General features: G+C 49.3%; 8 non-coding genes across 8 annotated transcripts; 7 read left to right on the top strand and 1 right to left on the bottom strand.

Annotated features, from left to right (window-relative positions):
* The first annotated feature begins 24,850 nt into the window (after positions 1-24,850).
* On the top strand, positions 24,851-24,960 carry TRNAL-CAA (transfer RNA leucine (anticodon CAA)). The gene is made up of 2 exons: positions 24,851-24,888; positions 24,915-24,960. It is a non-coding gene; the product is annotated as a tRNA-Leu (tRNA).
* Positions 24,961-29,277: 4,317 nt separating this feature from the next.
* On the top strand, positions 29,278-29,387 carry TRNAL-CAA (transfer RNA leucine (anticodon CAA)). The gene is made up of 2 exons: positions 29,278-29,315; positions 29,342-29,387. It is a non-coding gene; the product is annotated as a tRNA-Leu (tRNA).
* Positions 29,388-33,699: 4,312 nt separating this feature from the next.
* Positions 33,700-33,809, top strand: TRNAL-CAA (transfer RNA leucine (anticodon CAA)). The gene is made up of 2 exons: positions 33,700-33,737; positions 33,764-33,809. It is a non-coding gene; the product is annotated as a tRNA-Leu (tRNA).
* Positions 33,810-38,121: 4,312 nt separating this feature from the next.
* TRNAL-CAA (transfer RNA leucine (anticodon CAA)) lies at positions 38,122-38,231 on the top strand. The gene is made up of 2 exons: positions 38,122-38,159; positions 38,186-38,231. It is a non-coding gene; the product is annotated as a tRNA-Leu (tRNA).
* Positions 38,232-42,543: 4,312 nt separating this feature from the next.
* Positions 42,544-42,653, top strand: TRNAL-CAA (transfer RNA leucine (anticodon CAA)). The gene is made up of 2 exons: positions 42,544-42,581; positions 42,608-42,653. It is a non-coding gene; the product is annotated as a tRNA-Leu (tRNA).
* A 4,777-nt stretch (positions 42,654-47,430) lies between these two features.
* On the bottom strand, positions 47,431-47,503 carry TRNAT-CGU (transfer RNA threonine (anticodon CGU)). Its single transcript has one exon. It is a non-coding gene; the product is annotated as a tRNA-Thr (tRNA).
* An 8,296-nt stretch (positions 47,504-55,799) lies between these two features.
* TRNAL-CAA (transfer RNA leucine (anticodon CAA)) lies at positions 55,800-55,909 on the top strand. Its single transcript has 2 exons — positions 55,800-55,837; positions 55,864-55,909. It is a non-coding gene; the product is annotated as a tRNA-Leu (tRNA).
* An 8,726-nt stretch (positions 55,910-64,635) lies between these two features.
* TRNAL-CAA (transfer RNA leucine (anticodon CAA)) lies at positions 64,636-64,745 on the top strand. The gene is made up of 2 exons: positions 64,636-64,673; positions 64,700-64,745. It is a non-coding gene; the product is annotated as a tRNA-Leu (tRNA).
* Positions 64,746-70,720: the final 5,975 nt, after the last annotated feature.

Raw genomic sequence — 70,720 nt, 5'->3', positions numbered from 1 at the left:
AAACAGGCCCAGTATAGAGAGCTCTGGCTCGGCTGTGAGCTAATACAAGGCAGGCAGTTAACGGAAGACTGAGTTAAAGCCGATAGCCACAGTGTCTTGAATCGGTCCTGGAAGGTCTGGGATCGCTGTAGGACGCTAAAACGGTCCTGGCACGTAACTGTTGGAACATGTCTTAGCGGTCTAGTAGCTCACCAACAGGGCCACCGCCATGTATATCCCGAAGTCAGGGGATTGCATCAGTGCGTTGCAACCCTGCTCAACTGTAAGGTGAGACGCTAGTTTCCCGCTTTCATTCGGCTTTCTGGCCGCTCTGGGTTCCGTTGCTCTAACGGCTCCCTCTTGCTCTTTCTTTCCACCTTTGTGCTGCGCGCTCCGCGCTCTTCACCTGTCTACCTTCCCTTTGCCCGGCCGCTCGGCCACTGCATGCTCTCTTGTCTGTGGCAGTCTCCTGTTGTTCACCCAGTCTCTGGGGACTCTTCCATTTCCTGCTTACCTTGTAATAACATCGAGGTTCCAGTCCGTTTTCATTCCTTTCCTAGGACGTTACCCCGCTCTTCAGTAAGCATCCTTGCTGTGCATTCTGGACCCTATAGTCCATTCCTCTTACCTGTGACTGGCCATTCAGGTTGAAGTCTTTCTCCGGTGGTCTATCTGCTCGAATACTCTACTCATCCATCACCCGACCGGTGGAACAACTGCTTTAGCGGCCATCCTGTTACCAAACCAAACCTACCTGCACTAGCTAAGGATACCAGGGTATTTCTGCCTGTCGGCTTTTCCCTGGAGTGGGGTTGGCTCCCCGGAGACCCCACTGCCAGGCTTTTTGCATATTAGTCAAAGTGGCCGCTGGGGGAGCCCGCCCTTACCTCTTCCAAAAGAAGGGAAAGAAGAAGACAGCACCTTAGAGGGGACAGAAGTAGATTGCGTCCTCTGACGACTCCTCATAAACACCAGGTGAGGAGTCGGAGGGAGAGGCTTGTATAGTCACCAAAAGTAACCCCATAGATTCTGAGACACGGCCTGGCTGGGCACTCTTACAGGAGCAGGCTGTTATTGGCAGCTCGGCCCAATACAGAGAGCTTTAGCCTGGCTCTCAGATAATACAGACCAGGCTGTTGTGGGCAGACAGACCCAGTACAGAGAGCTCTGGCTCGGCTTTGAGATAATACAAGGCAGGCAGTTAACGGCAGATTTGCCTGACACTGGGAGCCATGGCATGCCTGCGAACTCCTACAGGAAGAGGCAGTTAATGGCAGATTGGTCCAGTAGAGAGGGCGCTTTCCCATCTGTGATCCGGACTGAGCATGCTGTTAAGGGCAGATTGGTCCATACTGACAGCCACGTCATAGCCTTGAGATTCTTCAGGAACACGACTCTGCGTTTTGCACCTTTCCACAGTCCACGGACAGGACCCTGCTTAGCCTTGGAATAGCTGCAGAGACTACATGCACCCTATCTCTTCCTTCCCAAAGGCATCCGCACTCTAGTGCATGGCACTGGGCTGGGCTGCATTAGGGCTCTCAGACCCCACCTCTGCGACAGTCCTCTAGTTTAACCATCTTTTGCAGGTCCTTTACAGTCCACCGCAGTATATCACCGAAGTTCAGATCTACCAAAGTTGTAAACGTTTTTATTGCTGATGTCACTGGCGAATATCTAGTGCTGATCTTTGTTCTAAAAAGTTCCTATGCTAAAGTCTTAACTACAATCGTCTAACTCGAATGGCTGTTGTGACATCACCCAGATATGATGGCTGTCCACAGCCTTGCTTAAGACTTTAGTGGTTTTTAGGTCTTCTCCAACTCCCTAAAATGAGAAAATTGGCCCATTTGATGACAACTTTTTTGTGCAAATGTGGGGTCCCCCTCCCCTTATCCACTCCCCATACTCTGCCATTCCCTTTACCTTTCCAAATTTAAATCAACCCTTTTATTAATGTCCCCCTCTATATACTGTATTTAACCTTTTAACTTGTCTTCCCCTGTCACCCTGCCTATCCACAGTATGCCTTCTGTTTTGTCAACAACAAAACTGCTGTCTAAAGGGTAGTCTGTTTTTACCCCTTCAAGATCACGGTATGCGATTCACAATACCTGTTCTAGAATATTCTGTTCCTAATGGCCATTGAGGTTTCTCTCATTGGCCATACCTGCCTGTAATAACTGGGTGCTGATAACATTTGTTTAGTGTTTAATTACTGCTGAATGCTTTCGTAGCGCCCTCTGTGGGTGTCCGTCCTAAAATATTCCAGAAAAGTGTCTGTTCTGGACTACCCCACTACTAACGAGCGATCTAGAAGGGGGCATTGCTGATATTTGTTCTAAAATGCTGCTTTGCCAAGAGCTGTTCTAGGAACCCCAACTGTTGATGTGTGCCCCAGAATATTAATGTATTGATGGCTGCCCTTGAATATTCAGTAGGTGATGAAAGATGCCGAGTTGGTGGCTGTTTTGCAAAATTCCATCCTTGATGTCCGAGACTGAATGTTCCCCAGCTGTTGTTTGTCCCAATGTATGCCACTGCTGGTGTCTGTTCTGGAATCCATGTTAAGCGTGTTCTGATGTAGTCCGTACCTGATGCCTGTTGTGGAACATGCCCTTGCTTATCTGCAATGCAGAACACGAGAGTGATGTTGCATAGTGTGTGATATTCCATTGCAGATGATTAAAGCTGAATGCTGCTTCTCGGGTTCCCGTTACACGCTGATACGCCGTTGTTTCTCCTGCAGCTCCAGAGCCTGTACTCTTTACCCTGCTGCACCTTTCAGTTGTCAGGATGAGCGGTCTAAGGGCCAGACTCAAGAGCTGATTCTCTTTCCCAGCTGGGTGTTCTGGTCTCCAATTGGAGGCGTGGGTTCAAATCCCACTTCTGACACAACCTTTTTTTTTTTCCAGCCTCTTTCAGATCGGGGTGATTCACGCCACGGTATATAGACGGTCCTTAAAGTTGCCAATCCTGACAGATCGCTCTAACTTGTAGGGGTGCGCACGGAGGGTGGGGAGAGCTGGGCTGTTGTCTTCAGGAAACACGTCACAGGAGGCGGGCTGAGCCCTGGCCACTGATTGGTGGTAAATCCCACTAGTTGCGCGTGAAGGACTGGAGCTGAGATGTATTCATTGGGCCATAGAGTACTGTAGGAGAGAGATCTGCGAGAGGACGTAACTTGAGTTTATTTTGCAGGTGACCTAGGTGTGTAAAATAAAATGTGAAAAATATCAGTAAAAGAATACCGCGCCCAACGTGGGGCTCGAACCCACGACCCTGAGATTAAGAGTCTCATGCTCTACCGACTGAGCTAGCCGGGCTGCTGGTCACACAGTCTGCTGGTCGCCCTTTTCTTAGCACAACATTCCTAACTGGACAGCCTGTGAAGGGAGAGAGCAATGTGTGCTTGCATGTTTATGTGTGCTGCCTGTATGCCTGCACTCTATGTACGTGCATCTTTACGCAGCCGCTATGTCTCTGTGTTTGTCCATGTCTGCAGATATTTGTGGCGCTTCCCTTAATATGGTTATGTTATTGGTATCTTTCTGTGTAAGTTTATGTATGTCTACACATCTTTACTATGTGTGCAGCTAGCTTCCTCTTCCTACATGTGTCTCTGAAGTAAGTCTCTATGGATAAGTAGACCGTGTGTGTCTGTATCTGTGCGTGTGTGCCTGTGCACAGCCAAGCACACACTCGTTTGCGTCATTAAGACATGTACTGACAATAATCTACCCCCTATGCCATTCACAGATACTAGAAATCCAGGACCCCGATATACAGGCTAAGAGTGGATACAAAAAGAGCCCCATGGTCTGCCTGCGATCTCATACAGGAGCAGCTGTGTTAATAGCAGACTGGAGCAATACAGAGAGCTTTGTCCTGGCGGTGAGCCCTTATTGTAGCAGGCTTTTACTTGCAGATAAGCCCAGGGACGCCGTCAGGCCCTTTCAATCTTTGCAAATTAAAGTGGCCTCAAGTCTTGGGCAAGGGTATGGGGGGCAGCGACTTCCCCCATGTTTGCAGGATTTACAGACGTGTTATCACCTCATTGCCTCCAAACACTTGTTCCTCCACATCAGCCTCTTGCTGACAAAGAAGGGTTTATTGCTCTTCAGTGGGCAATTCATGTTTAGTATCCCTGCTGGATGGCCGTCTCCTGATAATCAGCGGCTAGTAACCTTCCCTTTTCACCATTGTAATGTATGCACCCCAGGAGTGCCCCAGACTGTTTTCGCTCTCAGCAGGGGGCCACCAACCATCATGTTGAAATGGGCAACCAAACATCTTCAGCAGGGCCTGGGTAGGCCAACACAGGGAACTATGTCCTGTCAGTGAGCTCTTACAGCAGCAAGCTGCTAATGCCAGGTTGGTGCAATATACAGAACTATAGCCTGGCTGTGAGATAACACAGATCAGGCTCTTGGTGGCAAACAGGCCCAGTATAGAGAGCTCTGGCTCGGCTGTGAGCTAATACAAGGCAGGCAGTTAACGGAAGACTGAGTTAACGCCGATAGCCACAGTGTCTTGAATCGGTCCTGGAAGGTCTGGGATCGCTGTAGGATGCTAAAACGGTCCTGGCACGTAACTGTTGGAACATGTCTTAGCGGTCTAGTAGCTCACCAACAGGGCCACCGCCATGTATATCCCGAAGTCAGGGGATTGCATCAGTGCGTTGCAACCCTGCTCAACTGTAAGGTGAGACGCTAGTTTCCCGCTTTCATTCGGCTTTCTGGCCGCTCTGGGTTCCGTTGCTCTAACGGCTCCCTCTTGCTCTTTCTTTCCACCTTTGTGCTGCGCGCTCCGCGCTCTTCTCCTGTCTACCTTCCCTTTGCCCGGCCGCTCGGCCACTGCATGCTCTCTTGTCTGTGGCAGTCTCCTGTTGTTCACCCAGTCTCTGGGGACTCTTCCATTTCCTGCTTACCTTGTAATAACATCGAGGTTCCAGTCCGTTTTCATTCCTTTCCTAGGACGTTACCCCGCTCTTCAGTAAGCATCCTTGCTGTGCATTCTGGACCCTATAGTCCATTCCTCTTACCTGTGACTGGCCATTCAGGTTGAAGTCTTTCTCCGGTGGTCTATCTGCTCGAATACTCTACTCATCCATCACCCGACCGGTGGAACAACTGCTTTAGCGGCCATCCTGTTACCAAACCAAACCTACCTGCACTAGCTAAGGATACCAGGGTATTTCTGCCTGTCGGCTTTTCCCTGGAGTGGGGTTGGCTCCCCGGAGACCCCACTGCCAGGCTTTTTGCATATTAGTCAAAGTGGCCGCTGGGGGAGCCCGCCCTTACCTCTTCCAAAAGAAGGGAAAGAAGAAGACAGCACCTCAGAGGGGACAGAAGTAGATTGCGTCCTCTGACGACTCCTCATAAACACCAGGTGAGGAGTCGGAGGGAGAGGCTTGTATAGTCACCAAAAGTAACCCCATAGATTCTGAGACACGGCCTGGCTGGGCACTCTTACAGGAGCAGGCTGTTATTGGCAGCTCGGCCCAATACAGAGAGCTTTAGCCTGGCTCTCAGATAATACAGACCAGGCTGTTGTGGGCAGACAGACCCAGTACAGAGAGCTCTGGCTCGGCTTTGAGATAATACAAGGCAGGCAGTTAACGGCAGATTTGCCTGACACTGGGAGCCATGGCATGCCTGCGAACTCCTACAGGAAGAGGCAGTTAATGGCAGATTGGTCCAGTAGAGAGGGCGCTTTCCCATCTGTGATCCGGACTGAGCATGCTGTTAAGGGCAGATTGGTCCATACTGACAGCCACGTCATAGCCTTGAGATTCTTCAGGAGCACGACTCTGCGTTTTGCACCTTTCCACAGTCCACGGACAGGACCCTGCTTAGCCTTGGAATAGCTGCAGAGACTACATGCACCCTATCTCTTCCTTCCCAAAGGCATCCGCACTCTAGTGCATGGCACTGGGCTGGGCTGCATTAGGGCTCTCAGACCCCACCTCTGCGACAGTCCTCTAGTTTAACCATCTTTTGCAGGTCCTTTACAGTCCACCGCAGTATATCACCGAAGTTCAGATCTACCAAAGTTGTAAACGTTTTTATTGCTGATGTCACTGGCGAATATCTAGTGCTGATCTTTGTTCTAAAAAGTTCCTATGCTAAAGTCTTAACTACAATCGTCTAACTCGAATGGCTGTTGTGACATCACCCAGATATGATGGCTGTCCACAGCCTTGCTTAAGACTTTGGTGGTTTTTAGGTCTTCTCCAACTCCCTAAAATGAGAAAATTGGCCCATTTGATGACAACTTTTTTGTGCAAATGTGGGGTCCCCCTCCCCTTATCCACTCCCCATACTCTGCCATTCCCTTTACCTTTCCAAATTTAAATCAACCCTTTTATTAATGTCCCCCTCTATATACTGTATTTAACCTTGTAACTTGTCTTCCCCTGTCACCCTGCCTATCCACAGTATGCCTTCTGTTTTGTCAACAACAAAACTGCTGTCTAAAGGGTAGTCTGTTTTTACCCCTTCAAGATCACGGTATGCGATTCACAATACCTGTTCTAGAATATTCTGTTCCTAATGGCCATTGAGGTTTCTCTCATTGGCCATACCTGCCTGTAATAACTGGGTGCTGATAACATTTGTTTAGTGTTTAATTACTGCTGAATGCTTTCGTAGCGCCCTCTGTGGGTGTCCGTCCTAAAATATTCCAGAAAAGTGTCTGTTCTGGACTACCCCACTACTAACGAGCGATCTAAAAGGGGGCATTGCTGATATTTGTTCTAAAATGCTGCTTTGCCAAGAGCTGTTCTAGGAACCCCAACTGTTGATGTGTGCCCCAGAATATTAATGTATTGATGGCTGCCCTTGAATATTCAGTAGGTGATGAAAGATGCCGAGTTGGTGGCTGTTTTGCAAAATTCCATCCTTGATGTCCGAGACTGAATGTTCCCCAGCTGGCGTTTGTCCCAATGTATGCCACTGCTGGTGTCTGTTCTGGAATCCATGTTAAGCGTGTTCTGATGTAGTCCGTACCTGATGCCTGTTGTGGAACATGCCCTTGCTTATCTGCAATGCAGAACACGAGAGTGATGTTGCATAGTGTGTGATATTCCATTGCAGATGATTAAAGCTGAATGCTGCTTCTCAGGTTCCCGTTACACGCTGATACGCCGTTGTTTCTCCTGCATCTCCAGAGCCTGTACTCTTTACCCTGCCGCACCTTTCAGTTGTCAGGATGAGCGGTCTAAGGGCCAGACTCAAGAGCTGATTCTCTTTCCCAGCTGGGTGTTCTGGTCTCCAATTGGAGGCGTGGGTTCAAATCCCACTTCTGATACAACCTTTTTTTTTTTTTCCAGCCGCTTTCGGATCGGGGTGATTCGCGCCACGGTATATAGACGGTCCTTAAACTTGCCAAGCCTGACAGATCGCTCTAACTTGTAGGGGTGCGCACGGAGGGTGGGGAGAGCTGGGCTGTTGTCTTCGGGAAACACATCATAGGAGGCGGGCTGAACCCTGGCCACTGATTGGTGGTAAATCCCACTAGTTGCGCGTGAAGGACTGGAGCTGAGATGTATTCATTGGGCCATAGAGTACTGTAGGAGAGAGATCTGCGAGAGGACGTAACTTGAGTTTATTTTGCAGGTGACCTAGGTGTGTAAAATAAAATGTGAAAAATATCAGTAAAAGAATACCGCGCCCAACGTGGGGCTCGAACCCACGACCCTGAGATTAAGAGTCTCATGCTCTACCGACTGAGCTAGCCGGGCTGCTGGTCACACAGTCTGCTTGTCGCCCTTTTCTTAGCACAACATTCCTAACTGGACAGCCTGTGAAGGGAGAGAGCAATGTGTGCTTGCATGTTTATGTGTGCTGCCTGTATGCCTGCACTCTATGTACGTGCATCTTTACGCAGCCGCTATGTCTCTGTGTTTGTCCATGTCTGCAGATATTTGTGGCGCTTCCCTTAATATGGTTATGTTATTGGTATCTTTCTGTGTAAGTTTATGTATGTCTACACATCTTTACTATGTGTGCAGCTAGCTTCCTCTTCCTACATGTGTCTCTGAAGTAAGTCTCTATGGATAAGTAGACCGTGTGTGTCTGTATCTGTGCGTGTGTGCCTGTGCACAGCCAAGCACACACTCGTTTGCGTCATTAAGACATGTACTGACCATAATCTACCCCCTATGCCATTCACAGATACTAGAAATCCAGGACCCCGAGATACAGGCTAAGAGTGGGTACAAAAAGAGCCCCATGGTCTGCCTGCGATCTCATACAGGAGCAGCTGTGTTAATAGCAGACTGGAGCAATACAGAGAGCTTTGTCCTGGCGGTGAGCCCTTATTGTAGCAGGCTTTTACTTGCAGATAAGCCCAGGGACGCCGTCAGGCCCTTTCAATCTTTGCAAATTAAAGTGGCCTCAAGTCTTGGGCAAGGGTATGGGGGGCAGCGACTTCCCCCATGTTTGCAGGATTTACAGACGTGTTATCACCTCATTGCCTCCAAACACTTGTTCCTCCACATCAGCCTCTTGCTGACAAAGAAGGGTTTATTGCTCTTCAGTGGGCAATTCATGTTTAGTATCCCTGCTGGATGGCCGTCTCCTGATAATCAGCGGCTAGTAACCTTCCCTTTTCGCCATTGTAATGTATGCACCCCAGGAGTGCCCCAGACTGTTTTCGCTCTCAGCAGGGGGCCACCAACCATCATGTTGAAATGGGCAACCAAACATCTTCAGCAGGGCCTGGGTAGGCCAACACAGGGAACTATGTCCTGTCAGTGAGCTCTTACAGCAGCAAGCTGCTAATGCCAGGTTGGTGCAATATACAGAACTATAGCCTGGCTGTGAGATAACACAGATCAGGCTCTTGGTGGCAAACAGGCCCAGTATAGAGAGCTCTGGCTCGGCTGTGAGCTAATACAAGGCAGGCAGTTAACGGAAGACTGAGTTAAAGCCGATAGCCACAGTGTCTTGAATCGGTCCTGGAAGGTCTGGGATCGCTGTAGGACGCTAAAACGGTCCTGGCACGTAACTGTTGGAACATGTCTTAGCGGTCTAGTAGCTCACCAACAGGGCCACCGCCATGTATATCCCGAAGTCAGGGGATTGCATCAGTGCGTTGCAACCCTGCTCAACTGTAAGGTGAGACGCTAGTTTCCCGCTTTCATTCGGCTTTCTGGCCGCTCTGGGTTCCGTTGCTCTAACGGCTCCCTCTTGCTCTTTCTTTCCACCTTTGTGCTGCGCGCTCCGCGCTCTTCACCTGTCTACCTTCCCTTTGCCCGGCCGCTCGGCCACTGCATGCTCTCTTGTCTGTGGCAGTCTCCTGTTGTTCACCCAGTCTCTGGGGACTCTTCCATTTCCTGCTTACCTTGTAATAACATCGAGGTTCCAGTCCGTTTTCATTCCTTTCCTAGGACGTTACCCCGCTCTTCAGTAAGCATCCTTGCTGTGCATTCTGGACCCTATAGTCCATTCCTCTTACCTGTGACTGGCCATTCAGGTTGAAGTCTTTCTCCGGTGGTCTATCTGCTCGAATACTCTACTCATCCATCACCCGACGGGTGGAACAACTGCTTTAGCGGCCATCCTGTTACCAAACCAAACCTACCTGCACTAGCTAAGGATACCAGGGTATTTCTGCCTGTCGGCTTTTCCCTGGAGTGGGGTTGGCTCCCCGGAGACCTCACTGCCAGGCTTTTTGCATATTAGTCAAAGTGGCCGCTGGGGGAGCCCGCCCTTACCTCTTCCAAAAGAAGGGAAAGAAGAAGACAGCACCTTAGAGGGGACAGAAGTAGATTGCGTCCTCTGACGACTCCTCATAAACACCAGGTGAGGAGTCGGAGGGAGAGGCTTGTATAGTCACCAAAAGTAACCCCATAGATTCTGAGACACGGCCTGGCTGGGCACTCTTACAGGAGCAGGCTGTTATTGGCAGCTCGGCCCAATACAGAGAGCTTTAGCCTGGCTCTCAGATAATACAGACCAGGCTGTTGTGGGCAGACAGACCCAGTACAGAGAGCTCTGGCTCGGCTTTGAGATAATACAAGGCAGGCAGTTAACGGCAGATTTGCCTGACACTGGGAGCCATGGCATGCCTGCGAACTCCTACAGGAAGAGGCAGTTAATGGCAGATTGGTCCAGTAGAGAGGGCGCTTTCCCATCTGTGATCCGGATTGAGCATGCTGTTAATGGCAGATTGGTCCATACTGACAGCCACGTCATAGCCTTGAGATTCTTCAGGAGCACGACTCTGCGTTTTGCACCTTTCCACAGTCCACGGACAGGACCCTGCTTAGCCTTGGAATAGCTGCAGAGACTACATGCACCCTATCTCTTCTTGCCCAAAGGCATCCGCACTCTAGTGCATGGCACTGGGCTGGGCTGCATTAGGGCTCTCAGACCCCACCTCTGCGACAGTCCTCTAGTTTAACCATCTTTTGCAGGTCCTTTACAGTCCACCGCAGTATATCACCGAAGTTCAGATCTACCAAAGTTGTAAACGTTTTTATTGCTGATGTCACTGGCGAATATCTAGTGCTGATCTTTGTTCTAAAAAGTTCCTATGCTAAAGTCTTAACTACAATCGTCTAACTCGAATGGCTGTTGTGACATCACCCAGATATGATGGCTGTCCACAGCCTTGCTTAAGACTTTAGTGGTTTTTAGGTCTTCTCCAACTCCCTAAAATGAGAAAATTGGCCCATTTGATGACAACTTTTTTGTGCAAATGTGGGGTCCCCCTCCCCTTATCCACTCCCCATACTCTGCCATTCCCTTTACCTTTCCAAATTTAAATCAACCCTTTTATTAATGTCCCCCTCTATATACTGTATTTAACCTTTTAACTTGTCTTCCCCTGTCACCCTGCCTATCCACAGTATGCCTTCTGTTTTGTCAACAACAAAACTGCTGTCTAAAGGGTAGTCTGTTTTTACCCCTTCAAGATCACGGTATGCGATTCACAATACCTGTTCTAGAATATTCTGTTCCTAATGGCCATTGAGGTTTCTCTCATTGGCCATACCTGCCTGTAATAACTGGGTGCTGATAACATTTGTTTAGTGTTTAATTACTGCTGAATGCTTTCGTAGCGCCCTCTGTGGGTGTCCGTCCTAAAATATTCCAGAAAAGTGTCTGTTCTGGACTACCCCACTACTAACGAGCGATCTAGAAGGGGGCATTGCTGATATTTGTTCTAAAATGCTGCTTTGCCAAGAGCTGTTCTAGGAACCCCAACTGTTGATGTGTGCCCCAGAATATTAATGTATTGATGGCTGCCCTTGAATATTCAGTAGGTGATGAAAGATGCCGAGTTGGTGGCTGTTTTGCAAAATTCCATCCTTGATGTCCGAGACTGAATGTTCCCCAGCTGGTGTTTGTCCCAATGTATGCCACTGCTGGTGTCTGTTCTGGAATCCATGTTAAGCGTGTTCTGATGTAGTCCGTACCTGATGCCTGTTGTGGAACATGCCCTTGCTTATCTGCAATGCAGAACACGAGAGTGATGTTGCATAGTGTGTGATATTCCATTGCAGATGATTAAAGCTGAATGCTGCTTCTCGGGTTCCCGTTACACGCTGATACGCCGTTGTTTCTCCTGCAGCTCCAGAGCCTGTACTCTTTACCCTGCTGCACCTTTCAGTTGTCAGGATGAGCGGTCTAAGGGCCAGACTCAAGAGCTGATTCTCTTTCCCAGCTGGGTGTTCTGGTCTCCAATTGGAGGCGTGGGTTCAAATCCCACTTCTGACACAACCTTTTTTTTTTTCCAGCCTCTTTCAGATCGGGGTGATTCACGCCACGGTATATAGACGGTCCTTAAAGTTGCCAATCCTGACAGATCGCTCTAACTTGTAGGGGTGCGCACGGAGGGTGGGGAGAGCTGGGCTGTTGTCTTCAGGAAACACGTCACAGGAGGCGGGCTGAGCCCTGGCCACTGATTGGTGGTAAATCCCACTAGTTGCGCGTGAAGGACTGGAGCTGAGATGTATTCATTGGGCCATAGAGTACTGTAGGAGAGAGATCTGCGAGAGGACGTAACTTGAGTTTATTTTGCAGGTGACCTAGGTGTGTAAAATAAAATGTGAAAAATATCAGTAAAAGAATACCGCGCCCAACGTGGGGCTCGAACCCACGACCCTGAGATTAAGAGTCTCATGCTCTACCGACTGAGCTAGCCGGGCTGCTGGTCACACAGTCTGCTGGTCGCCCTTTTCTTAGCACAACATTCCTAACTGGACAGCCTGTGAAGGGAGAGAGCAATGTGTGCTTGCATGTTTATGTGTGCTGCCTGTATGCCTGCACTCTATGTACGTGCATCTTTACGCAGCCGCTATGTCTCTGTGTTTGTCCATGTCTGCAGATATTTGTGGCGCTTCCCTTAATATGGTTATGTTATTGGTATCTTTCTGTGTAAGTTTATGTATGTCTACACATCTTTACTATGTGTGCAGCTAGCTTCCTCTTCCTACATGTGTCTCTGAAGTAAGTCTCTATGGATAAGTAGACCGTGTGTGTCTGTATCTGTGCGTGTGTGCCTGTGCACAGCCAAGCACACACTCGTTTGCGTCATTAAGACATGTACTGACCATAATCTACCCCCTATGCCATTCACAGATACTAGAAATCCAGGACCCCGAGATACAGGCTAAGAGTGGGTACAAAAAGAGCCCCATGGTCTGCCTGCGATCTCATACAGGAGCAGCTGTGTTAATAGCAGACTGGAGCAATACAGAGAGCTTTGTCCTGGCGGTGAGCCCTTATTGTAGCAGGCTTTTACTTGCAGATAAGCCCAGGGACGCCGTCAGGCCCTTTCAATCTTTGCAAATTAAAGTGGCCTCAAGTCTTGGGCAAGGGTATGGGGGGCAGCGACTTCCCCCATGTTTGCAGGATTTACAGACGTGTTATCACCTCATTGCCTCCAAACACTTGTTCCTCCACATCAGCCTCTTGCTGACAAAGAAGGGTTTATTGCTCTTCAGTGGGCAATTCATGTTTAGTATCCCTGCTGGATGGCCGTCTCCTGATAATCAGCGGCTAGTAACCTTCCCTTTTCGCCATTGTAATGTATGCACCCCAGGAGTGCCCCAGACTGTTTTCGCTCTCAGCAGGGGGCCACCAACCATCATGTTGAAATGGGCAACCAAACATCTTCAGCAGGGCCTGGGTAGGCCAACACAGGGAACTATGTCCTGTCAGTGAGCTCTTACAGCAGCAAGCTGCTAATGCCAGGTTGGTGCAATATACAGAACTATAGCCTGGCTGTGATATAACACAGATCAGGCTCTTGGTGGCAAACAGGCCCAGTATAGAGAGCTCTGGCTCGGCTGTGAGCTAATACAAGGCAGGCAGTTAACGGAAGACTGAGTTAAAGCCGATAGCCACAGTGTCTTGAATCGGTCCTGGAAGGTCTGGGATCGCTGTAGGACGCTAAAACGGTCCTGGCACGTAACTGTTGGAACATGTCTTAGCGGTCTAGTAGCTCACCAACAGGGCCACCGCCATGTATATCCCGAAGTCAGGGGATTGCATCAGTGCGTTGCAACCCTGCTCAACTGTAAGGTGAGACGCTAGTTTCCCGCTTTCATTCGGCTTTCTGGCCGCTCTGGGTTCCGTTGCTCTAACGGCTCCCTCTTGCTCTTTCTTTCCACCTTTGTGCTGCGCGCTCCGCGCTCTTCACCTGTCTACCTTCCCTTTGCCCGGCCGCTCGGCCACTGCATGCTCTCTTGTCTGTGGCAGTCTCCTGTTGTTCACCCAGTCTCTGGGGACTCTTCCATTTCCTGCTTACCTTGTAATAACATCGAGGTTCCAGTCCGTTTTCATTCCTTTCCTAGGACGTTACCCCGCTCTTCAGTAAGCATCCTTGCTGTGCATTCTGGACCCTATAGTCCATTCCTCTTACCTGTGACTGGCCATTCAGGTTGAAGTCTTTCTCCGGTGGTCTATCTGCTCGAATACTCTACTCATCCATCACCCGACCGGTGGAACAACTGCTTTAGCGGCCATCCTGTTACCAAACCAAACCTACCTGCACTAGCTAAGGATACCAGGGTATTTCTGCCTGTCGGCTTTTCCCTGGAGTGGGGTTGGCTCCCCGGAGACCCCACTGCCAGGCTTTTTGCATATTAGTCAAAGTGGCCGCTGGGGGAGCCCGCCCTTACCTCTTCCAAAAGAAGGGAAAGAAGAAGACAGCACCTTAGAGGGGACAGAAGTAGATTGCGTCCTCTGACGACTCCTCATAAACACCAGGTGAGGAGTCGGAGGGAGAGGCTTGTATAGTCACCAAAAGTAACCCCATAGATTCTGAGACACGGCCTGGCTGGGCACTCTTACAGGAGCAGGCTGTTATTGGCAGCTCGGCCCAATACAGAGAGCTTTAGCCTGGCTCTCAGATAATACAGACCAGGCTGTTGTGGGCAGACAGACCCAGTACAGAGAGCTCTGGCTCGGCTTTGAGATAATACAAGGCAGGCAGTTAACGGCAGATTTGCCTGACACTGGGAGCCATGGCATGCCTGCGAACTCCTACAGGAAGAGGCAGTTAATGGCAGATTGGTCCAGTAGAGAGGGCGCTTTCCCATCTGTGATCCGGACTGAGCATGCTGTTAAGGGCAGATTGGTCCATACTGACAGCCACGTCATAGCCTTGAGATTCTTCAGGAACACGACTCTGCGTTTTGCACCTTTCCACAGTCCACGGACAGGACCCTGCTTAGCCTTGGAATAGCTGCAGAGACTACATGCACCCTATCTCTTCCTTCCCAAAGGCATCCGCACTCTAGTGCATGGCACTGGGCTGGGCTGCATTAGGGCTCTCAGACCCCACCTCTGCGACAGTCCTCTAGTTTAACCATCTTTTGCAGGTCCTTTACAGTCCACCGCAGTATATCACCGAAGTTCAGATCTACCAAAGTTGTAAACGTTTTTATTGCTGATGTCACTGGCGAATATCTAGTGCTGATCTTTGTTCTAAAAAGTTCCTATGCTAAAGTCTTAACTACAATCGTCTAACTCGAATGGCTGTTGTGACATCACCCAGATATGATGGCTGTCCACAGCCTTGCTTAAGACTTTAGTGGTTTTTAGGTCTTCTCCAACTCCCTAAAATGAGAAAATTGGCCCATTTGATGACAACTTTTTTGTGCAAATGTGGGGTCCCCCTCCCCTTATCCACTCCCCATACTCTGCCATTCCCTTTACCTTTCCAAATTTAAATCAACCCTTTTATTAATGTCCCCCTCTATATACTGTATTTAACCTTTTAACTTGTCTTCCCCTGTCACCCTGCCTATCCACAGTATGCCTTCTGTTTTGTCAACAACAAAACTGCTGTCTAAAGGGTAGTCTGTTTTTACCCCTTCAAGATCACGGTATGCGATTCACAATACCTGTTCTAGAATATTCTGTTCCTAATGGCCATTGAGGTTTCTCTCATTGGCCATACCTGCCTGTAATAACTGGGTGCTGATAACATTTGTTTAGTGTTTAATTACTGCTGAATGCTTTCGTAGCGCCCTCTGTGGGTGTCCGTCCTAAAATATTCCAGAAAAGTGTCTGTTCTGGACTACCCCACTACTAACGAGCGATCTAGAAGGGGGCATTGCTGATATTTGTTCTAAAATGCTGCTTTGCCAAGAGCTGTTCTAGGAACCCCAACTGTTGATGTGTGCCCCAGAATATTAATGTATTGATGGCTGCCCTTGAATATTCAGTAGGTGATGAAAGATGCCGAGTTGGTGGCTGTTTTGCAAAATTCCATCCTTGATGTCCGAGACTGAATGTTCCCCAGCTGGTGTTTGTCCCAATGTATGCCACTGCTGGTGTCTGTTCTGGAATCCATGTTAAGCGTGTTCTGATGTAGTCCGTACCTGATGCCTGTTGTGGAACATGCCCTTGCTTATCTGCAATGCAGAACACGAGAGTGATGTTGCATAGTGTGTGATATTCCATTGCAGATGATTAAAGCTGAATGCTGCTTCTCGGGTTCCCGTTACACGCTGATACGCCGTTGTTTCTCCTGCAGCTCCAGAGCCTGTACTCTTTACCCTGCTGCACCTTTCAGTTGTCAGGATGAGCGGTCTAAGGGCCAGACTCAAGAGCTGATTCTCTTTCCCAGCTGGGTGTTCTGGTCTCCAATTGGAGGCGTGGGTTCAAATCCCACTTCTGACACAACCTTTTTTTTTTTCCAGCCTCTTTCAGATCGGGGTGATTCACGCCACGGTATATAGACGGTCCTTAAAGTTGCCAATCCTGACAGATCGCTCTAACTTGTAGGGGTGCGCACGGAGGGTGGGGAGAGCTGGGCTGTTGTCTTCAGGAAACACGTCACAGGAGGCGGGCTGAGCCCTGGCCACTGATTGGTGGTAAATCCCACTAGTTGCGCGTGAAGGACTGGAGCTGAGATGTATTCATTGGGCCATAGAGTACTGTAGGAGAGAGATCTGCGAGAGTACGTAACTTGAGTTTATTTTGCAGGTGACCTAGGTGTGTAAAATAAAATGTGAAAAATATCAGTAAAAGAATACCGCGCCCAACGTGGGGCTCGAACCCACGACCCTGAGATTAAGAGTCTCATGCTCTACCGACTGAGCTAGCCGGGCTGCTGGTCACACAGTCTGCTGGTCGCCCTTTTCTTAGCACAACATTCCTAACTGGACAGCCTGTGAAGGGAGAGAGCAATGTGTGCTTGTATGTTTATGTGTGCTGCCTGTATGCCTGCACTCTATGTACGTGCATCTTTACGCAGCCGCTATGTCTCTGTGTTTGTCCATGTCTGCAGATATTTGTGGCGCTTCCCTTAATATGGTTATGTTATTGGTATCTTTCTGTGTAAGTTTATGTATGTCTACACATCTTTACTATGTGTGCAGCTAGCTTCCTCTTCCTACATGTGTCTCTGAAGTAAGTCTCTATGGATAAGTAGACCGTGTGTGTCTGTATCTGTGCGTGTGTGCCTGTGCACAGCCAAGCACACACTCGTTTGCGTCATTAAGACATGTACTGACCATAATCTACCCCCTATGCCATTGACAGATACTAGAAATCCAGGACCCCGAGATACAGGCTAAGAGTGGGTACAAAAAGAGCCCCATGGTCTGCCTGCGATCTCATACAGGAGCAGCTGTGTTAATAGCAGACTGGAGCAATACAGAGAGCTTTGTCCTGGCGGTGAGCCCTTATTGTAGCAGGCTTTTACTTGCAGATAAGCCCAGGGACGCCGTCAGGCCCTTTCAATCTTTGCAAATTAAAGTGGCCTCAAGTCTTGGGCAAGGGTATGGGGGGCAGCGACTTCCCCCATGTTTGCAGGATTTACAGACGTGTTATCACCTCATTGCCTCCAAACACTTGTTCCTCCACATCAGCCTCTTGCTGACAAAGAAGGGTTTATTGCTCTTCAGTGGGCAATTCATGTTTAGTATCCCTGCTGGATGGCCGTCTCCTGATAATCAGCGGCTAGTAACCTTCCCTTTTCGCCATTGTAATGTATGCACCCCAGGAGTGCCCCAGACTGTTTTCGCTCTCAGCAGGGGGCCACCAACCATCATGTTGAAATGGGCAACCAAACATCTTCAGCAGGGCCTGGGTAGGCCAACACAGGGAACTATGTCCTGTCAGTGAGCTCTTACAGCAGCAAGCTGCTAATGCCAGGTTGGTGCAATATACAGAACTATAGCCTGGCTGTGATATAACACAGATCAGGCTCTTGGTGGCAAACAGGCCCAGTATAGAGAGCTCTGGCTCGGCTGTGAGCTAATACAAGGCAGGCAGTTAACGGAAGACTGAGTTAAAGCCGATAGCCACAGTGTCTTGAATCGGTCCTGGAAGGTCTGGGATCGCTGTAGGACGCTAAAACGGTCCTGGCACGTAACTGTTGGAACATGTCTTAGCGGTCTAGTAGCTCACCAACAGGGCCACCGCCATGTATATCCCGAAGTCAGGGGATTGCATCAGTGCGTTGCAACCCTGCTCAACTGTAAGGTGAGACGCTAGTTTCCCGCTTTCATTCGGCTTTCTGGCCGCTCTGGGTTCCGTTGCTCTAACGGCTCCCTCTTGCTCTTTCTTTCCACCTTTGTGCTGCGCGCTCCGCGCTCTTCACCTGTCTACCTTCCCTTTGCCCGGCCGCTCGGCCACTGCATGCTCTCTTGTCTGTGGCAGTCTCCTGTTGTTCACCCAGTCTCTGGGGACTCTTCCATTTCCTGCTTACCTTGTAATAACATCGAGGTTCCAGTCCGTTTTCATTCCTTTCCTAGGACGTTACCCCGCTCTTCAGTAAGCATCCTTGCTGTGCATTCTGGACCCTATAGTCCATTCCTCTTACCTGTGACTGGCCATTCAGGTTGAAGTCTTTCTCCGGTGGTCTATCTGCTCGAATACTCTACTCATCCATCACCCGACCGGTGGAACAACTGCTTTAGCGGCCATCCTGTTACCAAACCAAACCTACCTGCACTAGCTAAGGATACCAGGGTATTTCTGCCTGTCGGCTTTTCCCTGGAGTGGGGTTGGCTCCCCGGAGACCCCACTGCCAGGCTTTTTGCATATTAGTCAAAGTGGCCGCTGGGGGAGCCCGCCCTTACCTCTTCCAAAAGAAGGGAAAGAAGAAGACAGCACCTTAGAGGGGACAGAAGTAGATTGCGTCCTCTGACGACTCCTCATAAACACCAGGTGAGGAGTCGGAGGGAGAGGCTTGTATAGTCACCAAAAGTAACCCCATAGATTCTGAGACACGGCCTGGCTGGGCACTCTTACAGGAGCAGGCTGTTATTGGCAGCTCGGCCCAATACAGAGAGCTTTAGCCTGGCTCTCAGATAATACAGACCAGGCTGTTGTGGGCAGACAGACCCAGTACAGAGAGCTCTGGCTCGGCTTTGAGATAATACAAGGCAGGCAGTTAACGGCAGATTTGCCTGACACTGGGAGCCATGGCATGCCTGCGAACTCCTACAGGAAGAGGCAGTTAATGGCAGATTGGTCCAGTAGAGAGGGCGCTTTCCCATCTGTGATCCGGACTGAGCATGCTGTTAAGGGCAGATTGGTCCATACTGACAGCCACGTCATAGCCTTGAGATTCTTCAGGAACACGACTCTGCGTTTTGCACCTTTCCACAGTCCACGGACAGGACCCTGCTTAGCCTTGGAATAGCTGCAGAGACTACATGCACCCTATCTCTTCCTTCCCAAAGGCATCCGCACTCTAGTGCATGGCACTGGGCTGGGCTGCATTAGGGCTCTCAGACCCCACCTCTGCGACAGTCCTCTAGTTTAACCATCTTTTGCAGGTCCTTTACAGTCCACCGCAGTATATCACCGAAGTTCAGATCTACCAAAGTTGTAAACGTTTTTATTGCTGATGTCACTGGCGAATATCTAGTGCTGATCTTTGTTCTAAAAAGTTCCTATGCTAAAGTCTTAACTACAATCGTCTAACTCGAATGGCTGTTGTGACATCACCCAGATATGATGGCTGTCCACAGCCTTGCTTAAGACTTTAGTGGTTTTTAGGTCTTCTCCAACTCCCTAAAATGAGAAAATTGGCCCATTTGATGACAACTTTTTTGTGCAAATGTGGGGTCCCCCTCCCCTTATCCACTCCCCATACTCTGCCATTCCCTTTACCTTTCCAAATTTAAATCAACCCTTTTATTAATGTCCCCCTCTATATACTGTATTTAACCTTTTAAATTGTCTTCCCCTGTCACCCTGCCTATCCACAGTATGCCTTCTGTTTTGTCAACAACAAAACTGCTGTCTAAAGGGTAGTCTGTTTTTACCCCTTCAAGATCACGGTATGCGATTCACAATACCTGTTCTAGAATATTCTGTTCCTAATGGCCATTGAGGTTTCTCTCATTGGCCATACCTGCCTGTAATAACTGGGTGCTGATAACATTTGTTTAGTGTTTAATTACTGCTGAATGCTTTCGTAGCGCCCTCTGTGGGTGTCCGTCCTAAAATATTCCAGAAAAGTGTCTGTTCTGGACTACCCCACTACTAACGAGCGATCTAGAAGGGGGCATTGCTGATATTTGTTCTAAAATGCTGCTTTGCCAAGAGCTGTTCTAGGAACCCCAACTGTTGATGTGTGCCCCAGAATATTAATGTATTGATGGCTGCCCTTGAATATTCAGTAGGTGATGAAAGATGCCGAGTTGGTGGCTGTTTTGCAAAATTCCATCCTTGATGTCCGAGACTGAATGTTCCCCAGCTGGTGTTTGTCCCAATGTATGCCACTGCTGGTGTCTGTTCTGGAATCCATGTTAAGCGTGTTCTGATGTAGTCCGTACCTGATGCCTGTTGTGGAACATGCCCTTGCTTATCTGCAATGCAGAACACGAGAGTGATGTTGCATAGTGTGTGATATTCCATTGCAGATGATTAAAGCTGAATGCTGCTTCTCGGGTTCCCGTTACACGCTGATACGCCGTTGTTTCTCCTGCAGCTCCAGAGCCTGTACTCTTTACCCTGCTGCACCTTTCAGTTGTCAGGATGAGCGGTCTAAGGGCCAGACTCAAGAGCTGATTCTCTTTCCCAGCTGGGTGTTCTGGTCTCCAATTGGAGGCGTGGGTTCAAATCCCACTTCTGACACAACCTTTTTTTTTTCCAGCCTCTTTCAGATCGGGGTGATTCACGCCACGGTATATAGACGGTCCTTAAAGTTGCCAATCCTGACAGATCGCTCTAACTTGTAGGGGTGCGCACGGAGGGTGGGGAGAGCTGGGCTGTTGTCTTCAGGAAACACGTCACAGGAGGCGGGCTGAGCCCTGGCCACTGATTGGTGGTAAATCCCACTAGTTGCGCGTGAAGGACTGGAGCTGAGATGTATTCATTGGGCCATAGAGTACTGTAGGAGAGAGATCTGCGAGAGGACGTAACTTGAGTTTATTTTGCAGGTGACCTAGGTGTGTAAAATAAAATGTGAAAAATATCAGTAAAAGAATGCCGCGCCCAACGTGGGGCTCGAACCCACGACCCTGAGATTAAGAGTCTCATGCTCTACCGACTGAGCTAGCCGGGCTGCTGGTCACACAGTCTGCTGGTCGCCCTTTTCTTAGCACACCATTCCTAACTGGACAGCCTGTGAAGGGAGAGAGCAATGTGTGCTTGCATGTTTATGTGTGCTGCCTGTATGCCTGCACTCTATGTACGTGCATCTTTACGCAGCCGCTATGTCTCTGTGTTTGTCCATGTCTGCAGATATTTGTGGCGCTTCCCTTAATATGGTTATGTTATTGGTATCTTTCTGTGTAAGTTTATGTATGTCTACACATCTTTACTATGTGTGCAGCTAGCTTCCTCTTCCTACATGTGTCTCTGAAGTAAGTCTCTATGGATAAGTAGACCGTGTGTGTCTGTATCTGTGCGTGTGTGCCTGTGCACAGCCAAGCACACACTCGTTTGCGTCATTAAGACATGTACTGACAATAATCTACCCCCTATGCCATTCACAGATACTAGAAATCCAGGACCCCGAGATACAGGCTAAGAGTGGATACAAAAAGAGCCCCATGGTCTGCCTGCGATCTCATACAGGAGCAGCTGTGTTAATAGCAGACTGGAGCAATACAGAGAGCTTTGTCCTGGCGGTGAGCCCTTATTGTAGCAGGCTTTTACTTGCAGATAAGCCCAGGGACGCCGTCAGGCCCTTTCAATCTTTGCAAATTAAAGTGGCCTCAAGTCTTGGGCAAGGGTATGGGGGGCAGCGACTTCCCCCATGTTTGCAGGATTTACAGACGTGTTATCACCTCATTGCCTCCAAACACTTGTTCCTCCACATCAGCCTCTTGCTGACAAAGAAGGGTTTATTGCTCTTCAGTGGGCAATTCATGTTTAGTATCCCTGCTGGATGGCCGTCTCCTGATAATCAGCGGCTAGTAACCTTCCCTTTTCACCATTGTAATGTATGCACCCCAGGAGTGCCCCAGACTGTTTTCGCTCTCAGCAGGGGGCCACCAACCATCATGTTGAAATGGGCAACCAAACATCTTCAGCAGGGCCTGGGTAGGCCAACACAGGGAACTATGTCCTGTCAGTGAGCTCTTACAGCAGCAAGCTGCTAATGCCAGGTTGGTGCAATATACAGAACTATAGCCTGGCTGTGAGATAACACAGATCAGGCTCTTGGTGGCAAACAGGCCCAGTATAGAGAGCTCTGGCTCGGCTGTGAGCTAATACAAGGCAGGCAGTTAACGGAAGACTGAGTTAACGCCGATAGCCACAGTGTCTTGAATCGGTCCTGGAAGGTCTGGGATCGCTGTAGGATGCTAAAACGGTCCTGGCACGTAACTGTTGGAACATGTCTTAGCGGTCTAGTAGCTCACCAACAGGGCCACCGCCATGTATATCCCGAAGTCAGGGGATTGCATCAGTGCGTTGCAACCCTGCTCAACTGTAAGGTGAGACGCTAGTTTCCCGCTTTCATTCGGCTTTCTGGCCGCTCTGGGTTCCGTTGCTCTAACGGCTCCCTCTTGCTCTTTCTTTCCACCTTTGTGCTGCGCGCTCCGCGCTCTTCTCCTGTCTACCTTCCCTTTGCCCGGCCGCTCGGCCACTGCATGCTCTCTTGTCTGTGGCAGTCTCCTGTTGTTCACCCAGTCTCTGGGGACTCTTCCATTTCCTGCTTACCTTGTAATAACATCGAGGTTCCAGTCCGTTTTCATTCCTTTCCTAGGACGTTACCCCGCTCTTCAGTAAGCATCCTTGCTGTGCATTCTGGACCCTATAGTCCATTCCTCTTACCTGTGACTGGCCATTCAGGTTGAAGTCTTTCTCCGGTGGTCTATCTGCTCGAATACTCTACTCATCCATCACCCGACCGGTGGAACAACTGCTTTAGCGGCCATCCTGTTACCAAACCAAACCTACCTGCACTAGCTAAGGATACCAGGGTATTTCTGCCTGTCGGCTTTTCCCTGGAGTGGGGTTGGCTCCCCGGAGACCCCACTGCCAGGCTTTTTGCATATTAGTCAAAGTGGCCGCTGGGGGAGCCCGCCCTTACCTCTTCCAAAAGAAGGGAAAGAAGAAGACAGCACCTCAGAGGGGACAGAAGTAGATTGCGTCCTCTGACGACTCCTCATAAACACCAGGTGAGGAGTCGGAGGGAGAGGCTTGTATAGTCACCAAAAGTAACCCCATAGATTCTGAGACACGGCCTGGCTGGGCACTCTTACAGGAGCAGGCTGTTATTGGCAGCTCGGCCCAATACAGAGAGCTTTAGCCTGGCTCTCAGATAATACAGACCAGGCTGTTGTGGGCAGACAGACCCAGTACAGAGAGCTCTGGCTCGGCTTTGAGATAATACAAGGCAGGCAGTTAACGGCAGATTTGCCTGACACTGGGAGCCATGGCATGCCTGCGAACTCCTACAGGAAGAGGCAGTTAATGGCAGATTGGTCCAGTAGAGAGGGCGCTTTCCCATCTGTGATCCGGACTGAGCATGCTGTTAAGGGCAGATTGGTCCATACTGACAGCCACGTCATAGCCTTGAGATTCTTCAGGAGCACGACTCTGCGTTTTGCACCTTTCCACAGTCCACGGACAGGACCCTGCTTAGCCTTGGAATAGCTGCAGAGACTACATGCACCCTATCTCTTCCTTCCCAAAGGCATCCGCACTCTAGTGCATGGCACTGGGCTGGGCTGCATTAGGGCTCTCAGACCCCACCTCTGCGACAGTCCTCTAGTTTAACCATCTTTTGCAGGTCCTTTACAGTCCACCGCAGTATATCACCGAAGTTCAGATCTACCAAAGTTGTAAACGTTTTTATTGCTGATGTCACTGGCGAATATCTAGTGCTGATCTTTGTTCTAAAAAGTTCCTATGCTAAAGTCTTAACTACAATCGTCTAACTCGAATGGCTGTTGTGACATCACCCAGATATGATGGCTGTCCACAGCCTTGCTTAAGACTTTGGTGGTTTTTAGGTCTTCTCCAACTCCCTAAAATGAGAAAATTGGCCCATTTGATGACAACTTTTTTGTGCAAATGTGGGGTCCCCCTCCCCTTATCCACTCCCCATACTCTGCCATTCCCTTTACCTTTCCAAATTTAAATCAACCCTTTTATTAATGTCCCCCTCTATATACTGTATTTAACCTTGTAACTTGTCTTCCCCTGTCACCCTGCCTATCCACAGTATGCCTTCTGTTTTGTCAACAACAAAACTGCTGTCTAAAGGGTAGTCTGTTTTTACCCCTTCAAGATCACGGTATGCGATTCACAATACCTGTTCTAGAATATTCTGTTCCTAATGGCCATTGAGGTTTCTCTCATTGGCCATACCTGCCTGTAATAACTGGGTGCTGATAACATTTGTTTAGTGTTTAATTACTGCTGAATGCTTTCGTAGCGCCCTCTGTGGGTGTCCGTCCTAAAATATTCCAGAAAAGTGTCTGTTCTGGACTACCCCACTACTAACGAGCGATCTAGAAGGGGGCATTGCTGATATTTGTTCTAAAATGCTGCTTTGCCAAGAGCTGTTCTAGGAACCCCAACTGTTGATGTGTGCCCCAGAATATTAATGTATTGATGGCTGCCCTTGAATATTCAGTAGGTGATGAAAGATGCCGAGTTGGTGGCTGTTTTGCAAAATTCCATCCTTGATGTCCGAGACTGAATGTTTCCCGGCTGGTGTTTGTCCCAATGTATGCCACTGCTGGTGTCTGTTCTGGAATCCATGTTAAGCGTGTTCTGATGTAGTCCGTACCTGATGCCTGTTGTGGAACATGCCCTTGCTTATCTGCAATGCAGAACACGAGAGTGATGTTGCATAGTGTGTGATATTCCATTGCAGATGATTAAAGCTGAATGCTGCTTCTCGGGTTCCCGTTACACGCTGATACGTCGTTTTTTCTCCTGCATCTCCAGAGCCTGTACTCTTTACTCTGCTGCACCTTCCAGTTGTCAGGATGGCCGAGCGGTCTAAGGCGCCAGACTCAAGAGCTGATTCTCTTTCCCAGCTGCGTGTTCTGGTCTCCAATTGGAGGCGTGGGTTCAAATCCCACTTCTGACACAACCTTTTTTTTTTTTTTTTTCCAGCCGCTTTCGGATCGGGGTGATTCGCGCCACGGTATATAGACGGTCCTTAAACTTGCCAATCCTGACAGATCGCTCTAACTTGTAGGGGTGCGCACGGAGGGTGGGGAGAGCTGGGCTGTTGTCTTCAGGAAACACGTCACAGGAGGCGGGCTGAGCCCTGGCCACTGATTGGTGGTAAATCCCACTAGTTGCGCGTGAAGGACTGGAGCTGAGATGTATTCATTGGGCCATAGAGTACTGTAGGAGAGAGATCTGCGAGAGTACGTAACTTGAGTTTATTTTGCAGGTGACCTAGGTGTGTAAAATAAAATGTGAAAAATATCAGTAAAAGAATGCCGCGCCCAACGTGGGGCTCGAACCCACGACCCTGAGATTAAGAGGCTCATGCTCTACCGACTGAGCTAGCCGGGCTGCTGGTCACACAGTCTGCTGGTCGCCCTTTTCTTAGCACACCATTCCTAACTGGACAGCCTGTGAAGGGAGAGAGCAATGTGTGCTTGCATGTTTATGTGTGCTGCCTGTATGCCTGCACTCTATGTACGTGCATCTTTACGCAGCCGCTATGTCTCTGTGTTTGTCCATGTCTGCAGATATTTGTGGCGCTTCCCTTAATATGGTTATGTTATTGGTATCTTTCTGTGTAAGTTTATGTATGTCTACACATCTTTACTATGTGTGCAGCTAGCTTCCTCTTCCTACATGTGTCTCTGAAGTAAGTCTCTATGGATAAGTAGACCGTGTGTGTCTGTATCTGTGCGTGTGTGCCTGTGCACAGCCAAGCACACACTCGTTTGCGTCATTAAGACATGTACTGACCATAATCTACCCCCTATGCCATTCACAGATACTAGAAATCCAGGACCCCGAGATACAGGCTAAGAGTGGGTACAAAAAGAGCCCCATGGTCTGCCTGCGATCTCATACAGGAGCAGCTGTGTTAATAGCAGACTGGAGCAATACAGAGAGCTTTGTCCTGGCGGTGAGCCCTTATTGTAGCAGGCTTTTACTTGCAGATAAGCCCAGGGACGCCGTCAGGCCCTTTCAATCTTTGCAAATTAAAGTGGCCTCAAGTCTTGGGCAAGGGTATGGGGGGCAGCGACTTCCCCCATGTTTGCAGGATTTACAGACGTGTTATCACCTCATTGCCTCCAAACACTTGTTCCTCCACATCAGCCTCTTGCTGACAAAGAAGGGTTTATTGCTCTTCAGTGGGCAATTCATGTTTAGTATCCCTGCTGGATGGCCGTCTCCTGATAATCAGCGGCTAGTAACCTTCCCTTTTCACCATTGTAATGTATGCACCCCAGGAGTGCCCCAGACTGTTTTCGCTCTCAGCAGGGGGCCACCAACCATCATGTTGAAATGGGCAACCAAACATCTTCAGCAGGGCCTGGGTAGGCCAACACAGGGAACTATGTCCTGTCAGTGAGCTCTTACAGCAGCAAGCTGCTAATGCCAGGTTGGTGCAATATACAGAACTATAGCCTGGCTGTGAGATAACACAGATCAGGCTCTTGGTGGCAAACAGGCCCAGTATAGAGAGCTCTGGCTCGGCTGTGAGCTAATACAAGGCAGGCAGTTAACGGAAGACTGAGATAACGCCGACAGCCACAGTGTCTTGAACCGGTCCTGGAAGGTCTGGGATCGCTGTAGGACGCTAAGACGGTCCTGGCACGTAACTGTTGGAACATGTCTTAGCGGTCTAGTAGCTCACCAACAGGGCCACCGCCATGTATATCCCGAAGTCAGGGGATTGCATCAGTGCGTTGCAACCCTGCTCAACTGTAAGGTGAGACGCTAGTTTCCCGCTTTCATTCGGCTTTCTGGCCGCTCTGGGTTCCGTTGCTCTAACGGCTCCCTCTTGCTCTTTCTTTCCACCTTTGTGCTGCGCGCTCCGCGCTCATCTCCTGTCTACCTTCCCTTTGCCCGGCCGCTCGGCCACTGCATGCTCTCTTGTCTGTGGCAGTCTCCTGTTGTTCACCCAGTCTCTGGGGACTCTTCCATTTCCCGCTTACCTTGTAATAACATCGAGGTTCCAGTCTGTTTTCATTCCTTTCCTAGGACGTTACCCCGCTCTTCAGTAAGCATCCTTGCTGTGCATTCTGGACCCTATAGTCCATTCCTCTTACCTGTGACTGGCCATTCAGGTTGAAGTCTTTCTCCGGTGGTCTATCTGCTCGAATACTCTACTCATCCATCACCCGACAGGTGGAACAACTGCTTTAGCGGCCATCCTGTTACCAAACCAAACCTACCTGCACTAGCTAAGGATACCAGGGTATTTCTGCCTGTCGGCTTTTCCCTGGAGTGGGGTTGGCTCCCCGGAGACCCCACTGCCAGGCTTTTTGCATATTAGTCAAAGTGGCCGCTGGGGGAGCCCGCCCTTACCTCTTCCAAAAGAAGGGAAAGAAGAAGACAGCACCTCAGAGGGGACAGAAGTAGATTGCGTCCTCTGACGACTCCTCATAAACACCAGGTGAGGAGTCGGAGGGAGAGGCTTGTATAGTCACCAAAAGTAACCCCATAGATTCTGAGACACGGCCTGGCTGGGCACTCTTACAGGAGCAGGCTGTTATTGGCAGCTCGGCCCAATACAGAGAGCTTTAGCCTGGCTCTCAGATAATACAGACCAGGCTGTTGTGGGCAGACAGACCCAGTACAGAGAGCTCTGGCTCGGCTTTGAGATAATACAAGGCAGGCAGTTAATGGCAGATTTGCCTGACACTGGGAGCCATGGCATGCCTGCGAACTCCTACAGGAAGAGGCAGTTAATGGCAGATTGGTCCAGTAGAGAGGGCGCTTTCCCATCTGTGATCCGGACTGAGCATGGTGTTAATGGCAGATTGGTCCATACTGACAGCCACGTCATAGCCTTGAGATTCTTCGGGAGCACGACTCTGCGTTTTGCACCTTTCCACAGTCCACGGACAGGACCCTGCTTAGCCTTGGAATACCTGCAGAGACTACATGCACCCTATCTCTTCCTTCCCAAAGGCATCCGCACTCTAGTGCATGGCACTGGGCTGGGCTGCATTAGGGCTCTCAGACCCCACCTCTGCGACAGTCCTCTAGTTTAACCATCTTTTGCAGGTCCTTTACAGTCCACCGCAGTATGTCACCGAAGTTCAGATCTACCAAAGTTGTAAACGTTTTTATTGCTGATGTCACTGGCGAATATCTAGTGCTGATCTTTGTTCTAAAAAGTTTCTATGCTAAAGTCTGAACTACAATCGTCTAACTCGAATGGCTGTTGTGACATCACCCAGATATGATGGCTGTCCACAGACTTGCTTAAGACTTTGGTGGTTTTTAGGTCTTCTCCAACTCCCTAAAATGAGAAAATTGGCCCATTTGCTGACAACTTTTTTGTGCAAATGTGGGGTCCCCCTCCCCTTATCCACTCCCCATACTCTGCCATTCCCTTTACTTTTCCAAATTTAAATCAACCCTTTTATTAATGTCCCCCTCTATATACTGTATTTAACCTTTTAACTTGTCTTCCCCTGTCACCCTGCCTATCCACAGTATGCCTTCTGTTTTGTCAACAACAAAACTGCTGTCTAAAGGGTAGTCTGTTTTTACCCCTTCAAGATCACGGTATGCGATTCACAATACCTGTTCTAGAATATTCTGTTCCTAATGGCCATTGAGGTTTCTCTCATTGGCCATACCTGCCTGTAATAACTGGGTGCTGATAACATTTGTTTAGTGTTTAATTACTGCTGAATGCTTTCGTAGCGCCCTCTGTGGGTGTCCGTCCTAAAATATTCCAGAAAAGTGTCTGCTCTGGACTACCCCACTACTAACGAGCGATCTAGAAGGGGGCATTGCTGATATTTGTTCTAAAATGCTGCTTTGCCAAGAGCTGTTCTAGGAACCCCAACTGTTGATGTGTGCCCCAGAATATTAATGTATTGATGGCTGCCCTTGAATATTCAGTAGGTGATGAAAGATGCCGAGTTGGTGGCTGTTTTGCAAAATTCCATCCTTGATGTCCGAGACTGAATGTTTCCCGGCTGGTGTTTGTCCCAATGTATGCCACTGCTGGTGTCTGTTCTGGAATCCATGTTAAGCGTGTTCTGATGTAGTCTGTACCTGATGCCTGTTGTGGAACATGCCCTTGCTTATCTGCAATGCAGAACACGAGAGTGATGTTGCATAGTGTGTGATATTCCATTGCAGATGATTAAAGCTGAATGCTGCTTCTCGGGTTCCCGTTACACGCTGATACGTCGTTGTTTCTCCTGCATCTCCAGAGCCTGTACTCTTTACCCTGCTGCAACTTCCAGTTGTCAGGATGGCCGAGCGGTCTAAGGCGCCAGACTCAAGAGCTGATTCTCTTTCCCAGCTGGGTGTTCTGGTCTCCAATTGGAGGCGTGGGTTCAAATCCCACTTCTGACACAACCTTTTTTTTTTTTCCAGCCGCTTTCGGATCGGGGTGATTCGCGCCACGGTATATAGACGGTCCTTAAAGTTGCCAATCCTGACAGATCGCTCTAACTTGTAGGGGTGCGCACGGAGGGTGGGGAGAGCTGGGCTGTTGTCTTCAGGAAACACGTCACAGGAGGCGGGCTGAGCCCTGGCCACTGATTGGTGGTAAATCCCACTAGTTGCGCGTGAAGGACTGGAGCTGAGATGTATTCATTGGGCCATAGAGTACTGTAGGAGAGAGATCTGCGAGAGGACGTAACTTGAGTTTATTTTGCAGGTGACCTAGGTGTGTAAAATAAAATGTGAAAAATATCAGTAAAAGAATGCCGCGCCCAACGTGGGGCTCGAACCCACGACCCTGAGATTAAGAGTCTCATGCTCTACCGACTGAGCTAGCCGGGCTGCTGGTCACACAGTCTGCTGGTCGCCCTTTTCTTAGCACACCATTCCTAACTGGACAGCCTGTGAAGGGAGAGAGCAATGTGTGCTTGCATGTTTATGTGTGCTGCCTGTATGCCTGCACTCTATGTACGTGCATCTTTACGCAGCCGCTATGTCTCTGTGTTTGTCCATGTCTGCAGATATTTGTGGCGCTTCCCTTAATATGGTTATGTTATTGGTATCTTTCTGTGTAAGTTTATGTATGTCTACACATCTTTACTATGTGTGCAGCTAGCTTCCTCTTCCTACATGTGTCTCTGAAGTAAGTCTCTATGGATAAGTAGACCGTGTGTGTCTGTATCTGTGCGTGTGTGCCTGTGCACAGCCAAGCACACACTCGTTTGCGTCATTAAGACATGTACTGACCATAATCTACCCCCTAGGCCATTCACAGATACTAGAAATCCAGGACCCCGAGATACAGGCTAAGAGTGGGTACAAAAAGAGCCCCATGGTCTGCCTGCGATCTCATACAGGAGCAGCTGTGTTAATAGCAGACTGGAGCAATACAGAGAGCTTTGTCCTGGCGGTGAGCCCTTATTGTAGCAGGCTTTTACTTGCAGATAAGCCCAGGGACGCCGTCAGGCCCTTTCAATCTTTGCAAATTAAAGTGGCCTCAAGTCTTGGGCAAGGGTATGGGGGGCAGCGACTTCCCCCATGTTTGCAGGATTTACAGACGTGTTATCACCTCATTGCCTCCAAACACTTGTTCCTCCACATCAGCCTCTTGCTGACAAAGAAGGGTTTATTGCTCTTCAGTGGGCAATTCATGTTTAGTATCCCTGCTGGATGGCCGTCTCCTGATAATCAGCGGCTAGTAACCTTCCCTTTTCGCCATTGTAATGTATGCACCCCAGGAGTGCCCCAGACTGTTTTCGCTCTCAGCAGGGGGCCACCAACCATCATGTTGAAATGGGCAACCAAACATCTTCAGCAGGGCCTGGGTAGGCCAACACAGGGAACTATGTCCTGTCAGTGAGCTCTTACAGCAGCAAGCTGCTAATGCCAGGTTGGTGCAATATACAGAACTATAGCCTGGCTGTGAGATAACACAGATCAGGCTCTTGGTGGCAAACAGGCCCAGTATAGAGAGCTCTGGCTCGGCTGTGAGCTAATACAAGGCAGGCAGTTAACGGAAGACTGAGATAACGCCGACAGCCACAGTGTCTTGAACCGGTCCTGGAAGGTCTGGGATCGCTGTAGGACGCTAAGACGGTCCTGGCACGTAACTGTTGGAACATGTCTTAGCGGTCTAGTAGCTCACCAACAGGGCCACCGCCATGTATATCCCGAAGTCAGGGGATTGCATCAGTGCGTTGCAACCCTGCTCAACTGTAAGGTGAGACGCTACTTTCCCGCTTTCATTCGGCTTTCTGGCCGCTCTGGGTTCCGTTGCTCTAACGGCTCCCTCTTGCTCTTTCTTTCCACCTTTGTGCTGCGCGCTCCGCGCTCATCTCCTGTCTACCTTCCCTTTGCCCGGCCGCTCGGCCACTGCATGCTCTCTTGTCTGTGGCAGTCTCCTGTTGTTCACCCAGTCTCTGGGGACTCTTCCATTTCCCGCTTACCTTGTAATAACATCGAGGTTCCAGTCCGTTTTCATTCCTTTCCTAGGACGTTACCCCGCTCTTCAGTAAGCATCCTTGCTGTGCATTCTGGACCCTATAGTCCATTCCTCTTACCTGTGACTGGCCATTCAGGTTGAAGTCTTTCTCCGGTGGTCTATCTGCTCGAATACTCTACTCATCCATCACCCGACAGGTGGAACAACTGCTTTAGCGGCCATCCTGTTACCAAACCAAACCTACCTGCACTAGCTAAGGATACCAGGGTATTTCTGCCTGTCGGCTTTTCCCTGGAGTGGGGTTGGCTCCCCGGAGACCCCACTGCCAGGCTTTTTGCATATTAGTCAAAGTGGCCGCTGGGGGAGCCCGCCCTTACCTCTTCCAAAAGAAGGGAAAGAAGAAGACAGCACCTCAGAGGGGACAGAAGTAGATTGCGTCCTCTGACGACTCCTCATAAACACCAGGTGAGGAGTCGGAGGGAGAGGCTTGTATAGTCACCAAAAGTAACCCCATAGATTCTGAGACACGGCCTGGCTGGGCACTCTTACAGGAGCAGGCTGTTATTGGCAGCTCGGCCCAATACAGAGAGCTTTAGCCTGGCTCTCAGATAATACAGACCAGGCTGTTGTGGGCAGACAGACCCAGTACAGAGAGCTCTGGCTCGGCTTTGAGATAATACAAGGCAGGCAGTTAACGGCAGATTTGCCTGACACTGGGAGCCATGGCATGCCTGCGAACTCCTACAGGAAGAGGCAGTTAATGGCAGATTGGTCCAGTAGAGAGGGCGCTTTCCCATCTGTGATCCGGACTGAGCATGGTGTTAATGGCAGATTGGTCCATACTGACAGCCACGTCATAGCCTTGAGATTCTTCGGGAGCACGACTCTGCGTTTTGCACCTTTCCACAGTCCACGGACAGGACCCTGCTTAGCCTTGGAATACCTGCAGAGACTACATGCACCCTATCTCTTCCTTCCCAAAGGCATCCGCACTCTAGTGCATGGCACTGGGCTGGGCTGCATTAGGGCTCTCAGACCCCACCTCTGCGACAGTCCTCTAGTTTAACCATCTTTTGCAGGTCCTTTACAGTCCACCGCAGTATGTCACCGAAGTTCAGATCTACCAAAGTTGTAAACGTTTTTATTGCTGATGTCACTGGCGAATATCTAGTGCTGATCTTTGTTCTAAAAAGTTTCTATGCTAAAGTCTGAACTACAATCGTCTAACTCGAATGGCTGTTGTGACATCACCCAGATATGATGGCTGTCCACAGACTTGCTTAAGACTTTGGTGGTTTTTAGGTCTTCTCCAACTCCCTAAAATGAGAAAATTGGCCCATTTGCTGACAACTTTTTTGTGCAAATGTGGGGTCCCCCTCCCCTTATCCACTCCCCATACTCTGCCATTCCCTTTACTTTTCCAAATTTAAATCAACCCTTTTATTAATGTCCCCCTCTATATACTGTATTTAACCTTTTAACTTGTCTTCCCCTGTCACCCTGCCTATCCACAGTATGCCTTCTGTTTTGTCAACAACAAAACTGCTGTCTAAAGGGTAGTCTGTTTTTACCCCTTCAAGATCACGGTATGCGATTCACAATACCTGTTCTAGAATATTCTGTTCCTAATGGCCATTGAGGTTTCTCTCATTGGCCATACCTGCCTGTAATAACTGGGTGCTGATAACATTTGTTTAGTGTTTAATTACTGCTGAATGCTTTCGTAGCGCCCTCTGTGGGTGTCCGTCCTAAAATATTCCAGAAAAGTGTCTGCTCTGGACTACCCCACTACTAACGAGCGATCTAGAAGGGGGCATTGCTGATATTTGTTCTAAAATGCTGCTTTGCCAAGAGCTGTTCTAGGAACCCCAACTGTTGATGTGTGCCCCAGAATATTAATGTATTGATGGCTGCCCTTGAATATTCAGTAGGTGATGAAAGATGGCGAGTTGGTGGCTGTTTTGCAAAATTCCATCCTTGATGTCCGAGACTGAATGTTTCCCGGCTGGTGTTTGTCCCAATGTATGCCACTGCTGGTGTCTGTTCTGGAATCCATGTTAAGCGTGTTCTGATGTAGTATGTACCTGATGCCTGTTGTGGAACATGCCCTTGCTTATCTGCAATGCAGAACACGAGAGTGATGTTGCATAGTGTGTGATATTCCATTGCAGATGATTAAAGCTGAATGCTGCTTCTCGGGTTCCCGTTACACGCTGATACGTCGTTGTTTCTCCTGCATCTCCAGAGCCTGTACTCTTTACCCTGCTGCAACTTCCAGTTGTCAGGATGGCCGAGCGGTCTAAGGCGCCAGACTCAAGAGCTGATTCTCTTTCCCAGCTGGGTGTTCTGGTCTCCAATTGGAGGCGTGGGTTCAAATCCCACTTCTGACACAACCTTTTTTTTTTTTCCAGCCGCTTTCGGATCGGGGTGATTCGCGCCACGGTATATAGACGGTCCTTAAACTTGCCAATCCTGACAGATCGCTCTAACTTGTAGGGGTGCGCACGGAGGGTGGGGAGAGCTGGGCTGTTGTCTTCAGGAAACACGTCACAGGAGGCGGGCTGAGCCCTGGCCACTGATTGGTGGTAAATCCCACTAGTTGCGCGTGAAGGACTGTAGCTGAGATGTATTCATTGGGCCATAGAGTACTGTAGGAGAGAGATCTGCGAGAGGACGTAACTTGAGTTTATTTTGCAGGTGACCTAGGTGTGTAAAATAAAATGTGAAAAATATCAGTAAAAGAATGCCGCGCCCAACGTGGGGCTCGAACCCACGACCCTGAGATTAAGAGTCTCATGCTCTACCGACTGAGCTAGCCGGGCTGCTGGTCACACAATCTGCTGGTCGCCCTTTTCTTAGCACACCATTCCTAACTGGACAGCCTGTGAAGGGAGAGAGCAATGTGTGCTTGCATGTTTATGTGTGCTGCCTGTATGCCTGCACTCTATGTACGTGCATCTTTACGCAGCCGCTATGTCTCTGTGTTTGTCCATGTCTGCAGATATTTGTGGCGCTTCCCTTAATATGGTTATGTTATTGGTATCTTTCTGTGTAAGTTTATGTATGTCTACACATCTTTACTATGTGTGCAGCTAGCTTCCTCTTCCTACATGTGTCTCTGAAGTAAGTCTCTATGGATAAGTAGACCGTGTGTGTCTGTATCTGTGCGTGTGTGCCTGTGCACAGCCAAGCACACACTCGTTTGCGTCATTAAGACATGTACTGACCATAATCTACCCCCTAGGCCATTCACAGATACTAGAAATCCAGGACCCCGAGATACAGGCTAAGAGTGGGTACAAAAAGAGCCCCATGGTCTGCCTGCGATCTCATACAGGAGCAGCTGTGTTAATAGCAGACTGGAGCAATACAGAGAGCTTTGTCCTGGCGGTGAGCCCTTATTGTAGCAGGCTTTTACTTGCAGATAAGCCCAGGGACGCCGTCAGGCCCTTTCAATCTTTGCAAATTAAAGTGGCCTCAAGTCTTGGGCAAGGGTATGGGGGGCAGCGACTTCCCCCATGTTTGCAGGATTTACAGACGTGTTATCACCTCATTGCCTCCAAACACTTGTTCCTCCACATCAGCCTCTTGCTGACAAAGAAGGGTTTATTGCTCTTCAGTGGGCAATTCATGTTTAGTATCCCTGCTGGATGGCCGTCTCCTGATAATCAGCGGCTAGTAACCTTCCCTTTTCGCCATTGTAATGTATGCACCCCAGGAGTGCCCCAGACTGTTTTCGCTCTCAGCAGGGGGCCACCAACCATCATGTTGAAATGGGCAACCAAACATCTTCAGCAGGGCCTGGGTAGGCCAACACAGGGAACTATGTCCTGTCAGTGAGCTCTTACAGCAGCAAGCTGCTAATGCCAGGTTGGTGCAATATACAGAACTATAGCCTGGCTGTGAGATAACACAGATCAGGCTCTTGGTGGCAAACAGGCCCAGTATAGAGAGCTCTGGCTCGGCTGTGAGCTAATACAAGGCAGGCAGTTAACGGAAGACTGAGATAACGCCGACAGCCACAGTGTCTTGAACCGGTCCTGGAAGGTCTGGGATCGCTGTAGGACGCTAAGACGGTCCTGGCACGTAACTGTTGGAACATGTCTTAGCGGTCTAGTAGCTCACCAACAGGGCCACCGCCATGTATATCCCGAAGTCAGGGGATTGCATCAGTGCGTTGCAACCCTGCTCAACTGTAAGGTGAGACGCTAGTTTCCCGCTTTCATTCGGCTTTCTGGCCGCTCTGGGTTCCGTTGCTCTAACGGCTCCCTCTTGCTCTTTCTTTCCACCTTTGTGCTGCGCGCTCCGCGCTCATCTCCTGTCTACCTTCCCTTTGCCCGGCCGCTCGGCCACTGCATGCTCTCTTGTCTGTGGCAGTCTCCTGTTGTTCACCCAGTCTCTGGGGACTCTTCCATTTCCCGCTTACCTTGTAATAACATCGAGGTTCCAGTCTGTTTTCATTCCTTTCCTAGGACGTTACCCCGCTCTTCAGTAAGCATCCTTGCTGTGCATTCTGGACCCTATAGTCCATTCCTCTTACCTGTGACTGGCCATTCAGGTTGAAGTCTTTCTCCGGTGGTCTATCTGCTCGAATACTCTACTCATCCATCACCCGACAGGTGGAACAACTGCTTTAGCGGCCATCCTGTTACCAAACCAAACCTACCTGCACTAGCTAAGGATACCAGGGTATTTCTGCCTGTCGGCTTTTCCCTGGAGTGGGGTTGGCTCCCCGGAGACCCCACTGCCAGGCTTTTTGCATATTAGTCAAAGTGGCCGCTGGGGGAGCCCGCCCTTACCTCTTCCAAAAGAAGGGAAAGAAGAAGACAGCACCTCAGAGGGGACAGAAGTAGATTGCGTCCTCTGACGACTCCTCATAAACACCAGGTGAGGAGTCGGAGGGAGAGGCTTGTATAGTCACCAAAAGTAACCCCATAGATTCTGAGACACGGCCTGGCTGGGCACTCTTACAGGAGCAGGCTGTTATTGGCAGCTCGGCCCAATACAGAGAGCTTTAGCCTGGCTCTCAGATAATACAGACCAGGCTGTTGTGGGCAGACAGACCCAGTACAGAGAGCTCTGGCTCGGCTTTGAGATAATACAAGGCAGGCAGTTAATGGCAGATTTGCCTGACACTGGGAGCCATGGCATGCCTGCGAACTCCTACAGGAAGAGGCAGTTAATGGCAGATTGGTCCAGTAGAGAGGGCGCTTTCCCATCTGTGATCCGGACTGAGCATGGTGTTAATGGCAGATTGGTCCATACTGACAGCCACGTCATAGCCTTGAGATTCTTCGGGAGCACGACTCTGCGTTTTGCACCTTTCCACAGTCCACGGACAGGACCCTGCTTAGCCTTGGAATACCTGCAGAGACTACATGCACCCTATCTCTTCCTTCCCAAAGGCATCCGCACTCTAGTGCATGGCACTGGGCTGGGCTGCATTAGGGCTCTCAGACCCCACCTCTGCGACAGTCCTCTAATTTAACCATCTTTTGCAGGTCCTTTACAGTCCACCGCAGTATGTCACCGAAGTTCAGATCTACCAAAGTTGTAAACGTTTTTATTGCTGATGTCACTGGCGAATATCTAGTGCTGATCTTTGTTCTAAAAAGTTTCTATGCTAAAGTCTGAACTACAATCGTCTAACTCGAATGGCTGTTGTGACATCACCCAGATATGATGGCTGTCCACAGACTTGCTTAAGACTTTGGTGGTTTTTAGGTCTTCTCCAACTCCCTAAAATGAGAAAATTGGCCCATTTGCTGACAACTTTTTTGTGCAAATGTGGGGTCCCCCTCCCCTTATCCACTCCCCATACTCTGCCATTCCCTTTACTTTTCCAAATTTAAATCAACCCTTTTATTAATGTCCCCCTCTATATACTGTATTTAACCTTTTAACTTGTCTTCCCCTGTCACCCTGCCTATCCACAGTATGCCTTCTGTTTTGTCAACAACAAAACTGCTGTCTAAAGGGTAGTCTGTTTTTACCCCTTCAAGATCACGGTATGCGATTCACAATACCTGTTCTAGAATATTCTGTTCCTAATGGCCATTGAGGTTTCTCTCATTGGCCATACCTGCCTGTAATAACTGGGTGCTGATAACATTTGTTTAGTGTTTAATTACTGCTGAATGCTTTCGTAGCGCCCTCTGTGGGTGTCCGTCCTAAAATATTCCAGAAAAGTGTCTGCTCTGGACTACCCCACTACTAACGAGCGATCTAGAAGGGGGCATTGCTGATATTTGTTCTAAAATGCTGCTTTGCCAAGAGCTGTTCTAGGAACCCCAACTGTTGATGTGTGCCCCAGAATATTAATGTATTGATGGCTGCCCTTGAATATTCAGTAGGTGATGAAAGATGGCGAGTTGGTGGCTGTTTTGCAAAATTCCATCCTTGATGTCCGAGACTGAATGTTTCCCGGCTGGTGTTTGTCCCAATGTATGCCACTGCTGGTGTCTGTTCTGGAATCCATGTTAAGCGTGTTCTGATGTAGTCTGTACCTGATGCCTGTTGTGGAACATGCCCTTGCTTATCTGCAATGCAGAACACGAGAGTGATGTTGCATAGTGTGTGATATTCCATTGCAGATGATTAAAGCTGAATGCTGCTTCTCGGGTTCCCGTTACACGCTGATACGTCGTTGTTTCTCCTGCATCTCCAGAGCCTGTACTCTTTACCCTGCTGCACCTTCCAGTTGTCAGGATGGCCGAGCGGTCTAAGGCGCCAGACTCAAGAGCTGATTCTCTTTCCCAGCTGGGTTTTCTGGTCTCCAATTGGAGGCGTGGGTTCAAATCCCACTTCTGACACAACCTTTTTTTTTTTTCCAGCCGCTTTCGGATCGGGGTGATTCGCGCCACGGTATATAGACGGTCCTTAAACTTGCCAATCCTGACAGATCGCTCTAACTTGTAGGGGTGCGCACGGAGGGTGGGGAGAGCTGGGCTGTTATCTTCAGGAAACACGTCACAGGAGGCGGGCTGAGCCCTGGCCACTGATTGGTGGTAAATCCCACTAGTTGCGCGTGAAGGACTGTAGCTGAGATGTATTCATTGGGCCATAGAGTACTGTAGGAGAGAGATCTGCGAGAGGACGTAACTTGAGTTTATTTTGCAGGTGACCTAGGTGTGTAAAATAAAATGTGAAAAATATCAGTAAAAGAATGCCGCGCCCAACGTGGGGCTCGAACCCACGACCCTGAGATTAAGAGTCTCATGCTCTACCGACTGAGCTAGCCGGGCTGCTGGTCACACAGTCTGCTGGTCGCCCTTTTCTTAGCACACCATTCCTAACTGGACAGCCTGTGAAGGGAGAGAGCAATGTGTGCTTGCATGTTTATGTGTGCTGCCTGTATGCCTGCACTCTATGTACGTGCATCTTTACGCAGCCGCTATGTCTCTGTGTTTGTCCATGTCTGCAGATATTTGTGGCGCTTCCCTTAATATGGTTATGTTATTGGTATCTTTCTGTGTAATTTTATGTATGTCTACACATCTTTACTATGTGTGCAGCTAGCTTCCTCTTCCTACATGTGTCTCTGAAGTAAGTCTCTATGGATAAGTAGACCGTGTGTGTCTGTATCTGTGCGTGTGTGCCTGTGCACAGCCAAGCACACACTCGTTTGCGTCATTAAGACATGTACTGACCATAATCTACCCCCTAGGCCATTCACAGATACTAGAAATCCAGGACCCCGAGATACAGGCTAAGAGTGGGTACAAAAAGAGCCCCATGGTCTGCCTGCGATCTCATACAGGAGCAGCTGTGTTAATAGCAGACTGGAGCAATACAGAGAGCTTTGTCCTGGCGGTGAGCCCTTATTGTAGCAGGCTTTTACTTGCAGATAAGCCCAGGGACGCCGTCAGGCCCTTTCAATCTTTGCAAATTAAAGTGGCCTCAAGTCTTGGGCAAGGGTATGGAGGGCAGCGACTTCCCCCATGTTTGCAGGATTTACAGACGTGTTATCACCTCATTGCCTCCAAACACTTGTTCCTCCACATCAGCCTCTTGCTGACAAAGAAGGGTTTATTGCTCTTCAGTGGGCAATTCATGTTTAGTATCCCTGCTGGATGGCCGTCTCCTGATAATCAGCGGCTAGTAACCTTCCCTTTTCGCCATTGTAATGTATGCACCCCAGGAGTGCCCCAGACTGTTTTCGCTCTCAGCAGGGGGCCACCAACCATCATGTTGAAATGGGCAACCAAACATCTTCAGCAGGGCCTGGGTAGGCCAACACAGGGAACTATGTCCTGTCAGTGAGCTCTTACAGCAGCAAGCTGCTAATGCCAGGTTGGTGCAATATACAGAACTATAGCCTGGCTGTGAGATAACACAGATCAGGCTCTTGGTGGCAAACAGGCCCAGTATAGAGAGCTCTGGCTCGGCTGTGAGCTAATACAAGGCAGGCAGTTAACGGAAGACTGAGATAACGCCGACAGCCACAGTGTCTTGAACCGGTCCTGGAAGGTCTGGGATCGCTGTAGGACGCTAAGACGGTCCTGGCACGTAACTGTTGGAACATGTCTTAGCGGTCTAGTAGCTCACCAACAGGGCCACCGCCATGTATATCCCGAAATCAGGGGATTGCATCAGTGCGTTGCAACCCTGCTCAACTGTAAGGTGAGACGCTAGTTTCCCGCTTTCATTCGGCTTTCTGGCCGCTCTGGGTTCCGTTGCTCTAACGGCTCCCTCTTGCTCTTTCTTTCCACCTTTGTGCTGCGCGCTCCGCGCTCATCTCCTGTCTACCTTCCCTTTGCCCGGCCGCTCGGCCACTGCATGCTCTCTTGTCTGTGGCAGTCTCCTGTTGTTCACCCAGTCTCTGGGGACTCTTCCATTTCCCGCTTACCTTGTAATAACATCGAGGTTCCAGTCTGTTTTCATTCCTTTCCTAGGACGTTACCCCGCTCTTCAGTAAGCATCCTTGCTGTGCATTCTGGACCCTATAGTCCATTCCTCTTACCTGTGACTGGCCATTCAGGTTGAAGTCTTTCTCCGGTGGTCTATCTGCTCGAATACTCTACTCATCCATCACCCGACAGGTGGAACAACTGCTTTAGCGGCCATCCTGTTACCAAACCAAACCTACCTGCACTAGCTAAGGATACCAGGGTATTTCTGCCTGTCGGCTTTTCCCTGGAGTGGGGTTGGCTCCCCGGAGACCCCACTGCCAGGCTTTTTGCATATTAGTCAAAGTGGCCGCTGGGGGAGCCCGCCCTTACCTCTTCCAAAAGAAGGGAAAGAAGAAGACAGCACCTCAGAGGGGACAGAAGTAGATTGCGTCCTCTGACGACTCCTCATAAACACCAGGTGAGGAGTCGAAGGGAGAGGCTTGTATAGTCACCAAAAGTAACCCCATAGATTCTGAGACACGGCCTGGCTGGGCACTCTTACAGGAGCAGGCTGTTATTGGCAGCTCGGCCCAATACAGAGAGCTTTAGCCTGGCTCTCAGATAATACAGACCAGGCTGTTGTGGGCAGACAGACCCAGTACAGAGAGCTCTGGCTCGGCTTTGAGATAATACAAGGCAGGCAGTTAATGGCAGATTTGCTTGACACTGGGAGCCATGGCATGCCTGCGAACTCCTACAGGAAGAGGCAGTTAATGGCAGATTGGTCCAGTAGAGAGGGCGCTTTCCCATCTGTGATCCGGACTGAGCATGGTGTTAATGGCAGATTGGTCCATACTGACAGCCACGTCATAGCCTTGAGATTCTTCGGGAGCACGACTCTGCGTTTTGCACCTTTCCACAGTCCACGGACAGGACCCTGCTTAGCCTTGGAATACCTGCAGAGACTACATGCACCCTATCTCTTCCTTCCCAAAGGCATCCGCACTCTAGTGCATGGCACTGGGCTGGGCTGCATTAGGGCTCTCAGACCCCACCTCTGCGACTGTCCTCTAATTTAACCATCTTTTGCAGGTCCTTTACAGTCCACCGCAGTATGTCACCGAAGTTCAGATCTACCAAAGTTGTAAACGTTTTTATTGCTGATGTCACTGGCGAATATCTAGTGCTGATCTTTGTTCTAAAAAGTTTCTATGCTAAAGTCTGAACTACAATCGTCTAACTCGAATGGCTGTTGTGACATCACCCAGATATGATGGCTGTCCACAGACTTGCTTAAGACTTTGGTGGTTTTTAGGTCTTCTCCAACTCCCTAAAATGAGAAAATTGGCCCATTTGCTGACAACTTTTTTGTGCAAATGTGGGGTCCCCCTCCCCTTATCCACTCCCCATACTCTGCCATTCCCTTTACTTTTCCAAATTTAAATCAACCCTTTTATTAATGTCCCCCTCTGTATACTGTATTTAACCTTTTAACTTGTCTTCCCCTGTCACCCTGCCTATCCACAGTATGCCTTCTGTTTTGTCAACAACAAAACTGCTGTCTAAAGGGTAGTCTGTTTTTACCCCTTCAAGATCACGGTATGCGATTCACAATACCTGTTCTAGAATATTCTGTTCCTAATGGCCATTGAGGTTTCTCTCATTGGCCATACCTGCCTGTAATAACTGGGTGCTGATAACATTTGTTTAGTGTTTAATTACTGCTGAATGCTTTCGTAGCGCCCTCTGTGGGTGTCCGTCCTAAAATATTCCAGAAAAGTGTCTGCTCTGGACTACCCCACTACTAACGAGCGATCTAGAAGGGGGCATTGCTGATATTTGTTCTAAAATGCTGCTTTGCCAAGAGCTGTTCTAGGAACCCCAACTGTTGATGTGTGCCCCAGAATATTAATGTATTGATGGCTGCCCTTGAATATTCAGTAGGTGATGAAAGATGGCGAGTTGGTGGCTGTTTTGCAAAATTCCATCCTTGATGTCCGAGACTGAATGTTTCCCGGCTGGTGTTTGTCCCAATGTATGCCACTGCTGGTGTCTGTTCTGGAATCCATGTTAAGCGTGTTCTGATGTAGTCTGTACCTGATGCCTGTTGTGGAACATGCCCTTGCTTATCTGCAATGCAGAACACGAGAGTGATGTTGCATAGTGTGTGATATTCCATTGCAGATGATTAAAGCTGAATGCTGCTTCTCGGGTTCCCGTTACACGCTGATACGTCGTTGTTTCTCCTGCATCTCCAGAGCCTGTACTCTTTACCCTGCTGCACCTTCCAGTTGTCAGGATGGCCGAGCGGTCTAAGGCGCCAGACTCAAGAGCTGATTCTCTTTCCCAGCTGGGTGTTCTGGTCTCCAATTGGAGGCGTGGGTTCAAATCCCACTTCTGACACAACCTTTTTTTTTTTTTTCCAGCCGCTTTCGGATCGGGGTGATTCGCGCCACGGTATATAGACGGTCCTTAAACTTGCCAATCCTGACAGATCGCTCTAACTTGTAGGGGTGCGCACGGAGGGTGGGGAGAGCTGGGCTGTTGTCTTCAGGAAACACGTCACAGGAGGCGGGCTGAGCCCTGGCCACTGATTGGTGGTAAATCCCACTAGTTGCGCGTGAAGGACTGTAGCTGAGATGTATTCATTGGGCCATAGAGTACTGTAGGAGAGAGATCTGCGAGAGGACGTAACTTGAGTTTATTTTGCAGGTGACTTAGGTGTGTAAAATAAAATGTGAAAAATATCAGTAAAAGAATGCCGCGCCCAACGTGGGGCTCGAACCCACGACCCTGAGATTAAGAGTCTCATGCTCTACCGACTGAGCTAGCCGGGCTGCTGGTCACACAGTCTGCTGGTCGCCCTTTTCTTAGCACACCATTCCTAACTGGACAGCCTGTGAAGGGAGAGAGCAATGTGTGCTTGCATGTTTATGTGTGCTGCCTGTATGCCTGCACTCTATGTACGTGCATCTTTACGCAGCCGCTATGTCTCTGTGTTTGTCCATGTCTGCAGATATTTGTGGCGCTTCCCTTAATATGGTTATGTTATTGGTATCTTTCTGTGTAAGTTTATGTATGTCTACACATCTTTACTATGTGTGCAGCTAGCTTCCTCTTCCTACATGTGTCTCTGAAGTAAGTCTCTATGGATAAGTAGACCGTGTGTGTCTGTATCTGTGCGTGTGTGCCTGTGCACAGCCAAGCACACACTCGTTTGCGTCATTAAGACATGTACTGACAATAATCTACCCCCTATGCTATTCACAGATACTAGAAATCCAGGACCCCGAGATACAGGCTAAGAGTGGGTACAAAAAGTGCCCCATGGTCTGCCTGCGATCTCATACAGGAGCAGCTATGTTAATAGCAGACTGGAGCAATACAGAGAGCTTTGTCCTGGCGGTGAGCCCTTATTGTAGCAGGCTTTTACTTGCAGATAAGCCCAGGGACGCCGTCAGGCCCTTTCAATCTTTGCAAATTAAAGTGGCCTCAAGTCTTGGGCAAGGGTATGGGGGGCAGCGACTTCCCCCATGTTTGCAGGATTTACAGACGTGTTATCACCTCATTGCCTCCAAACACTTGTTCCTCCACATCAGCCTCTTGCTGACAAAGAAGGGTTTATTGCTCTTCAGTGGGCAATTCATGTTTAGTATCCCTGCTGGATGGCCGTCTCCTGATAATCAGCGGCTAGTAACCTTACCCTTTTCACCATTGTAATGTATGCACCCCAGGAGTGCCCCAGACTGTTTTCGCTCTCAGAAGGGGGCCACCAACCATCATGTTGAAATGGGCAACCAAACATCTTCAGCAGGGCCTGGGTAGGCCAACACAGGGAACTATGTCCTGTCAGTGAGCTCTTACAGCAGCAAGCTGCTAATGCCAGGTTGGTGCAATATACAGAACTATAGCCTGGCTGTGAGATAACACAGATCAGGCTCTTGGTGGCAAACAGGCCCAGTATAGAGAGCTCTGGCTCGGCTGTGAGCTAATACAAGGCAGGCAGTTAACGGAAGACTGAGTTAACGCCGATAGCCACAGTGTCTTGAATCGGTCCTGGAAGGTCTGGGATCGCTGTAGGATGCTAAAACGGTCCTGGCACGTAACTGTTGGAACATGTCTTAGCGGTCTAGTAGCTCACCAACAGGGCCACCGCCATGTATATCCCGAAGTCAGGGGATTGCATCAGTGCGTTGCAACCCTGCTCAACTGTAAGGTGAGACGCTAGTTTCCCGCTTTCATTCGGCTTTCTGGCTGCTCTGGGTTCCGTTGCTCTAACGGCTCCCTCTTGCTCTTTCTTTCCACCTTTGTGCTGCGCGCTCCGCGCTCTTCTCCTGTCTACCTTCCCTTTGCCCGGCCGCTCGGCCACTGCATGCTCTCTTGTCTGTGGCAGTCTCCTGTTGTTCACCCAGTCTCTGGGGACTCTTCCATTTCCTGCTTACCTTGTAATAACATCGAGGTTCCAGTCCGTTTTCATTCCTTTCCTAGGACGTTACCCCGCTCTTCAGTAAGCATCCTTGCTGTGCATTCTGGACCCTATAGTCCATTCCTCTTACCTGTGACTGGCCATTCAGGTTGAAGTCTTTCTCCGGTGGTCTATCTGCTCGAATACTCTACTCATCCATCACCCGACCGGTGGAACAACTGCTTTAGCGGCCATCCTGTTACCAAACCAAACCTACCTGCACTAGCTAAGGATACCAGGGTATTTCTGCCTGTCGGCTTTTCCCTGGAGTGGGGTTGGCTCCCCGGAGACCCCACTGCCAGGCTTTTTGCATATTAGTCAAAGTGGCCGCTGGGGGAGCCCGCCCTTACCTCTTCCAAAAGAAGGGAAAGAAGAAGACAGCACCTTAGAGGGGACAGAAGTAGATTGCGTCCTCTGACGACTCCTCATAAACACCAGGTGAGGAGTCGGAGGGAGAGGCTTGTATAGTCACCAAAAGTAACCCCATAGATTCTGAGACACGGCCTGGCTGGGCACTCTTACAGGAGCAGGCTGTTATTGGCAGCTCGGCCCAATACAGAGAGCTTTAGCCTGGCTCTCAGATAATACAGACCAGGCTGTTGTGGGCAGACAGACCCAGTACAGAGAGCTCTGGCTCGGCTTTGAGATAATACAAGGCAGGCAGTTAACGGCAGATTTGCCTGACACTGGGAGCCATGGCATGCCTGCGAACTCCTACAGGAAGAGGCAGTTAATGGCAGATTGGTCCAGTAGAGAGGGCGCTTTCCCATCTGTGATCCGGACTGAGCATGCTGTTAAGGGCAGATTGGTCCATACTGACAGCCACGTCATAGCCTTGAGATTCTTCAGGAACACGACTCTGCGTTTTGCACCTTTCCACAGTCCACGGACAGGACCCTGCTTAGCCTTGGAATAGCTGCAGAGACTACATGCACCCTATCTCTTCCTTCCCAAAGGCATCCGCACTCTAGTGCATGGCACTGGGCTGGGCTGCATTAGGGCTCTCAGACCCCACCTCTGCGACAGTCCTCTAGTTTAACCATCTTTTGCAGGTCCTTTACAGTCCACCGCAGTATATCACCGAAGTTCAGATCTACCAAAGTTGTAAACGTTTTTATTGCTGATGTCACTGGCGAATATCTAGTGCTGATCTTTGTTCTAAAAAGTTCCTATGCTAAAGTCTTAACTACAATCGTCTAACTCGAATGGCTGTTGTGACATCACCCAGATATGATGGCTGTCCACAGCCTTGCTTAAGACTTTAGTGGTTTTTAGGTCTTCTCCAACTCCCTAAAATGAGAAAATTGGCCCATTTGATGACAACTTTTTTGTGCAAATGTGGGGTCCCCCTCCCCTTATCCACTCCCCATACTCTGCCATTCCCTTTACCTTTCCAAATTTAAATCAACCCTTTTATTAATGTCCCCCTCTATATACTGTATTTAACCTTTTAACTTGTCTTCCCCTGTCACCCTGCCTATCCACAGTATGCCTTCTGTTTTGTCAACAACAAAACTGCTGTCTAAAGGGTAGTCTGTTTTTACCCCTTCAAGATCACGGTATGCGATTCACAATACCTGTTCTAGAATATTCTGTTCCTAATGGCCATTGAGGTTTCTCTCATTGGCCATACCTGCCTGTAATAACTGGGTGCTGATAACATTTGTTTAGTGTTTAATTACTGCTGAATGCTTTCGTAGCGCCCTCTGTGGGTGTCCGTCCTAAAATATTCCAGAAAAGTGTCTGTTCTGGACTACCCCACTACTAACGAGCGATCTAGAAGGGGGCATTGCTGATATTTGTTCTAAAATGCTGCTTTGCCAAGAGCTGTTCTAGGAACCCCAACTGTTGATGTGTGCCCCAGAATATTAATGTATTGATGGCTGCCCTTGAATATTCAGTAGGTGATGAAAGATGCCGAGTTGGTGGCTGTTTTGCAAAATTCCATCCTTGATGTCCGAGACTGAATGTTCCCCAGCTGGTGTTTGTCCCAATGTATGCCACTGCTGGTGTCTGTTCTGGAATCCATGTTAAGCGTGTTCTGATGTAGTCCGTACCTGATCCCTGTTGTGGAACATGCCCTTGCTTATCTGCAATGCAGAACACGAGAGTGATGTTGCATAGTGTGTGATATTCCATTGCAGATGATTAAAGCTGAATGCTGCTTCTCAGGTTCCCGTTACACGCTGATACGCCGTTGTTTCTCCTGCAGCTCCAGAGCCTGTACTCTTTACCCTGCTGCACCTTTCAGTTGTCAGGATGAGCGGTCTAAGGGCCAGACTCAAGAGCTGATTCTCTTTCCCAGCTGGGTGTTCTGGTCTCCAACTGGAGGCGTGGGTTCAAATCCCACTTCTGACACAACCTTTTTTTTTTCCAGCCTCTTTCAGATCGGGGTGATTCACGCCACGGTATATAGACGGTCCTTAAACTTGCCAATCCTGACAGATCGCTCTAACTTGTAGGGGTGCGCACGGAGGGTGGGGAGAGCTGGGCTGTTGTCTTCAGGAAACACGTCACAGGAGGCGGGCTGAGCCCTGGCCACTGATTGGTGGTAAATCCCACTAGTTGCGCGTGAAGGACTGTAGCTGAGATGTATTCATTGGGCCATAGAGTACTGTAGGAGAGAGATCTGCGAGAGGACGTAACTTGAGTTTATTTTGCAGGTGACCTAGGTGTGTAAAATAAAATGTGAAAAATATCAGTAAAAGAATGCCGCGCCCAACGTGGGGCTCGAACCCACGACCCTGAGATTACGAGTCTCATGCTCTACCGACTGAGCTAGCCGGGCTGCTGGTCACACAGTCTGCTGGTCGCCCTTTTCTTAGCACACCATTCCTAACTGGACAGCCTGTGAAGGGAGAGAGCAATGTGTGCTTGCATGTTTATGTGTGCTGCCTGTATGCCTGCACTCTATGTACGTGCATCTTTACGCAGCCGCTATGTCTCTGTGTTTGTCCATGTCTGCAGATATTTGTGGCGCTTCCCTTAATATGGTTATGTTATTGGTATCTTTCTGTGTAAGTTTATGTATGTCTACACATCTTTACTATGTGTGCAGCTAGCTTCCTCTTCCTACATGTGTCTCTGAAGTAAGTCTCTATGGATAAGTAGACCGTGTGTGTCTGTATCTGTGCGTGTGTGCCTGTGCACAGCCAAGCACACACTCGTTTGCGTCATTAAGACATGTACTGACAATAATCTACCCCCTATGCCATTCACAGATACTAGAAATCCAGGACCCCGAGATACAGGCTAAGAGTGGATACAAAAAGAGCCCCATGGTCTGCCTGCGATCTCATACAGGAGCAGCTGTGTTAATAGCAGACTGGAGCAATACAGAGAGCTTTGTCCTGGCGGTGAGCCCTTATTGTAGCAGGCTTTTACTTGCAGATAAGCCCAGGGACGCCGTCAGGCCCTTTCAATCTTTGCAAATTAAAGTGGCCTCAAGTCTTGGGCAAGGGTATGGGGGGCAGCGACTTCCCCCATGTTTGCAGGATTTACAGACGTGTTATCACCTCATTGCCTCCAAACACTTGTTCCTCCACATCAGCCTCTTGCTGACAAAGAAGGGTTTATTGCTCTTCAGTGGGCAATTCATGTTTAGTATCCCTGCTGGATGGCCGTCTCCTGATAATCAGCGGCTAGTAACCTTCCCTTTTCACCATTGTAATGTATGCACCCCAGGAGTGCCCCAGACTGTTTTCGCTCTCAGCAGGGGGCCACCAACCATCATGTTGAAATGGGCAACCAAACATCTTCAGCAGGGCCTGGGTAGGCCAACACAGGGAACTATGTCCTGTCAGTGAGCTCTTACAGCAGCAAGCTGCTAATGCCAGGTTGGTGCAATATACAGAACTATAGCCTGGCTGTGAGATAACACAGATCAGGCTCTTGGTGGCAAACAGGCCCAGTATAGAGAGCTCTGGCTCGGCTGTGAGCTAATACAAGGCAGGCAGTTAACGGAAGACTGAGTTAACGCCGATAGCCACAGTGTCTTGAATCGGTCCTGGAAGGTCTGGGATCGCTGTAGGATGCTAAAACGGTCCTGGCACGTAACTGTTGGAACATGTCTTAGCGGTCTAGTAGCTCACCAACAGGGCCACCGCCATGTATATCCCGAAGTCAGGGGATTGCATCAGTGCGTTGCAACCCTGCTCAACTGTAAGGTGAGACGCTAGTTTCCCGCTTTCATTCGGCTTTCTGGCCGCTCTGGGTTCCGTTGCTCTAACGGCTCCCTCTTGCTCTTTCTTTCCACCTTTGTGCTGCGCGCTCCGCGCTCTTCTCCTGTCTACCTTCCCTTTGCCCGGCCGCTCGGCCACTGCATGCTCTCTTGTCTGTGGCAGTCTCCTGTTGTTCACCCAGTCTCTGGGGACTCTTCCATTTCCTGCTTACCTTGTAATAACATCGAGGTTCCAGTCCGTTTTCATTCCTTTCCTAGGACGTTACCCCGCTCTTCAGTAAGCATCCTTGCTGTGCATTCTGGACCCTATAGTCCATTCCTCTTACCTGTGACTGGCCATTCAGGTTGAAGTCTTTCTCCGGTGGTCTATCTGCTCGAATACTCTACTCATCCATCACCCGACCGGTGGAACAACTGCTTTAGTGGCCATCCTGTTACCAAACCAAACCTACCTGCACTAGCTAAGGATACCAGGGTATTTCTGCCTGTCGGCTTTTCCCTGGAGTGGGGTTGGCTCCCCGGAGACCCCACTGCCAGGCTTTTTGCATATTAGTCAAAGTGGCCGCTGGGGGAGCCCGCCCTTACCTCTTCCAAAAGAAGGGAAAGAAGAAGACAGCACCTCAGAGGGGACAGAAGTAGATTGCGTCCTCTGACGACTCCTCATAAACACCAGGTGAGGAGTCGGAGGGAGAGGCTTGTATAGTCACCAAAAGTAACCCCATAGATTCTGAGACACGGCCTGGCTGGGCACTCTTACAGGAGCAGGCTGTTATTGGCAGCTCGGCCCAATACAGAGAGCTTTAGCCTGGCTCTCAGATAATACAGACCAGGCTGTTGTGGGCAGACAGACCCAGTACAGAGAGCTCTGGCTCGGCTTTGAGATAATACAAGGCAGGCAGTTAACGGCAGATTTGCCTGACACTGGGAGCCATGGCATGCCTGCGAACTCCTACAGGAAGAGGCAGTTAATGGCAGATTGGTCCAGTAGAGAGGGCGCTTTCCCATCTGTGATCCGGACTGAGCATGCTGTTAAGGGCAGATTGGTCCATACTGACAGCCACGTCATAGCCTTGAGATTCTTCAGGAGCACGACTCTGCGTTTTGCACCTTTCCACAGTCCACGGACAGGACCCTGCTTAGCCTTGGAATAGCTGCAGAGACTACATGCACCCTATCTCTTCCTTCCCAAAGGCATCCGCACTCTAGTGCATGGCACTGGGCTGGGCTGCATTAGGGCTCTCAGACCCCACCTCTGCGACAGTCCTCTAGTTTAACCATCTTTTGCAGGTCCTTTACAGTCCACCGCAGTATATCACCGAAGTTCAGATCTACCAAAGTTGTAAACGTTTTTATTGCTGATGTCACTGGCGAATATCTAGTGCTGATCTTTGTTCTAAAAAGTTCCTATGCTAAAGTCTTAACTACAATCGTCTAACTCGAATGGCTGTTGTGACATCACCCAGATATGATGGCTGTCCACAGCCTTGCTTAAGACTTTGGTGGTTTTTAGGTCTTCTCCAACTCCCTAAAATGAGAAAATTGGCCCATTTGATGACAACTTTTTTGTGCAAATGTGGGGTCCCCCTCCCCTTATCCACTCCCCATACTCTGCCATTCCCTTTACCTTTCCAAATTTAAATCAACCCTTTTATTAATGTCCCCCTCTATATACTGTATTTAACCTTTTAACTTGTCTTCCCCTGTCACCCTGCCTATCCACAGTATGCCTTCTGTTTTGTCAACAACAAAACTGCTGTCTAAAGGGTAGTCTGTTTTTACCCCTTCAAGATCACAGTATGCGATTCACAATACCTGTTCTAGAATATTCTGTTCCTAATGGCCATTGAGGTTTCTCTCATTGGCCATACCTGCCTGTAATAACTGGGTGCTGATAACATTTGTTTAGTGTTTAATTACTGCTGAATGCTTTCGTAGCGCCCTCTGTGGGTGTCCGTCCTAAAATATTCCAGAAAAGTGTCTGTTCTGGACTACCCCACTACTAACGAGCGATCTAGAAGGGGGCATTGCTGATATTTGTTCTAAAATGCTGCTTTGCCAAGAGCTGTTCTAGGAACCCCAACTGTTGATGTGTGCCCCAGAATATTAATGTATTGATGGCTGCCCTTGAATATTCAGTAGGTGATGAAAGATGCCGAGTTGGTGGCTGTTTTGCAAAATTCCATCCTTGATGTCCGAGACTGAATGTTCCCCAGCTGGTGTTTGTCCCAATGTATGCCACTGCTGGTGTCTGTTCTGGAATCCATGTTAAGCGTGTTCTGATGTAGTCTGTACCTGATGCCTGTTGTGGAACATGCCCTTGCTTATCTGCAATGCAGAACACGAGAGTGATGTTGCATAGTGTGTGATATTCCATTGCAGATGATTAAAGCTGAATGCTGCTTCTCAGTTTCCCGTTACACGCTGATACGCCGTTGTTTCTCCTGCAGCTCCAGAGCCTGTACTCTTTACCCTGCTGCACCTTTCAGTTGTCAGGATGAGCGGTCTAAGGGCCAGACTCAAGAGCTGATTCTCTTTCCCAGCTGGGTGTTCTGGTCTCCAATTGGAGGCGTGGGTTCAAATCCCACTTCTGACACAACCTTTTTTTTTTTCCAGCCTCTTTCAGATCGGGGTGATTCACGCCAGGGTATATAGACGGTCCTTAAACTTGCCAATCCTGACAGATCGCTCTAACTTGTAGGGGTGCGCACGGAGGATGGGGAGAGCTGGGCTGTTGTCTTCAGGAAACACGTCACAGGAGGCGGGCAGAGCCCTGGCCACTGATTGGTGGTAAATCCCACTAGTTGCGCGTGAAGGACTGGAGCTGAGATGTATATATTGGGCCACAGAGTACTGTAGGAGAGAGATCTGCGAGAGGACGTAACTTGAGTTTATTTTGCAGGTGACTTAGGTGTGTAAAATAAAATGTGAAAAATATCAGTAGAAGAATGCCACGCCCAACGTGGGGCTCGAACCCACGACCCTGAGATTAAGAGTCTCATGCTCTACCGACTGAGCTAGCCGGGCTGCTGGTCACACAGTCTGCTGGTCGCCCTTTTCTTAGCACACCATTCCTAACTGGACAGCCTGTGAAGGGAGAGAGCAATGTGTGCTTGCATGTTTATGTGTGCTGCCAGTATGCCTGCACTCTATGTACGTGCATCTTTACGCAGCCGCTATGTCTCTGTGTTTGTCCATGTCTGCAGATATTTGTGGCGCTTCCCTTAATATGGTTATGTTATTGGTATCTTTCTGTGTAAGTTTATGTATGTCTACACATCTTTACTATGTGTGCAGCTAGCTTCCTCTTCCTACATGTGTCTCTGAAGTAAGTCTCTATGGATAAGTAGACCGTGTGTGTCTGTATCTGTGCGTGTGTGCCTGTGCACAGCCAAGCACACACTCGTTTGCGTCATTAAGACATGTACTGACCATAATCTACCCCCTATGCCATTCACAGATACTAGAAATCCAGGACCCCGAGATACAGGCTAAGAGTGGGTACAAAAAGAGCCCCATGGTCTGCCTGCGATCTCATACAGGAGCAGCTGTGTTAATAGCAGACTGGAGCAATACAGAGAGCTTTGTCCTGGCGGTGAGCCCTTATTGTAGCAGGCTTTTACTTGCAGATAAGCCCAGGGACGCCGTCAGGCCCTTTCAATCTTTGCAAATTAAAGTGGCCTCAAGTCTTGGGCAAGGGTATGGGGGGCAGCAACTTCCCCCATGTTTGCAGGATTTACAGACGTGTTATCACCTCATTGCCTCCAAACACGTGTTCCTCCACATCAGCCTCTTGCTGACAAAGAAGGGTTTATTGCTCTTCAGTGGGCAATTCATGTTTAGTATCCCTGCTGGATGGCCGTCTCCTGATAATCAGCGGCTAGTAACCTTCCCTTTTCGCCATTGTAATGTATGCACCCCAGGAGTGCCCCAGACTGTTTTCGCTCTCAGCAGGGGGCCACCAACCATCATGTTGAAATGGGCAACCAAACATCTTCAGCAGGGCCTGGGTAGGCCAACACAGGGAACTATGTCCTGTCAGTGAGCTCTTACAGCAGCAAGCTGCTAATGCCAGGTTGGTGCAATATACAGAACTATAGCCTGGCTGTGAGATAACACAGATCAGGCTCTTGGTGGCAAACAGGCCCAGTATAGAGAGCTCTGGCTCGGCTGTGAGCTAATACAAGGCAGGCAGTTAACGGAAGACTGAGATAACGCCGACAGCCACAGTGTCTTCAACCGGTCCTGGAAGGTCTGGGATCGCTGTAGGACGCTAAGACGGTCCTGGCACGTAACTGTTGGAACATGTCTTAGCGGTTTAGTAGCTCACCAACAGGGCCACCGCCATGTATATCCCGAAGTCAGGGGATTGCATCAGTGCGTTGCAACCCTGCTCAACTGTAAGGTGAGACGCTAGTTTCCCGCTTTCATTCGGCTTTCTGGCCGCTCTGGGTTCCGTTGCTCTAACGGCTCCCTCTTGCTCTTTCTTTCCACCTTTGTGCTGCGCGCTCCGCGCTCATCTCCTGTCTACCTTCCCTTTGCCCGGCCGCTCGGCCACTGCATGCTCTCTTGTCTGTGGCAGTCTCCTGTTGTTCACCCAGTCTCTGGGGACTCTTCCATTTCCCGCTTACCTTGTAATAACATCGAGGTTCCAGTCTGTTTTCATTCCTTTCCTAGGACGTTACCCCGCTCTTCAGTAAGCATCCTTGCTGTGCATTCTGGACCCTATAGTCCATTCCTCTTACCTGTGACTGGCCATTCAGGTTGAAGTCTTTCTCCGGTGGTCTATCTGCTCGAATACTCTACTCATCCATCACCCGACAGGTGGAACAACTGCTTTAGCGGCCATCCTGTTACCAAACCAAACCTGCCTGCACTAGCTAAGGATACCAGGGTATTTCTGCCTGTCGGCTTTTCCCTGGAGTGGGGTTGGCTCCCCGGAGACCCCACTGCCAGGCTTTTTGCATATTAGTCAAAGTGGCCGCTGGGGGAGCCCGCCCTTACCTCTTCCAAAAGAAGGGAAAGAAGAAGACAGCACCTCAGAGGGGACAGAAGTAGATTGCGTCCTCTGACGACTCCTCATAAACACCAGGTGAGGAGTCGGAGGGAGAGGCTTGTATAGTCACCAAAAGTAACCCCATAGATTCTGAGACACGGCCTGGCTGGGCACTCTTACAGGAGCAGGCTGTTATTGGCAGCTCGGCCCAATACAGAGAGCTTTAGCCTGGCTCTCAGATAATACAGACCAGGCTGTTGTGGGCAGACAGACCCAGTACAGAGAGCTCTGGCTCGGCTTTGAGATAATACAAGGCAGGCAGTTAATGGCAGATTTGCCTGACACTGGGAGCCATGGCATGCCTGCGAACTCCTACAGGAAGAGGCAGTTAATGGCAGATTGGTCCAGTAGAGAGGGCGCTTTCCCATCTGTGATCCGGACTGAGCATGGTGTTAATGGCAGATTGGTCCATACTGACAGCCACGTCATAGCCTTGAGATTCTTCGGGAGCACGACTCTGCGTTTTGCACCTTTCCACAGTCCACGGACAGGACCCTGCTTAGCCTTGGAATACCTGCAGAGACTACATGCACCCTATCTCTTCCTTCCCAAAGGCATCCGCACTCTAGTGCATGGCACTGGGCTGGGCTGCATTAGGGCTCTCAGACCCCACCTCTGCGACAGTCCTCTAGTTTAACCATCTTTTGCAGGTCCTTTACAGTCCACCGCAGTATGTCACCGAAGTTCAGATCTACCAAAGTTGTAAACGTTTTTATTGCTGATGTCACTGGCGAATATCTAGTGCTGATCTTTGTTGTAAAAAGTTTCTATGCTAAAGTCTGAACTACAATCGTCTAACTCGAATGGCTGTTGTGACATCACCCAGATATGATGGCTGTCCACAGACTTGCTTAAGACTTTGGTGGTTTTTAGGTCTTCTCCAACTCCCTAAAATGAGAAAATTGGCCCATTTGCTGACAACTTTTTTGTGCAAATGTGGGGTCCCCCTCCCCTTATCCACTCCCCATACTCTGCCATTCCCTTTACTTTTCCAAATTTAAATCAACCCTTTTATTAATGTCCCCCTCTATATACTGTATTTAACCTTTTAACTTGTCTTCCCCTGTCACCCTGCCTATCCACAGTATGCCTTCTGTTTTGTCAACAACAAAACTGCTGTCTAAAGGGTAGTCTGTTTTTACCCCTTCAAGATCACGGTATGCGATTCACAATACCTGTTCTAGAATATTCTGTTCCTAATGGCCATTGAGGTTTCTCTCATTGGCCATACCTGCCTGTAATAACTGGGTGCTGATAACATTTGTTTAGTGTTTAATAACTGCTGAATGCTTTCGTAGCGCCCTCTGTGGGTGTCCGTCCTAAAATATTCCAGAAAAGTGTCTGCTCTGGACTACCCCACTACTAACGAGCGATCTAGAAGGGGGCATTGCTGATATTTGTTCTAAAATGCTGCTTTGCCAAGAGCTGTTCTAGGAACCCCAACTGTTGATGTGTGCCCCAGAATATTAATGTATTGATGGCTGCCCTTGAATATTCAGTAGGTGATGAAAGATGGCGAGTTGGTGGCTGTTTTGCAAAATTCCATCCTTGATGTCCGAGACTGAATGTTTCCCGGCTGGTGTTTGTCCCAATGTATGCCACTGCTGGTGTCTGTTCTGGAATCCATGTTAAGCGTGTTCTGATGTAGTCCGTACCTGATGCCTGTTGTGGAACATGCCCTTGCTTATCTGCAATGCAGAACACGAGAGTGATGTTGCATAGTGTGTGATATTCCATTGCAGATGATTAAAGCTGAATGCTGCTTCTCGGGTTCCCGTTACACGCTGATACGTCGTTTTTTCTCCTGCATCTCCAGAGCCTGTACTCTTTACTCTGCTGCACCTTCCAGTTGTCAGGATGGCCGAGCGGTCTAAGGCGCCAGACTCAAGAGCTGATTCTCTTTCCCAGCTGGGTGTTCTGGTCTCCTATTGGAGGCGTGGGTTCAAATCCCACTTCTGACACAACCTTTTTTTTTTCCAGCCTCTTTCAGATCGGGGTGATTCACGCCACGGTATATAGACGGTCCTTAAACTTGCCAATCCTGACAGATCGCTCTAACTTGTAGGGGTGCGCACGGAGGATGGGGAGAGCTGGGCTGCTGTCTTCAGGAAACACGTCACAGGAGGCGGGCAAAGCCCTGGCCACTGATTGGTGGTAAATCCCACTAGTTGCGCGTGAAGGACTGGAGCTGAGATGTATAGATTGGGCCACAGAGTACTGTAGGAGAGAGATCTGCGAGAGGACGTAACTTGAGTTTATTTTGCAGGTGACTTAGGTGTGTAAAATAAAATGTGAAAAATATCAGTAAAAGAATGCCACGCACAACGTGGGGCTCGAACCCACGACCCTGAGATTAAGAGTCTCATGCTCTACCGACTGAGCTAGCCTGGCTGCTGGTTGCACTGTCTGCTGGTCGCCCTTTTCTCAGCACACCATTCCTAACTGGACAGCCTGTGAAGGGAGAGAGCAATGTGTGCTTGCATGTTTATGTGTGCTGCCTGTATGCCTGCACTCTATGTACGTGCATCTTTACGCAGCCGCTATGTCTCTGTGTTTGTCCATGTCTGCAGATATTTGTGGCGCTTCCCTTAATATGGTTATGTTATTGGTATCTTTCTGTGTAAGTTTATGTATGTCTACACATCTTTACTATGTGTGCAGCTAGCTTCCTCTTCCTACATGTGTCTCTGAAGTAAGTCTCTATGGATAAGTAGACCGTGTGTGTCTGTATCTGTGCGTGTGTGCCTGTGCACAGCCAAGCACACACTCGTTTGCGTCATTAAGACATGTACTGACCATAATCTACCCCCTATGCCATTCACAGATACTAGAAATCCAGGACCCCGAGATACAGGCTAAGAGTGGGTACAAAAAGAGCCCCATGGTCTGCCTGCGATCTCATACAGGAGCAGCTGTGTTAATAGCAGACTGGAGCAATACAGAGAGCTTTGTCCTGGCGGTGAGCCCTTATTGTAGCAGGCTTTTACTTGCAGATAAGCCCAGGGACGCCGTCAGGCCCTTTCAATCTTTGCAAATTAAAGTGGCCTCAAGTCTTGGGCAAGGGTATGGGGGGCAGCGACTTCCCCCATGTTTGCAGGATTTACAGACGTGTTATCACCTCATTGCCTCCAAACACTTGTTCCTCCACATCAGCCTCTTGCTGACAAAGAAGGGTTTATTGCTCTTCAGTGGGCAATTCATGTTTAGTATCCCTGCTGGATGGCCGTCTCCTGATAATCAGCGGCTAGTAACCTTCCCTTTTCACCATTGTAATGTATGCACCCCAGGAGTGCCCCAGACTGTTTTCGCTCTCAGCAGGGGGCCACCAACCATCATGTTGAAATGGGCAACCAAACATCTTCAGCAGGGCCTGGGTAGGCCAACACAGGGAACTATGTCCTGTCAGTGAGCTCTTACAGCAGCAAGCTGCTAATGCCAGGTTGGTGCAATATACAGAACTATAGCCTGGCTGTGAGATAACACAGATCAGGCTCTTGGTGGCAAACAGGCCCAGTATAGAGAGCTCTGGCTCGGCTGTGAGCTAATACAAGGCAGGCAGTTAACGGAAGACTGAGTTAACGCCGATAGCCACAGTGTCTTGAATCGGTCCTGGAAGGTCTGGGATCGCTGTAGGATGCTAAAACGGTCCTGGCACGTAACTGTTGGAACATGTCTTAGCGGTCTAGTAGCTCACCAACAGGGCCACCGCCATGTATATCCCGAAGTCAGGGGATTGCATCAGTGCGTTGCAACCCTGCTCAACTGTAAGGTGAGACGCTAGTTTCCCGCTTTCATTCGGCTTTCTGGCCGCTCTGGGTTCCGTTGCTCTAACGGCTCCCTCTTGCTCTTTCTTTCCACCTTTGTGCTGCGCGCTCCGCGCTCTTCTCCTGTCTACCTTCCCTTTGCCCGGCCGCTCGGCCACTGCATGCTCTCTTGTCTGTGGCAGTCTCCTGTTGTTCACCCAGTCTCTGGGGACTCTTCCATTTCCTGCTTACCTTGTAATAACATCGAGGTTCCAGTCCGTTTTCATTCCTTTCCTAGGACGTTACCCCGCTCTTCAGTAAGCATCCTTGCTGTGCATTCTGGACCCTATAGTCCATTCCTCCTACCTGTGACTGGCCATTCAGGTTGAAGTCTTTCTCCGGTGGTCTATCTGCTCGAATACTCTACTCATCCATCACCCGACCGGTGGAACAACTGCTTTAGTGGCCATCCTGTTACCAAACCAAACCTACCTGCACTAGCTAAGGATACCAGGGTATTTCTGCCTGTCGGCTTTTCCCTGGAGTGGGGTTGGCTCCCCGGAGACCCCACTGCCAGGCTTTTTGCATATTAGTCAAAGTGGCCGCTGGGGGAGCCCGCCCTTACCTCTTCCAAAAGAAGGGAAAGAAGAAGACAGCACCTCAGAGGGGACAGAAGTAGATTGCGTCCTCTGACGACTCCTCATAAACACCAGGTGAGGAGTCGGAGGGAGAGGCTTGTATAGTCACCAAAAGTAACCCCATAGATTCTGAGACACGGCCTGGCTGGGCACTCTTACAGGAGCAGGCTGTTATTGGCAGCTCGGCCCAATACAGAGAGCTTTAGCCTGGCTCTCAGATAATACAGACCAGGCTGTTGTGGGCAGACAGACCCAGTACAGAGAGCTCTGGCTCGGCTTTGAGATAATACAAGGCAGGCAGTTAACGGCAGATTTGCCTGACACTGGGAGCCATGGCATGCCTGCGAACTCCTACAGGAAGAGGCAGTTAATGGCAGATTGGTCCAGTAGAGAGGGCGCTTTCCCATCTGTGATCCGGACTGAGCATGCTGTTAAGGGCAGATTGGTCCATACTGACAGCCACGTCATAGCCTTGAGATTCTTCAGGAGCACGACTCTGCGTTTTGCACCTTTCCACAGTCCACGGACAGGACCCTGCTTAGCCTTGGAATAGCTGCAGAGACTACATGCACCCTATCTCTTCCTTCCCAAAGGCATCCGCACTCTAGTGCATGGCACTGGGCTGGGCTGCATTAGGGCTCTCAGACCCCACCTCTGCGACAGTCCTCTAGTTTAACCATCTTTTGCAGGTCCTTTACAGTCCACCGCAGTATATCACCGAAGTTCAGATCTACCAAAGTTGTAAACGTTTTTATTGCTGATGTCACTGGCGAATATCTAGTGCTGATCTTTGTTCTAAAAAGTTCCTATGCTAAAGTCTTAACTACAATCGTCTAACTCGAATGGCTGTTGTGACATCACCCAGATATGATGGCTGTCCACAGCCTTGCTTAAGACTTTGGTGGTTTTTAGGTCTTCTCCAACTCCCTAAAATGAGAAAATTGGCCCATTTGATGACAACTTTTTTGTGCAAATGTGGGGTCCCCCTCCCCTTATCCACTCCCCATACTCTGCCATTCCCTTTACCTTTCCAAATTTAAATCAACCCTTTTATTAATGTCCCCCTCTATATACTGTATTTAACCTTTTAACTTGTCTTCCCCTGTCACCCTGCCTATCCACAGTATGCCTTCTGTTTTGTCAACAACAAAACTGCTGTCTAAAGGGTAGTCTGTTTTTACCCCTTCAAGATCACAGTATGCGATTCACAATACCTGTTCTAGAATATTCTGTTCCTAATGGCCATTGAGGTTTCTCTCATTGGCCATACCTGCCTGTAATAACTGGGTGCTGATAACATTTGTTTAGTGTTTAATTACTGCTGAATGCTTTCGTAGCGCCCTCTGTGGGTGTCCGTCCTAAAATATTCCAGAAAAGTGTCTGTTCTGGACTACCCCACTACTAACGAGCGATCTAGAAGGGGGCATTGCTGATATTTGTTCTAAAATGCTGCTTTGCCAAGAGCTGTTCTAGGAACCCCAACTGTTGATGTGTGCCCCAGAATATTAATGTATTGATGGCTGCCCTTGAATATTCAGTAGGTGATGAAAGATGCCGAGTTGGTGGCTGTTTTGCAAAATTCCATCCTTGATGTCCGAGACTGAATGTTCCCCAGCTGGTGTTTGTCCCAATGTATGCCACTGCTGGTGTCTGTTCTGGAATCCATGTTAAGCGTGTTCTGATGTAGTCTGTACCTGATGCCTGTTGTGGAACATGCCCTTGCTTATCTGCAATGCAGAACACGAGAGTGATGTTGCATAGTGTGTGATATTCCATTGCAGATGATTAAAGCTGAATGCTGCTTCTCAGTTTCCCGTTACACGCTGATACGCCGTTGTTTCTCCTGCAGCTCCAGAGCCTGTACTCTTTACCCTGCTGCACCTTTCAGTTGTCAGGATGAGCGGTCTAAGGGCCAGACTCAAGAGCTGATTCTCTTTCCCAGCTGGGTGTTCTGGTCTCCAATTGGAGGCGTGGGTTCAAATCCCACTTCTGACACAACCTTTTTTTTTTTCCAGCCTCTTTCAGATCGGGGTGATTCACGCCACGGTATATAGACGGTCCTTAAACTTGCCAATCCTGACAGATCGCTCTAACTTGTAGGGGTGCGCACGGAGGATGGGGAGAGCTGGGCTGTTGTCTTCAGGAAACACGTCACAGGAGGCGGGCAGAGCCCTGGCCACTGATTGGTGGTAAATCCCACTAGTTGCGCGTGAAGGACTGGAGCTGAGATGTATATATTGGGCCACAGAGTACTGTAGGAGAGAGATCTGCGAGAGGACGTAACTTGAGTTTATTTTGCAGGTGACTTAGGTGTGTAAAATAAAATGTGAAAAATATCAGTAGAAGAATGCCACGCCCAACGTGGGGCTCGAACCCACGACCCTGAGAATAAGAGTCTCATGCTCTACCGACTGAGCTAGCCGGGCTGCTGGTTGCACTGTCTGCTGGTCGCCCTTTTCTCAGCACACCATTCCTAACTGGACAGCCTGTGAAGGGAGAGAGCAATGTGTGCTTGCATGTTTATGTGTGCTGCCAGTATGCCTGCACTCTATGTACGTGCATCTTTACGCAGCCGCTATGTCTCTGTGTTTGTCCATGTCTGCAGATATTTGTGGCGCTTCCCTTAATATGGTTATGTTATTGGTATCTTTCTGTGTAAGTTTATGTATGTCTACACATCTTTACTATGTGTGCAGCTAGCTTCCTCTTCCTACATGTGTCTCTGAAGTAAGTCTCTATGGATAAGTAGACCGTGTGTGTCTGTATCTGTGCGTGTGTGCCTGTGCACAGCCAAGCACACACTCGTTTGCGTCATTAAGACATGTACTGACCATAATCTACCCCCTATGCCATTCACAGATACTAGAAATCCAGGACCCCGAGATACAGGCTAAGAGTGGGTACAAAAAGAGCCCCATGGTCTGCCTGCGATCTCATACAGGAGCAGCTGTGTTAATAGCAGACTGGAGCAATACAGAGAGCTTTGTCCTGGCGGTGAGCCCTTATTGTAGCAGGCTTTTACTTGCAGATAAGCCCAGGGACGCCGTCAGGCCCTTTCAATCTTTGCAAATTAAAGTGGCCTCAAGTCTTGGGCAAGGGTATGGGGGGCAGCAACTTCCCCCATGTTTGCAGGATTTACAGACGTGTTATCACCTCATTGCCTCCAAACACGTGTTCCTCCACATCAGCCTCTTGCTGACAAAGAAGGGTTTATTGCTCTTCAGTGGGCAATTCATGTTTAGTATCCCTGCTGGATGGCCGTCTCCTGATAATCAGCGGCTAGTAACCTTCCCTTTTCGCCATTGTAATGTATGCACCCCAGGAGTGCCCCAGACTGTTTTCGCTCTCAGCAGGGGGCCACCAACCATCATGTTGAAATGGGCAACCAAACATCTTCAGCAGGGCCTGGGTAGGCCAACACAGGGAACTATGTCCTGTCAGTGAGCTCTTACAGCAGCAAGCTGCTAATGCCAGGTTGGTGCAATATACAGAACTATAGCCTGGCTGTGAGATAACACAGATCAGGCTCTTGGTGGCAAACAGGCCCAGTATAGAGAGCTCTGGCTCGGCTGTGAGCTAATACAAGGCAGGCAGTTAACGGAAGACTGAGATAACGCCGACAGCCACAGTGTCTTCAACCGGTCCTGGAAGGTCTGGGATCGCTGTAGGACGCTAAGACGGTCCTGGCACGTAACTGTTGGAACATGTCTCAGCGGTTTAGTAGCTCACCAACAGGGCCACCGCCATGTATATCCCGAAGTCAGGGGATTGCATCAGTGCGTTGCAACCCTGCTCAACTGTAAGGTGAGACGCTAGTTTCCCGCTTTCATTCGGCTTTCTGGCCGCTCTGGGTTCCGTTGCTCTAACGGCTCCCTCTTGCTCTTTCTTTCCACCTTTGTGCTGCGCGCTCCGCGCTCATCTCCTGTCTACCTTCCCTTTGCCCGGCCGCTCGGCCACTGCATGCTCTCTTGTCTGTGGCAGTCTCCTGTTGTTCACCCAGTCTCTGGGGACTCTTCCATTTCCCGCTTACCTTGTAATAACATCGAGGTTCCAGTCTGTTTTCATTCCTTTCCTAGGACGTTACCCCGCTCTTCAGTAAGCATCCTTGCTGTGCATTCTGGACCCTATAGTCCATTCCTCTTACCTGTGACTGGCCATTCAGGTTGAAGTCTTTCTCCGGTGGTCTATCTGCTCGAATACTCTACTCATCCATCACCCGACAGGTGGAACAACTGCTTTAGCGGCCATCCTGTTACCAAACCAAACCTACCTGCACTAGCTAAGGATACCAGGGTATTTCTGCCTGTCGGCTTTTCCCTGGAGTGGGGTTGGCTCCCCGGAGACCCCACTGCCAGGCTTTTTGCATATTAGTCAAAGTGGCCGCTGGGGGAGCCCGCCCTTACCTCTTCCAAAAGAAGGGAAAGAAGAAGACAGCACCTCAGAGGGGACAGAAGTAGATTGCGTCCTCTGACGACTCCTCATAAACACCAGGTGAGGAGTCGGAGGGAGAGGCTTGTATAGTCACCAAAAGTAACCCCATAGATTCTGAGACACGGCCTGGCTGGGCACTCTTACAGGAGCAGGCTGTTATTGGCAGCTCGGCCCAATACAGAGAGCTTTAGCCTGGCTCTCAGATAATACAGACCAGGCTGTTGTGGGCAGACAGACCCAGTACAGAGAGCTCTGGCTCGGCTTTGAGATAATACAAGGCAGGCAGTTAATGGCAGATTTGCCTGACACTGGGAGCCATGGCATGCCTGCGAACTCCTACAGGAAGAGGCAGTTAATGGCAGATTGGTCCAGTAGAGAGGGCGCTTTCCCATCTGTGATCCGGACTGAGCATGGTGTTAATGGCAGATTGGTCCATACTGACAGCCACGTCATAGCCTTGAGATTCTTCGGGAGCACGACTCTGCGTTTTGCACCTTTCCACAGTCCACGGACAGGACCCTGCTTAGCCTTGGAATACCTGCAGAGACTACATGCACCCTATCTCTTCCTTCCCAAAGGCATCCGCACTCTAGTGCATGGCACTGGGCTGGGCTGCATTAGGGCTCTCAGACCCCACCTCTGCGACAGTCCTCTAGTTTAACCATCTTTTGCAGGTCCTTTACAGTCCACCGCAGTATGTCACCGAAGTTCAGATCTACCAAAGTTGTAAACGTTTTTATTGCTGATGTCACTGGCGAATATCTAGTGCTGATCTTTGTTGTAAAAAGTTTCTATGCTAAAGTCTGAACTACAATCGTCTAACTCGAATGGCTGTTGTGACATCACCCAGATATGATGGCTGTCCACAGACTTGCTTAAGACTTTGGTGGTTTTTAGGTCTTCTCCAACTCCCTAAAATGAGAAAATTGGCCCATTTGCTGACAACTTTTTTGTGCAAATGTGGGGTCCCCCTCCCCTTATCCACTCCCCATACTCTGCCATTCCCTTTACTTTTCCAAATTTAAATCAACCCTTTTATTAATGTCCCCCTCTATATACTGTATTTAACCTTTTAACTTGTCTTCCCCTGTCACCCTGCCTATCCACAGTATGCCTTCTGTTTTGTCAACAACAAAACTGCTGTCTAAAGGGTAGTCTGTTTTTACCCCTTCAAGATCACGGTATGCGATTCACAATACCTGTTCTAGAATATTCTGTTCCTAATGGCCATTGAGGTTTCTCTCATTGGCCATACCTGCCTGTAATAACTGGGTGCTGATAACATTTGTTTAGTGTTTAATAACTGCTGAATGCTTTCGTAGCGCCCTCTGTGGGTGTCCGTCCTAAAATATTCCAGAAAAGTGTCTGCTCTGGACTACCCCACTACTAACGAGCGATCTAGAAGGGGGCATTGCTGATATTTGTTCTAAAATGCTGCTTTGCCAAGAGCTGTTCTAGGAACCCCAACTGTTGATGTGTGCCCCAGAATATTAATGTATTGATGGCTGCCCTTGAATATTCAGTAGGTGATGAAAGATGGCGAGTTGGTGGCTGTTTTGCAAAATTCCATCCTTGATGTCCGAGACTGAATGTTTCCCGGCTGGTGTTTGTCCCAATGTATGCCACTGCTGGTGTCTGTTCTGGAATCCATGTTAAGCGTGTTCTGATGTAGTCCGTACCTGATGCCTGTTGTGGAACATGCCCTTGCTTATCTGCAATGCAGAACACGAGAGTGATGTTGCATAGTGTGTGATATTCCATTGCAGATGATTAAAGCTGAATGCTGCTTCTCGGGTTCCCGTTACACGCTGATACGTCGTTTTTTCTCCTGCATCTCCAGAGCCTGTACTCTTTACTCTGCTGCACCTTCCAGTTGTCAGGATGGCCGAGCGGTCTAAGGCGCCAGACTCAAGAGCTGATTCTCTTTCCCAGCTGGGTGTTCTGGTCTCCTATTGGAGGCGTGGGTTCAAATCCCACTTCTGACACAACCTTTTTTTTTTCCAGCCTCTTTCAGATCGGGGTGATTCACGCCACGGTATATAGACGGTCCTTAAACTTGCCAATCCTGACAGATCGCTCTAACTTGTAGGGGTGCGCACGGAGGATGGGGAGAGCTGGGCTGCTGTCTTCAGGAAACACGTCACAGGAGGCGGGCAAAGCCCTGGCCACTGATTGGTGGTAAATCCCACTAGTTGCGCGTGAAGGACTGGAGCTGAGATGTATAGATTGGGCCACAGAGTACTGTAGGAGAGAGATCTGCGAGAGGACGTAACTTGAGTTTATTTTGCAGGTGACTTAGGTGTGTAAAATAAAATGTGAAAAATATCAGTAAAAGAATGCCACGCCCAACGTGGGGCTCGAACCCACGACCCTGAGATTAAGAGTCTCATGCTCTACCGACTGAGCTAGCCTGGCTGCTGGTTGCACTGTCTGCTGGTCGCCCTTTTCTCAGCACACCATTCCTAACTGGACAGCCTGTGAAGGGAGAGAGCAATGTGTGCTTGCATGTTTATGTGTGCTGCCTGTATGCCTGCACTCTATGTACGTGCATCTTTACGCAGCCGCTATGTCTCTGTGTTTGTCCATGTCTGCAGATATTTGTGGCGCTTCCCTTAATATGGTTATGTTATTGGTATCTTTCTGTGTAAGTTTATGTATGTCTACACATCTTTACTATGTGTGCAGCTAGCTTCCTCTTCCTACATGTGTCTCTGAAGTAAGTCTCTATGGATAAGTAGACCGTGTGTGTCTGTATCTGTGCGTGTGTGCCTGTGCACAGCCAAGCACACACTCGTTTGCGTCATTAAGACATGTACTGACCATAATCTACCCCCTATGCCATTCACAGATACTAGAAATCCAGGACCCCGAGATACAGGCTAAGAGTGGGTACAAAAAGAGCCCCATGGTCTGCCTGCGATCTCATACAGGAGCAGCTGTGTTAATAGCAGACTGGAGCAATACAGAGAGCTTTGTCCTGGCGGTGAGCCCTTATTGTAGCAGGCTTTTACTTGCAGATAAGCCCAGGGACGCCGTCAGGCCCTTTCAATCTTTGCAAATTAAAGTGGCCTCAAGTCTTGGGCAAGGGTATGGGGGGCAGCGACTTCCCCCATGTTTGCAGGATTTACAGACGTGTTATCACCTCATTGCCTCCAAACACTTGTTCCTCCACATCAGCCTCTTGCTGACAAAGAAGGGTTTATTGCTCTTCAGTGGGCAATTCATGTTTAGTATCCCTGCTGGATGGCCGTCTCCTGATAATCAGCGGCTAGTAACCTTCCCTTTTCACCATTGTAATGTATGCACCCCAGGAGTGCCCCAGACTGTTTTCGCTCTCAGCAGGGGGCCACCAACCATCATGTTGAAATGGGCAACCAAACATCTTCAGCAGGGCCTGGGTAGGCCAACACAGGGAACTATGTCCTGTCAGTGAGCTCTTACAGCAGCAAGCTGCTAATGCCAGGTTGGTGCAATATACAGAACTATAGCCTGGCTGTGAGATAACACAGATCAGGCTCTTGGTGGCAAACAGGCCCAGTATAGAGAGCTCTGGCTCGGCTGTGAGCTAATACAAGGCAGGCAGTTAACGGAAGACTGAGTTAACGCCGATAGCCACAGTGTCTTGAATCGGTCCTGGAAGGTCTGGGATCGCTGTAGGATGCTAAAACGGTCCTGGCACGTAACTGTTGGAACATGTCTTAGCGGTCTAGTAGCTCACCAACAGGGCCACCGCCATGTATATCCCGAAGTCAGGGGATTGCATCAGTGCGTTGCAACCCTGCTCAACTGTAAGGTGAGACGCTAGTTTCCCGCTTTCATTCGGCTTTCTGGCCGCTCTGGGTTCCGTTGCTCTAACGGCTCCCTCTTGCTCTTTCTTTCCACCTTTGTGCTGCGCGCTCCGCGCTCTTCTCCTGTCTACCTTCCCTTTGCCCGGCCGCTCGGCCACTGCATGCTCTCTTGTCTGTGGCAGTCTCCTGTTGTTCACCCAGTCTCTGGGGACTCTTCCATTTCCTGCTTACCTTGTAATAACATCGAGGTTCCAGTCCGTTTTCATTCCTTTCCTAGGACGTTACCCCGCTCTTCAGTAAGCATCCTTGCTGTGCATTCTGGACCCTATAGTCCATTCCTCTTACCTGTGACTGGCCATTCAGGTTGAAGTCTTTCTCCGGTGGTCTATCTGCTCGAATACTCTACTCATCCATCACCCGACCGGTGGAACAACTGCTTTAGTGGCCATCCTGTTACCAAACCAAACCTACCTGCACTAGCTAAGGATACCAGGGTATTTCTGCCTGTCGGCTTTTCCCTGGAGTGGGGTTGGCTCCCCGGAGACCCCACTGCCAGGCTTTTTGCATATTAGTCAAAGTGGCCGCTGGGGGAGCCCGCCCTTACCTCTTCCAAAAGAAGGGAAAGAAGAAGACAGCACCTCAGAGGGGACAGAAGTAGATTGCGTCCTCTGACGACTCCTCATAAACACCAGGTGAGGAGTCGGAGGGAGAGGCTTGTATAGTCACCAAAAGTAACCCCATAGATTCTGAGACACGGCCTGGCTGGGCACTCTTACAGGAGCAGGCTGTTATTGGCAGCTCGGCCCAATACAGAGAGCTTTAGCCTGGCTCTCAGATAATACAGACCAGGCTGTTGTGGGCAGACAGACCCAGTACAGAGAGCTCTGGCTCGGCTTTGAGATAATACAAGGCAGGCAGTTAACGGCAGATTTGCCTGACACTGGGAGCCATGGCATGCCTGCGAACTCCTACAGGAAGAGGCAGTTAATGGCAGATTGGTCCAGTAGAGAGGGCGCTTTCCCATCTGTGATCCGGACTGAGCATGCTGTTAAGGGCAGATTGGTCCATACTGACAGCCACGTCATAGCCTTGAGATTCTTCAGGAGCACGACTCTGCGTTTTGCACCTTTCCACAGTCCACGGACAGGACCCTGCTTAGCCTTGGAATAGCTGCAGAGACTACATGCACCCTATCTCTTCCTTCCCAAAGGCATCCGCACTCTAGTGCATGGCACTGGGCTGGGCTGCATTAGGGCTCTCAGACCCCACCTCTGCGACAGTCCTCTAGTTTAACCATCTTTTGCAGGTCCTTTACAGTCCACCGCAGTATATCACCGAAGTTCAGATCTACCAAAGTTGTAAACGTTTTTATTGCTGATGTCACTGGCGAATATCTAGTGCTGATCTTTGTTCTAAAAAGTTCCTATGCTAAAGTCTTAACTACAATCGTCTAACTCGAATGGCTGTTGTGACATCACCCAGATATGATGGCTGTCCACAGCCTTGCTTAAGACTTTGGTGGTTTTTAGGTCTTCTCCAACTCCCTAAAATGAGAAAATTGGCCCATTTGATGACAACTTTTTTGTGCAAATGTGGGGTCCCCCTCCCCTTATCCACTCCCCATACTCTGCCATTCCCTTTACCTTTCCAAATTTAAATCAACCCTTTTATTAATGTCCCCCTCTATATACTGTATTTAACCTTTTAACTTGTCTTCCCCTGTCACCCTGCCTATCCACAGTATGCCTTCTGTTTTGTCAACAACAAAACTGCTGTCTAAAGGGTAGTCTGTTTTTACCCCTTCAAGATCACAGTATGCGATTCACAATACCTGTTCTAGAATATTCTGTTCCTAATGGCCATTGAGGTTTCTCTCATTGGCCATACCTGCCTGTAATAACTGGGTGCTGATAACATTTGTTTAGTGTTTAATTACTGCTGAATGCTTTCGTAGCGCCCTCTGTGGGTGTCCGTCCTAAAATATTCCAGAAAAGTGTCTGTTCTGGACTACCCCACTACTAACGAGCGATCTAGAAGGGGGCATTGCTGATATTTGTTCTAAAATGCTGCTTTGCCAAGAGCTGTTCTAGGAACCCCAACTGTTGATGTGTGCCCCAGAATATTAATGTATTGATGGCTGCCCTTGAATATTCAGTAGGTGATGAAAGATGCCGAGTTGGTGGCTGTTTTGCAAAATTCCATCCTTGATGTCCGAGACTGAATGTTCCCCAGCTGGTGTTTGTCCCAATGTATGCCACTGCTGGTGTCTGTTCTGGAATCCATGTTAAGCGTGTTCTGATGTAGTCTGTACCTGATGCCTGTTGTGGAACATGCCCTTGCTTATCTGCAATGCAGAACACGAGAGTGATGTTGCATAGTGTGTGATATTCCATTGCAGATGATTAAAGCTGAATGCTGCTTCTCAGTTTCCCGTTACACGCTGATACGCCGTTGTTTCTCCTGCAGCTCCAGAGCCTGTACTCTTTACCCTGCTGCACCTTTCAGTTGTCAGGATGAGCGGTCTAAGGGCCAGACTCAAGAGCTGATTCTCTTTCCCAGCTGGGTGTTCTGGTCTCCAATTGGAGGCGTGGGTTCAAATCCCACTTCTGACACAACCTTTTTTTTTTTCCAGCCTCTTTCAGATCGGGGTGATTCACGCCACGGTATATAGACGGTCCTTAAACTTGCCAATCCTGACAGATCGCTCTAACTTGTAGGGGTGCGCACGGAGGATGGGGAGAGCTGGGCTGTTGTCTTCAGGAAACACGTCACAGGAGGCGGGCAGAGCCCTGGCCACTGATTGGTGGTAAATCCCACTAGTTGCGCGTGAAGGACTGGAGCTGAGATGTATATATTGGGCCACAGAGTACTGTAGGAGAGAGATCTGCGAGAGGACGTAACTTGAGTTTATTTTGCAGGTGACTTAGGTGTGTAAAATAAAATGTGAAAAATATCAGTAGAAGAATGCCACGCCCAACGTGGGGCTCGAACCCACGACCCTGAGATTAAGAGTCTCATGCTCTACCGACTGAGCTAGCCGGGCTGCTGGTTGCACTGTCTGCTGGTCGCCCTTTTCTCAGCACACCATTCCTAACTGGACAGCCTGTGAAGGGAGAGAGCAATGTGTGCTTGCATGTTTATGTGTGCTGCCAGTATGCCTGCACTCTATGTACGTGCATCTTTACGCAGCCGCTATGTCTCTGTGTTTGTCCATGTCTGCAGATATTTGTGGCGCTTCCCTTAATATGGTTATGTTATTGGTATCTTTCTGTGTAAGTTTATGTATGTCTACACATCTTTACTATGTGTGCAGCTAGCTTCCTCTTCCTACATGTGTCTCTGAAGTAAGTCTCTATGGATAAGTAGACCGTGTGTGTCTGTATCTGTGCGTGTGTGCCTGTGCACAGCCAAGCACACACTCGTTTGCGTCATTAAGACATGTACTGACCATAATCTACCCCCTATGCCATTCACAGATACTAGAAATCCAGGACCCCGAGATACAGGCTAAGAGTGGGTACAAAAAGAGCCCCATGGTCTGCCTGCGATCTCATACAGGAGCAGCTGTGTTAATAGCAGACTGGAGCAATACAGAGAGCTTTGTCCTGGCGGTGAGCCCTTATTGTAGCAGGCTTTTACTTGCAGATAAGCCCAGGGACGCCGTCAGGCCCTTTCAATCTTTGCAAATTAAAGTGGCCTCAAGTCTTGGGCAAGGGTATGGGGGGCAGCAACTTCCCCCTTGTTTGCAGGATTTACAGACGTGTTATCACCTCATTGCCTCCAAACACGTGTTCCTCCACATCAGCCTCTTGCTGACAAAGAAGGGTTTATTGCTCTTCAGTGGGCAATTCATGTTTAGTATCCCTGCTGGATGGCCGTCTCCTGATAATCAGCGGCTAGTAACCTTCCCTTTTCGCCATTGTAATGTATGCACCCCAGGAGTGCCCCAGACTGTTTTCGCTCTCAGCAGGGGGCCACCAACCATCATGTTGAAATGGGCAACCAAACATCTTCAGCAGGGCCTGGGTAGGCCAACACAGGGAACTATGTCCTGTCAGTGAGCTCTTACAGCAGCAAGCTGCTAATGCCAGGTTGGTGCAATATACAGAACTATAGCCTGGCTGTGAGATAACACAGATCAGGCTCTTGGTGGCAAACAGGCCCAGTATAGA

Source organism: Ambystoma mexicanum, chromosome 13 (assembly GCF_040938575.1).
Source record: "Ambystoma mexicanum isolate Mex_15411 chromosome 13, UKY_AmexF1_1, whole genome shotgun sequence".
In the NCBI taxonomy this organism is placed as follows: Eukaryota; Metazoa; Chordata; class Amphibia; order Caudata; family Ambystomatidae; genus Ambystoma; species Ambystoma mexicanum.
Note: the sequence above shows the minus strand (reverse complement) of the source record. Positions and strands in the feature narration are given on the sequence as shown.